A 69,635-nucleotide genomic window follows, 5' to 3' on the forward strand; every position below is an offset into this window, starting at 1 on the left:
TAGAATTAAATCCACAGGGTTCTATACTAGTTTTCTTGAGCTGAAATTTTTACAACAGCTTTACCTTTGTTTCTAGATGCTATATAAAAATTTTGGGAATTTTTAGTAATGTATAACTAGTCCTTTTGATTTATTCATGAATAAACTTTGTAAATCAAAAACCCTAGTTTCCTTCATTAGAAAAATCTCATATTCTCTTTACTAGAGCTTTTCCTTGAGTACATAATCATGATAGTAAAGTTTGAGCCCCTGAAACTCAGTATAATTGCTTGTATAATTTAAACTTGATTAATGTAGCTATCACTTGTTTTATCTTTTTCCATGCCTTGTGTACTGATCTTTTAAATCTGAAAAAAAATTATAGTAATCTCATCTTAGGATAGTCAATGTTCAGTTAAATTTTCACTACCATTACTTGCACTATTTGACCTATACAATTTAACTTTTAGTTAGGAGGAACTTTATTGTTGGATTACACACTGGTGGACTAGTCTTTGTTAAGGTGCTAGTGTTACATGAGTTAGTAAGATTTTGAAACCCACCCCGTTCTTTTATGAACTAAATTGTGTTAAATAACTACTCTATAAATGACTGCCTAGGAAATATTAATTGACAAGTTCCCCCTACCAACTCACTTTATGTTGGACTACAACTTTATCGTGAAGGAAAAAATAATAACACCTAAATCGCTAAACAACTCGGAACTTTGCATTCATACATATGTATTGTTGCATTTCATTTAGGTACGATAGATGAACCACGTGAAGGATGTGACGTTGGAACCGAGCCAGAAGACGGCGAATGGTGGACACGTCTAGAAGATGGACGGATGGATCCCGATGTGCACGACCAAAGAAAGATGCTCGCCGAGCAACTATCCTTTAACTAACACGGACCTAGTGTTAATTCCAGGCAAGCCCCGGTGCATCAATCCCAGTATTTTAAATGCTATTCAAATTATGTTCCTATTATGTATATGTGTATTTACATTTACAGGAGTTGACTGAAACCTTAGATGCAAGATCCTAGGTACCCAGGTACTGGTTACTAGAAGTTAAGTGCGAGTAGATGCCCTGCTAATTAGGACTGGTAAAAGTCGAGTGGTTTTCCTGCCGCTCGCGCGATGATAGGTTCTCTACTACATACTGCAGAATATAAGGTCTACGGGCGGGGTCAGGGTACTATGTTTCTGGATGAGACCCCGTCTGTTTAGTGCAGAAAATGCTAAGGCCGCAGTGTGTGGCAGTGGTGGTTAAGCATTTGAACGTACTAGACACATTCCGAGAATATGGTAATCGGTAAGCTTAAGTACTGGATTGAACCGAGGCCGGAACATACCTCCCCACTGTCTTGACTTTGGTCTCATCTGGGATGACGGGTGCAGAGCCGGGCTCTATAGTCAAGGGCGGTGGGCCTGTTCCGTGAAGCGGGAATTGAAGGGAAAAGTTGCACGTGTGACTCTGGGAGTAACCACGTGACGTGTGTTTAGGTCTGCCTGGCCAGGTTAACAAAATCGATTCGAATCGTTCCGCCGCTCACGGACAATAAGACTGCTTAACCCTTTTGCCACATAGAGTAAGAAGTGGAAGATGATGATGATGATGAATTTGGCTGGTTGGATGATAAAAGATAATTGTTTTCACCATGTATGCTATTGGATAGATGCTCAGCTAGAATGGTTAATTGAACTAGAACCTAAAAGCTAAACCTGCAATTAAGGATCTACTTTTTACTGCTTTTCGGCAAAACAAACCCCTCAAGCCAAAAGCCTTGCATGTCTAGATTAAGGGTTAAATATACCCTTAGTCGGGTAAGCCTTGCTGAGTATTAGTATACTCAGTCTTGCTTGTGGCTTTGTTTTTCAGGTGGTACATCGGAGGTTACGGTTGACGTCATGTACGGGCTTCATCATGACGTCTGGTTTCGACGCTAGACTATCGTTCATTTTTCGTCAAACTTGAACTCTGTTGTACTTTTATAAATTCAAACTCTGTTTATAATAATAACAATCAGTTTCATACTCTGTACTGTAAAATTTGTGGAATGTTGCATTCTCTGGAATGCTTTGTCGATCCTGTTTCAAGTGGTTTAATCGGGATTTTACCCGACAGCACTGCCGGATTACTTCGTTTTAAGTGTGTGGTAATCCTGGTTGCTGTTTCGATGATGGTTAGCGCACTTAAGCTGGATTAATTTAGGCGTGGCTGCCACACTTAGGCCCTATTTGGGAGGGCTCCCACCGGCTCCGGTGCTGTAGCGCCACTGTAGCACAGAGCCGGAGAGCCACCAAAACCCAGCTCCGGGCTTCGGTGAACAACGTCACTGTGTCCGTGAGAGAGGAGAAGAGGAGAGAGAAAATGGCTTATATGAACAGTGATGCTAATGGGTTTGTGCAGTAGAGCCGGAGCCGCTCAAAGTCCTCCCAAAGAGGACCATACTCCCGATGGAAGAGGCCCCCTTTGCCAAAGGGACCCGGGAAGCCACAAATTTTGTATTCAATGTTCCATCACAGACAATTACATCAGTATTTATAGAGCCAGTTCACCTACCCTTAGATAATTACATTATATGACCCTTACAACTTAAGGTAATATTCTCTTAATAATATTCTAGGGGCATATGGTAAATTCCCCCTCCCCGCTTAGTGTGGTACAGCTCAGCAGCCTTCCTCATTCCCAGATCATACGCCTCTTCCCTCGGGTATGGCCCCCTCGCTTGTCTTCGTGCCCGCCTGCACCCATCTTCAGCGTTCCGCCGAAGCTCGTTGCGTCTTCGCGCCCCGGTGGCCTTCGCTGGCCTCACGACTTGATCTGGGCCTGGCGCTTCGCCGGTTCACCCTTGGGCGATCTGGCCGAAGGTGGCGTCCCCAACAACACTCTATCTTTTGCCAGTCTCCTTTTCGTTTTCAGATCTTGCTGGACAAAATCTCTTTTGTTGCTTATGTTATGAGGGTGTTCTTGATATATTAAGATTAAGATTCTTTTTTATAGTTAGATTTTATTTAATACTTCTATATAGCAATATTTTTCTTGATGTGAGAACTAAATTTTAGCCATGTGAAAACAAACATCGTTTAAGTAAAAAGTAGCGCCCAATCATCCTCATGATAGCGAGCAATTAACTCGTGGCCGTAGGCCGCAGCGAAGTCCACTGCATGCTGCAACGGAAGAAGAAGAAAAGCTTAATAGGCCTTCACGGAAAGAAAACAAGAGAAAGGGGGGCGGCGACGCGGCGTTCGTTAGCTTCGGGCCTACTGCGACACGATGGCGTGCAGCAGCTCGCGCGACAAATAGAAATCCTTGAACTTTAACCTTTCTGCCCAAATAGGCGGCAACATAGTCGGAAAGCTACTAATTTCTCGAGATCCCACTATCTTACTGCCCACAAGTAACTACAAAAACAGATGCAATGATTCAGCGTAGACATCATTTATTTGATCACTGCTGTTATACAAGCTGCAGCGACAATACCAGCACTGAAGAAACAACCTCAAGTCCACAACGACTTGCAGCAGTGCATACCAAGTTTATTACCCGATCAGACCACAAACGACACGGCACGGAACAGGGCAGCGAAAGTGCGACACGCGAGGGCCGATCACTCCTGCCCCAGTAGCGCGAGGAGCATGCTCTCGAAGTAGCCAGAGGTGTCCCCTGCGACGGTGCGCTCCAGCGGCACGATGTTCCTCTTCTGGTACGCCTCCTTAATCAGCTTCAGGTCCACCTCCACGTGGGTGGTTATGACCCGGGTCAGGGAGCACTCGTCCATGCCTAGCCCCGCGATCCCCTGTCTGGCGACCTTCTCGAAGTACCTGTCGGGGCAGGTGAAGCACCAGATGAATGCCCGCAGCGTCTTGAGGTACTCATCCTTGGGATCAGCCTTCAGATCCTGTGGATCACAGAGCTTATTAGGAAGCAGGTCTCAATGAGAAATTTGCTAGAAAGTCGGTAGTGAACCATGCGAATATTTTTGCTGAGAACACTAGCGGATCTGCGTAGTGATATTTGTAGTATGCTAGATCATGCAAATGATACATGCAGCTAGTGTACAGAACTGAAACTCTAAAACCAGCAAAACATCCAACTGAACATAGCACTTTTACCAGATGTTCTGAATAGATTGAAAGCTGAGTAAAATTTCAGTCTATAATCACTGAATTTGTTTGATAAATAAAAGTAGTACTTCTGACTTCAAAGTGGCAAGGTGATTCTGCAGTGGTAGTTATTTGGGAAAAGAGAACATTTTCACGGACATGTTCCAGCATCCAGCACCAAAACACCTGAGCTATCATGCAAATGTTTTCTAGCAGAAATTAGGAAGCGGTACTGTAAATCAATATAGTCAAGATATGGCATGCATATCACATGAATATGTAACTCAGTCTCTTAAAAAGACTAAGGAAATCTTAAAACGTTAAATGATCTAGAAAGAAATTTGACCTATAGCCCTACATAGTTCTGAACATGGATAGAATTGCCAGAGTGTCATGAAATTTCTGTCCCAAGAACGAAACAGAACAAGCTGCAAATGGAAATAGATCAACAAAGTGTCTGTCTTAACGAATGCAACCAATCCACACATAAGCAACATGGGCTGAACACTAACTATTGGACAAGGCTGATCTTGAAGGGTGTAGGAACAAAAATGAGTAAACAGCTTTCCAAATGTTACACATGCTCCTTTCTAATTGGGTGAATGAATAAACAGTATAAGAACAGAGTCGTATCGGCAAAAGAAGGCACGAGCAACAGCTTATTATTTTCAGAGTACGAATGGGTGACTTGTATTAATGTGGGTTGTGATACAAGTAAATGAGGGACAAAACGCAACCGTAGATGCACCTTACTCATTCCACAACTGCATAATCTGATTCAACTGTAGTGCAATGCAGAAGCACACATAGGTATTGCAAATTGTAAATAACAAGTTGGTCACTTCCTGTATCATTTTATACAGCAGAAAAAAAACATAAGTTTATTAGATATGTATGCACCTTGTTGATTGGGTGGCCAAATGAATCATTGTAATAATTGAATGTAGCAAGCAGCTGAGCTTTGCTCCTAGTGGTGCGGATTCTGATGATCGCAACATCACTGTAAGACTTGTGTTGGATCTTCTCATGAAGTATTTTGGCTTCTGAGTGTGCCAACCTTGTGTTGACCTCTGGTCCATCATAGCGGTATGCACTTACAAGTGGCACCAACAGCTGAAATGAAGAATAAAGCAAAGGTCAGATCACAGAATTTGGCAATGTTTCCTCTTTTGCACTGTGTTCCCTATCGTCGAAAGCTCAGGGAGCTAGTGAAACTAGAATAAGGTTGCCAAAAACTAAAATGACAATAAGTGAGCCATCCTTTAAACTAGCAAACCTGAACAAATTAAGTCTTGCATATGTAACCTTATTTTAAGAGTGACACAAACAAAATGAGGAAATGACAGGGCAAGGGGAGCATCAGATCTTGGATGAATGAAAACTGAATTTAATTTGACCTCTGCTTTAAGGAGGACCAGAACTGCATGTTGGACTGCTAAATTTTACACCAGGATGCGCCAGAGGGAACAGATGGTATATGAATTTTACATAAAGACCAATCTATAAGGGACACAACAACTACCAATCTCATTAACGAACATTTTAGATCCACCAATCTATTTAATATTTCATTACATTGCGGGCCAAAAGTCAATATCATAAGCATGCATGTGATTTAACAATCTCTATCAACTTCAGAACAGAACTGATCAATATCACACATTGACACTTATGATAACTACATGATTCAAATCAACATTTGAGAAATAAAAATTAACAAATCAAAGGTACAGTCCACATTCAGATATCCTTCGAAGATTAGCAGGTATCAATAATACTGTTCCAATCACTAGCACACATGTATCAAATCGAAATATCGAGGTTAATTCTGGAGGCACTACAAGAAATGAGAGAAACAAATCACCTTGCGGAAGTACCCTTTGACGTGCGCAGCGATGTCCTCCTCCAGCGAGCGCTTGAAGCGCTCGTGGTACGCCTGCCTGACGGTGAAGAGCTGCGCAGAGCCGCGTGTGCACACGATCTCGACAAGCACGCGGTTCCCGGGCTGCCACTTCCTGGCCGCCTCGTTGGGAAGCCACCGCGTCCCGCTCCTCTAGCTCCAGCATCCACAGGATCACGGCCCTCTGATCCCATCAATCACAGCGCGTGTGGTGATGACTAGTGATGGTGTGGTGCATATTGCAAGGGGGCATCAGATTTTGGATGAATGAAAACTTAATTTGATTTGACCTCTGCTTCAAGGAGGACCAGAACTGCATTTTGAACTGTTAAATTTTACAGGTCACCAGGATGCGACAGAGGAAAAAGATCACATATGAATTTTTCATAAAGACCAATCTATAATGAATATTTTACACAATGGGATACGACAACTACCAATCCAAAAGCTAGTACTATACAACTGGTACTCCTATCTTTTGAATAAATGCCCGTCAAAAAAATCTTTCCAATAAATGATGATGATGACAAGATGCAAACATGTTTTACGGCCTTAACTTATAAGGACATACACTATTCTATTTAGATAAGGATATCTATTCTCGTTACACACATGCCGTGCAAGATTCACGCATGCGCTTGGCCTGTCTGGTCGGCTGCTTCTGCACATGAGTTGTTGAAAATAGATCAAAACTTTGGACAGCATCACAGCAACCACACTTTACTAATCATACAGTAAAGGAGGAGCCCTCTAGGGGCCTGGTATTTCAGATGCAACTCAAACCCAGAGAGCACCAGTGGTTACAGCGGCCTTTTGTGTTCCTGCTTAGGAAACACCTCAATAATTTCTTGCACACATCGCGTGACCTGCCATAAAACTAGAAGGCATAGTATGACATGTTGTAACTGGTAAGAAAATCCGTACAAATAGTACTATGCATTTTGTCATCATGCATACAGGCTGTAGAAGTGAAAATATTTTGACAGAAACCCCCACTTCTCAAAATCACAGGGCAGAGGTTCATGGAACCAAACAGTTCTTAGAAATCAAGAATGCATTGGTGGCAACAACACTTGGTTTAAACAATTGTTTCTTCTCAGTACCAATTCTAGCCACTTAAGTAATAGTATAGCCTCAGTAAGTGCAATGTAAACATAAAAACACTTGATCGGTGGTGAAGAACCGCCCCCACGACATTGCAATAAGAAGGGACCGTATGATTCCGGTCAAGAAACCTCTGAACCTGGACCCATGCCCATATGGGCCAACCCGAACTTGGGCTGGCGTGTACCGTCACCCAGGCCGGTGAACACGGAAATGCACCAAAGCCACAAGCTAGCAAGCACGGAGAGTTTTTTTTGGGGGGGGGGGGTGCAATATCAAAGGTTTGAACCTGGTCGGTGGGCACGACTACAACAAGCCCACCACTGAGCTATTGCTCAGTTTGGAAGTGCAATGTAAACATCAATAGAGCAAACATAACACATTCCTCTCAAAACGAACTAGGCAACAAATAAGTATCAGTGAGCGCTATAAAATGTCAGTAGAAATGAAACATATTGAGCAAACATGGTTAGAGAAAAAACGAAAGACAGTTCTAACAAATTCCAACTAGATCAGGTGCTAGGACAAGGGCCTATCCACAGATGAACACCTCAGTTAAGGATAATCTTCAGCCATGGGCTAGAAAGAAGAAGCGACTAACAAACACGTGCAGTAAGGCTCCAAAATAAGCCAATCAGCTCTTTGACAGAATAATAGACAACCATAACTTAAACATGGACGATGAGCAGTCAGAGATCACCAGTTGTTCTACCGCAGAAAGAAGAATTGAGAATGCCTGCACCATCGCCAGCTGCTAATGAGTGTGAGTTGCACTTGCACCATCGAACAAAAAGGATTGGAATATTTTAAGATGTTCAAATTTGATTCCAGAGGGCACAACACCAGCACTAGCTGCAGCATACGCATCTGCAAGCCCAGGAACAGAGTCCTTGTGACAGTCGATGTACTTCAATTTGAAAGTCTTCTCTCCAATTTGAGCAAATGAGTAAAAACTCATTTTACTACTCAGCAATCCCTTTGCCTGCAGGACCTTCATGACACAATGCCGGGGCACTAGCCGCTTCTCCAGACCCAGTGCTAACAGGATAGGCCTTTCAACAATACACTGAGGTTCCATTCCAACCTCTTTGATCAAGAACTGAATCTTGCGGAGAAGGAGCTCCTCAGACAATGCCAGAATAGTTGGTATCTTGGGCACTGCAATTGCAATTTCACTCTCGGAGCAACCAAGAGTACTCTTCAAAAACTTAAGCTTGGAAGCAGCCTTTTCTTTGGTGACATTTGAGACGACTGACACCGCATTCTTGAACATTCGCGAGCTGTGAGGCACCCCAAGCTCTTCCGCGCGCAACAATAACTCCTTGACGTGGTCCAGCCTATAGGTAAGCAACCACGAGTTTTGTGAGCACACATGGGCAATATCTCGAACACTTAAGCCCCACTGACGAAGCAGCGCGATATTAGGATTGATAACCCTTTCAACATCCACCTGTAGAATGCGGTCACTCTTCTTTATGATCGCGAGGAGCTGTTCAAATGAACCGAAGAAGGAGATGAAGAACTCGAGCTTTGGACCGACGTCGCAGCTGCGGAGGGCGCGTGAGCCGACCACTAGGAAGCGAGCGATCTGGGGAGTGGGCAGACCGAGGCGGTCACGGAGAGCATGAAGGCGAGGGCCGACGTTCTTGGGCGATGCGCGGAGGAGCAGCGGGTCCGCGACGACGACTTCGGCGATGTCGGCGCTGGAGAGGCCGACGCCGGAGAGCAGGGCGAGGATGGCGTCGGGGTTGGAGGCGGATTTGAGGCGGGACCAGCATAGGTCCTCGAATGCCTTCTTGTTACATTGTTTGGATGCTTCATCCAACGCCTTCTTAGCCGTCTTGAGGGCTTGAGCTGGGTGGAGGCCGCAGGCGGCGACGAGGTAGTCCTCGAGGGAGAACGGTGCGGTGGAGGCCGAGGTGGAGGTGGAGAGGAACCAGGCGCCATGGTAGATGGGGGAAGGGAGCGCGGAGGCCGCGCGGTGGAGAGGGAGGAGGTGCCTGCGGAGGAGCAGCATGGCGGCGCCGGAGGTGGAGGCGACTGCGCGTCGATTCCCCCCGATTCGGCGGCTTCCCCAGTTGAGATGGAGAGGTGCCAGTCGGTCCGCGTCAGGGGCAACTGGGCAAGGGAAGCCCGCTCCCAACCATTTTCTTTGGGTTTCTTTTCCCGTGGAAAAAGACGCTCTTTTTTTCCAGCTGCTATTCACTTTTTTTTGTTCTTTTCTTTTCCAGCTTATTTGATCAGCTAGCTTTAAAAAAAGCTTATTTGATCAGCAAACTTTCACGTCATCTTAATTTGAACTTCGAATCGAATGATTTCAGTGAAATTAGGCCCTGTTTAGTTGGTGAAAAGTTGCTGGATTTGGTACTGCAGCACATTTCATTATTACTTGATAAATAATATCCAATTATGGACTAATTAGACTTACAAAATTCATCTCGTTCTAATTAATTAGACTGTGTAATTAGTTTTTTTAACTACATTTAATACTCTATGCATGTGTCAGAATATTCGATGTGACGGATACCGTAGAAATTTTTTTGGAAACTAAACCGGGCCTTATTTGGATTAATGCCAGAAATTAGCTGATGACACCGATAGGAATATGGTATGGGTACTTTGTTGGATAAATGCCAAAAAAAAAATAGTTGATGACATCGATAGGAACATGGAATGGGTACTTCGCCCATTTGGTATAGCTCGATGGACACATGAAGCTATACGAAAATGGTTTTTTTGAACTAGCCGGGTCAAGCCAAAAAATATGGCTTCATCCAGTTTTATCATGAAGAAGCTTTTCATCAAATGGTTTTCAAAACAGATTCAGCTTTACCAGAAAAATTGCTTCACCAAATATTTCAAGAGAAGTTGAACCTATGCAAAACAGGGTCTTGGTTGGCCGCTTGTCCAGAGTTCTTCAGCTGGTGATAAGTATTTGTCATCTTCCAATCTGTGCCTAACATTTCTGAAGTTTATGGGAGGTCTATTTATAACTTCTGAAGTTTAGTGGAGGTCTATTTATAACTTCATGCGATTAGTTTTGTTTCCATCGCAGAAACCGACACGCGGGCACCGTGCGGATTAGAGGCCCATTAAACTGAAGCCCAAAAGGCTAATTAGTTTCTTCCTTTCTTTCTTCACCCATTCACCCATTAAGCACGTTTGCTTGTCACCCTGTTATGAGTATCACAAGCAAGCAAAGCAAACTGATGATGGAATCGCCTTCTTTCTCTTCACCCATTATTCATCCATGAATTAAATTCTTCTGCTAAAGAATCAACTTTTGATCTTTCGTTGAGTAAACATTTCGAAATGTTAATAAATATTTCAGAATAGTTCGAGTTTTTGAGTCATTTTAGGTTTATTTTAAAAATATTTCACAATGTTCCGGAAAAATGTTTAGCAAAAACTTCCCACCAAATATTTACCAAATACTTTAGAATGTTTCAAGTATTGTAGATTTTTCCCGGGAAAAATCAAAGTATTGAAAAAATTTCATTTGTCCTAAAAAGTTTTGGAAACATTTTAGAATGTTCTAGGATATTAAAAAAAAATTAAACAATGTTTGAAAACAATTTAAATTGGTCCGAAAAATTATTGGCCAAAATGTTTTCAGAAAAATTTCTGATTTTTTTGAGTCATTTCAAGTTTGTTTAAAAAAATATTTCACAATGTTTCAAAAAAAATCTTTTTCTTGACACAAATCTGGTCAACACGCGAAAGCGCTAGAACGCGCGAATCGCAATCGGTCGTTTCCAGCAGCCCGTCTGTGCCGACTGGTCAAACCAGTTGAACGGACTGGTCAGACCGGTTCCTTCAAGAAGGCTGTAGACATAGAACCACGAGCCCTGGAGGGGCCCATCGGAACTAATGGAGCTAGAGTTGCTCTGAGATCGGCAGGCCACTTAGAATGCCCTCAAATGTCATAGAGACATAGGAATAACAGAATTAGGGTTAGAAAAACTAGGGTTGGAGAGATGAAAAATAAAGGGGCAAATTGTATTGATCGATCGTGGTTAACCCTCAATCAGCCTTAGTGTGTTGGGGTTGGGGGGGGGTGGTTAAAAAACATTCCGAATACAATTGGACCGGCCAACAGGCATCAATATTTGCCAATTTTGACTGTCAACAAAGTATCCACCAAATGTTTACCGAACACTTTAGAATGTTTAAAGCATTACAGATTTTTTGAAAACAAATAAAATTTTCTAGAAATTTTTCATTTGTCTTAAAAAGTTTTGGAGACACTTTAGAATGTCCCAGGATATTAAAATTTTTCAGAAAATATTTGGGAACGAAAAAATTGTTGGCCAAAAATTTCCCAGAAAATGTTTTGCACATTTCGAGATGTTAGTAAACATTTCGCAATGTTCCAAGCTTTTGAGTTATTTTAGGTTTGTATGAAAAACAGTTCACATTGTAATGAAAAAATATTTTGCAAAAAATTCCCACCAAATATTTACCAAAGACTTTAGAATGTTTCAAGCGTAACAATTTAAAGTGTTTTGAAAAAATTTCAGTTGTCCTAAAAAGTTTTGGAAGCACTTTAGAATGTTCCAGGATATTAATTTTTTTTTTGGGAAAATGTTAGGGAATAATTTAAATTGATCCAAAAAATTATGGGGCAAAAGCGTTTCTACCCCTGTTTTGTACCGAAATGGTGATTTTGTCCTCATTTTTTTTAACTTTGTGATTTTACCCCTACGATTTCAAAACGAAGGCAGATTTTACCCCTAGTCCGTTAAGTACCTCTAACGGTGTTAGCATTTAGACAAATGGACAATTTTGCCCATGTGTTTTTACCCCTGTTTCTTATGTTGCATAAAATTTTGAATGCAGGCCGCGGCGCTTGGGCCACCGCCTCCGGTCACCGGCTCGACGCGCCCACCGGTGCACGCGCAGCCGCCGTCCCGAACGGCGCAGCCGGCGCCGCCGGCCCTGTGGCGGCGGTGCGCTGGATGGCGCGGCTTGGCCCCCGGCCACCGGCGCAGGCAGCCCAGCCTGGCTCCCATCCGCCATCCCGACCGCCGCCCCGGCCGCGGGCCACCGGGTGCAGCTGCCGCGCGCGTGGCGTGGCCCCCGGCCGAGCCCGGCCTGGCTATCACCGGCCGCCGGCACATGGCCATAGGCCCGGCGGCGCGCGGGTGAGGCCCTCGGCCCCTGGCCCGGCCGCCGGCGCAGGGCCACAAGCCGTCGGAGGGGCGCAGGATGCCCGCCGCGACCACACCGTCTTGTGCCTCGAGCACGGGGATAGCCACGCGTAGGGCCGCCGGAGGGGGCCGCGACTTGCGCCTCGAGGTCGCCAGGTGAGGGCGACTGGGAGGGGGCGGCCCTCAAACCCAGGTGGAAGGAGATAAGATTAAGGGTAGTACTGTCTTTTCCTGTATATGTTTTTTCTTTCTCATTTTTTTCTTCCATTAAATCCCAGCAAGCCTAATGGTGTCAGAAACCAGGGGCAAACGGCTGCTTCGTTTCAAATTGACAAGGGTAAAATCACAAAGTTCAAAAAGAAGGGGTAAAATCACCATTGAGCTTTGGAGTAGGGGTAGAAACGCTTTTTTCCCAAAAATTATTGGCCAAAAAGTTCCCAGAAAATATTTTCCCCAGCAATGAAAGATAGGTTATTAGAATTTCAGCAATTTGACAAAACCTAACACAACTCCTAGCGCAAACACCACATAATGCAAGTCTAGAACTAAAGATTAAGATAAAAAAACAAACACACTCAGGGGCTGTTTGGTTTAGGCCTCGGCAAAGCTGCCTGGGCCAGGCAGCGCTCCCAGGCGTTTGATTTTCATCGCCTGGGGCTGAGATCGCTGCCTGGCCAGTGAGCTGTCTCGATCCAAACAAACCCTCAAAGCTGCAGCGACAGTACCAACACTGGAGAAACAGCCTCACGTCCACAATGACTTACAGCAGCGCATACTGGGTTTATTACCCGATCAGATCACATACAACACAGCACGGAACCGAGCAGCGACAGTGCGACATGCGAGGGCAGATCACTCCAGCCCCAGGAGCGTGAGGAGCATGTTCTCATAGTTGCCGGAGGTGTCCCCCACGATGGTGCGCTCCAGTGGCACGCTGTTCCTCTTCTGGTATGCCTCCTTGATAAACCTCAGGTCCACCTCCGCGCGGGTGGTGATGACCCGGGTCAGGGAGCTCTCGTCTGTGCCTAGACCCGCAATGGCCTGCCTGGCAACCTTCTTGAAGTACCTGTCGGGGCAGGTGAAGCACCGGATGATCGCTCGCAGCATCTTGAGGTACTCATCCTTGGGATCAGCCTTCAGATCCTGTGGATCACAGAGCTTATTAGGAAGCAGGTCTCAATGAGGAATTTGCAAGAAAGTCGGTAGTGAATCATGTGAATATTTTTGCTGAGAACACTAGCAGATCTGCGTAGTGATATTTGTAGTATGCTAGGTCATGCAAATGATACATGCCGCTAGTGTCCAGAACTGAAACTCTAAAACCAGCAAAACATCAAACTAAACATATCACTTTTACCAGATGTTCTGAATAGATTGAAAGCTGAGTAAAATTTCAGTCTATAATCACTGAATTTGTTTGATAAATAAAAGTAGTACTTCTGACTTCAAAGTGGCAAGGTGATTCTGCAGTGGTAGTTATTTGGGAAAAAAGAACAATTTCATAGACATGTTCCAGCACCTAAACACCTGAGCTATCATGCAAATGTTTTTTAGCAGAAATTAGGAAGCGGTACTGTGAATCAATATAGTCAAGATATGGCATGCATATCACATGAATATGTAACTAATTCTCTTAAAAAGGGTCAAGGAAATCATAAAACGTTAAATGATCTAGAAAGAAATTTGACCTATAGTCCTACATAGTTCTGAACATGGATAGAATTGCCAGAGCGTCATGAAATTTCTGCCCCAAGAACGAAACAGAACAAGCTGCAAATGGAAATAGATCAACAAAGTGTATCTGTCATAAAGGATGCAACCAATCCACACATAAGCAACATGGGCTGAACACTCACTATTGGACAAGGCTGATCTTGAAGGGTGTAGGAACAAAAATGAGTAAATAGCTTTCCAAATGTTACACATGCTCCTTTCTAATTGGGTGAATGAATAAACAGTATAAGAACAGAGTTGTATCGGCAAAAGAAGGCACGAGCAAGGAGCAACAGCTTATTATTTTCCAACAGAGTATGAATGGGTGATTTGAACTAATGCGGGTTGTGATACAAGTAAATGAGGGACAAAATGCAACCGTAGATGCACCTTACTCATTCCACAACTGCATAATCTGATTCAACTGCAGTGCAATGCAGAAGCACACATAGGTATTGCAAATTGTAAATAATAAGTTGGTCATTATTGTATCATTTTATACAGCAAAAAACTACATAAGTTTATTAGATATGCATGCACCTTGTTGATTAGGTGGCCAAATGCATCATTGTAATAATCGAATGTAGCAAGCAGCTGAGCTTGCTCCTGGTGGTGAGAATTCTGGTGATCTCATCATCACTGTAAGACTTGTGATGGATCTTCTCATGAAGTATTTTGGCTTCTGAGTGTGCCAACCTTGTGTTGACCTCTGGTCCATCATAGCGGTATGCAGTTACAAGTGGCACCATCAGCTGAAATGAAGAATAAAGCAAAGGTCTCACAGAATTTGGCAATGTTTCCCTTTTTGCACTGTTTTCCCTATTGTCGAAAGCTCCAGGAGCTAGTGAAACTAGAATAAGGTTGCCAAAAACTAAAATGACAATAAGTGAGCCATCCTTTAAACTAACAAACCTGAACAAAATAAATCTTGCATATTTAACCTTATTTTAGAGTGACACAAACTAAGCCTGTCGGGCCTGCTGCTTCTGCACATGAGTTGTCGAAAATAGATCAAAACTTTGGACGGCATCACGCCAACCATACTTTATTAATCATGCAGTAAAGGAGGAGCTCTCCAGGGGCCTGGTATTTCAGATGCAACTCAAACACAGAGAGCACTGGTGGTTACAGCGGCCTTTTGTGATCCTACTTAGAAAACACCTCAATAATTTCGTGCACACATCGCGTGACCTGCCATAAAACTAGAATGCATAGTATGACATGTTGTAGCTGGTAAGAAAATCCGCATAAATAGCACTATGCATCTTATCATCACGCACGCAGGCTGTAGAAGTGCAAATATTTTGACAGAAACCCCCACTTCTCAAAATCACAGGGCAGAGGTCCATGGAACCAAACAGTTCTTAGAAATCAAGAATGTATTGGTGGCCACAACATATGGTTTAAACAATTGTTTCTTCTCAGTACCAATTCTAGCCACTGTAAGTAATAGTTCAGAGTCAGTAAGTGCAATGTAAACATAGAAACACTCCACCAGTGGGTGAAGAACCACCCCCAAAGCATTGCAACAAGAAGGGACTGTATGATCCCGGCCGAGAAATCCCCCTAACCCGGAACCATGCCAATTGGGCCAAACCGAACTTTCGCCGGCGTATACCGCTACCCAGGCCGGCGAGCACGGAAACACACCATAGCCACAAGCCAACAAGCATGGAGAAATTTTTTTTTTGGGTGCGGCAATACCAGGGTTCGAACCTGGTCGGTGGGAACGACCACAAACAGCCCACCACTGAGCTATTGCTCAGTTTGCAAATGCAATGTAAACATCAGTAGAACAAACATAACCCTTTCCTCTAAAATCGAATTAGGCAACAAATAAGTATCAGTGAGCGCCGTAAAATGTCAGTGGAAATGAAACATATTGAGCAAACATGGTTAGAGAAAAAACGAAAGCCAGTGCTGTCAAATTCCAACTAGATCAGGTGCTAGGACAAGGGCTTATCCACAGATGAACATCTCAGTTAAGGATAATCTTCAGCCATGCGCTACACTGAAGAAGCAACTAACAAACACGTGCAGTAAGGCTCCAAAATGAGCCAACCAGCTCTTTGACAGAATAATAGACAACCATAACTTAAACATGGACGATGAGCAGTCAGAGATCACCAGTTGTTCTACCGCAGAAAGAAGAATTGAGAATGCCTGCACCATCGCCAGCTGCTAATGAGCGTCAGTTGCGCTTACACCATCGAACAAAAAGGATTGGAATATTTCAAGATGTTCAAATTTGAATCCAGGGGGCACAACACCAGCACTAGCTGCGGCATAAGCATCTGCAAGCCCAGGAACAGAGTCCTTGTGACAGTCGATGTACTTCAATTTGAAAGTCTTCTCTCCAAATTGAGCGAATGTATAAAAGCCCATTTTACTACTCAGCAATCCCTTTGCCTGCAGGACCTTCATGACACAATGCCGGGGCACTAGCCGCTTCTCCAGGCTCAGTGCTAAAAGGACAGGCCTTTCAACAATGCACTGAGGCTCCATTCCAACCTCTTTGATCAAGAACTGAATCTTGCGGAGAAGCAGCTCCTCAGACAATGGCAGAATACTTGGCATCTTGGACACTGCAATTGTAACTTCACTTTCGGAGCAACCAAGAGTACTCTTCAAAAATTTAAGCTTGGAAGCAGCCTTTTCTTTGGTGATATTTGAGACGACTAACACCGCATACTTGAACATTCGCGAGCTGCGAGGCACCCCAAGCTCTTCCGCGCGCAGCAAGAATTCCTTGACGCGCTCCAGGCTATAGGTAAGCAACCACGAGTTGTGTGAACACAGCTGGGCAATATCTCGAACACTTAAGCCCCAATGACAAAGCAGCGCGATATTAGGACTGATAACCCTTTCAAGATCCACAAGTAGAATGCGTTCACTCTTCCTCAAGATCGCGAGGAGCTGTTCAAATGAACCGAAGAAGGAGATGAAGAACTCGAGCCTTGGAACAACGTCGCAGCCGCGGAGGGCGCGTGAGCCGACCACGAGGAAGCGAGCGATCTGGGGGTTGGACAGGCCGAGGCGGTCACGGAGAGCATGAAGGCGGGGCCCGATGTTCTTGGGCCAGGCGCGCAGGAGCAACGGGTCCGCGACGACGACTTCGGCGATGTCGGCGCTGGAGAGGCCGACGCCGGAGAGCAGGGCGAGGATGGCGTCGGGGTTGGAGGCGGATTTGAGGCGGGACCAGCATAGCTCCTCGAATGCCTTCTTGTTACAATGTCTGGATGCTTCATCGAACGCCTTCTTAGCCGTCTTGCGGGCTTGAGCTGGGTGGAGTCCGCAGGCGGCGACGAGGTAGTCCTCGAGGGAGAACGGGGCGGTGGAGGACGAGGTGGAGGTTGAGAGGAGCCAGGCGCGGTGGTAGATGGGGGAAGGGAGCGAGGAGGCCGCGCGGTGGAGAGGGAGGAGGTGCCTGCGGAGGAGCAGCATGGCGGTGGGCCGCGGGCGGCGGTGGGGGCGGCGGCGGGCCGGCGGCGGAGGTGGGGGCGGCGGCGGGTCGATTCGGCGGTCTTCCCCAGTTGAGATGGAGATGAACCGGTCGGTCAGCGTCAGGGTGAAGGGAAGCCCGTTCCCACCTCTTTTCTTTTCTTTTCCCGTGGTAAAACCGTAAAAGGGCGCTCCTCTTTTTTTCCCAGCTGCAATTCGTTTTTTTGTTCTGATCTTTTCCAGCGTATTTGATCACCGGACTTTCCCGTCATCATAATTTGAACACGTCATCATAATTTGAAATTTGAATCGCATGATTTCAACGAAATTATTTGGATTAATGCCAGAAAATTAGTTAATGACACTGACACGAGCACACCACATGCACACTTGTAGTTGTTCTTCGTTGGCCGCCTGGCCGGAGTTCTTCAGCTGGTGGCAGGGGTTTGTCATCTTCTAATCTATGTATAATAATATCTCTGAATTTTAACCTTTCTGCCCAAATAGGCAGCAGCTTAGTCACAAACTTACTAATTTCTCGAGATCCCGCTATCTTACTGCCCACAAATAACTACAAAAACAAATGCCATGATTCATTGCAGACATCATTTATTTGATCACCACTGTTATGCAAGCTGCAGCGACAGAACCAGCACTGAAGAAACAACCTCACGTCCACAGCGACTTACAGCAGCGCATACCAGATTTATTACCCGATCAGACCACAAACAGCACGGCACGGAATCGGGCAGCGACAGTGCGGCACGCAAGGGCTGATCAGTGATCACTCCTGCCCCAGGAGCGCGAGGAGCATATTCTCGTAGTCACCGGAGGTGTCCCCCGCGACAGCGCGATCCAGCGGCACGCTGTTCCTCTTCTGGTACGCCTCCTTGATCAGCTTCAGGTCCACCTCTGCGCGCGTGGTGATGACCCGGGTCAGGGAGCTCTCGTCCGTGCCTAGCCCCGCGATCGCCTGCCTGACGACCTTCTCGAAGTACCTGTCGGGGCAGGTGAAGCAGCGGATGATTGCCCGCAGCGTCTTGAGGTACTCATCCTTGGGATCAGCCTTCAGATCCTGTGGACCACAGAGCTTAATATTAAGCAGGTCAATGAGGAATTTGCTAGAAAGTCGGTAGTGAATCATGCAAATCTTTTTGCTGATCTGCGTAGTTGATATCATATTAGTAGAATGCTAGGTCATGCAAATGATACATGCAGCTAGTGTACAGAACTTAAACTCTAAAACCAGCAAAACATCAAACTGAACATAGTACTTTTACCAGTTGTTCTGAATGGATTTGAAAGCTGAGTCTATAATCACTGAATTTTTTTGATAAAAATAGTACTTCTGACTTCAAAGTGGCAACGTGACTCTGCAGTGGTAGTTAGTATACTATTATCTGGGAAAAGAGAACATTTTTACAGACATGTTCCAGCACCAAAACACCAGAGCTATCATGCAAATGTTTTTTAGCAGAAATTAGGAAGCGCTACTGTGAATCAATATAGTCAAGATATGGCATGCATATCACATGAATATGTAACTCATTCTCTTCAAAAAGACTAAGGAAATCTTAAAACGTTAAATAATCTAGAAAGAAATTTCAACTATAGTCCTACATAGTTCTGAACATGGATAGAATTGCCAGAGCATCATGAAATTTCTGTACCAAATACGAAACAGAACAAGCTGCAAATTGAAATAGATCAACAAAGTCTATCTGTCATAACGGATGCAACCAATCCAGACATAAGCAACATGGGCTGAACACTAACTATTGGATAAGGCTGATCTTGAAAGGTGTAGGAACTAAAACGAGTAAATAGCTTTCCAAATGTTACACATGCTCCTTTCAAATTGGGTGAATGAATAAACAGTATATGAACAGAGTTGTATCAGCAGAAGCAGGCATGAGCAACAGCTTATTATTTTCCATCAGAATATGAATGGGTAATTTGTATTAATGTGGGTTGCGATACAAGTAAATGAGGGACAAAATGCAACCGTAGATGCACCTTACTCATTCCATAACTGCATAATCTGATTCAACTGTAGTGCAATGCAGAAGCACACATAGGTATTGCAAATTGTAAATAACAAGTTGGTCACTTCCTGTATCATTTTATACAGCAAAAAATAACATAAGTTTATTAGATATGTATGCACCTTGTTGATTGGGTGGCCAAATGCATCATTGTAGTAATTGAATGTAGCAAGCAGCTGAGCTTTGCTCCTAGTGGTGAGGATTCTGATGATCTCATCATCACTGTAAGACTTGTGTTGGATCTTCTCATGAAGTATTTTGGCTTCTGAGTGTGCCAACCTTGTGTTGACCTCTGGTCCATCATAACGGTATGCAGTTACAAGTGGCACCAACAGCTGAAATGAAGAATAAAGGAAAGGTCAGATCACAGAATTTGGCAATGTTTCCTTTTTTGCACTGTTTTCCCTATTGTCGAATGCTCAGGTGGCTAGTGAAACTAGAATAAGGTTGCCAAAAACTAAAATGACAATAAGTGAGCCATCCTTTAAACTAGCAAACCTCATATGCAACCTTATTTTAAGAGTGACACAAACAAAATGAGAAAATGACAGGGCAAGGGGGCATCAGATTTTGGATGAACGAAAACTGAATTTGATTTGACCTCTGCTTTTAAGGAGGACCAGAAGTGCATTTTGGACTGTTAAATTTTACAGGTCACCAGGATGCGACAATGGAAACAAATCATATATGAATGATTCATAAAGACCAATCTATAATGAATCTTTTACACAATGGGATATGACAACTACCAATCTCATTAACGAACATTTTAGATCCACCAACCTATTTAATATTTCATAACATTGTGGGACAAAAGTCAACATCATAAGCATGGTATTTGACGATCTTGAACTTGTCTATCAGCTTCAGAACAGAACTGATCAATATCACACATTGGTACTTACGATAAAAACATGATTTAAATCAACATTTGATAAATAAAAATTAACAAATCAAGATCCTGTCCAATATCCTTCGAAGATTAGCAGGTATCATAATACTGTTCCAATCACTAGGACACATGTATCAAATCGAAGTAGCGGTGCTAATTCTGGAGGCACTGCACAAGAAATGAGAGAAACACATCACCTTGCGGAAGTCCCCTTTGACGTGCGCAGCGATGTCCTCCTCCAGCGAGCGCTTGAAGCGCTCGTGGTACGCCTGCCTGACGGCGAAGAGCTGCGCGGAGCCGCGCGTGCACGCGATCTCGACGAGCACGCGGTTCCCGGGCTGCCACTTCCTGGCCGCCTCGTTGGCGAGCACCGCGTCCCGCTCCGCCGGGTCCAGCGTCCACAGGATCACGGCCCTCTGGCCCCATCAATCACAGCCCGATCAGGGAAAGATCTGGGAACGACCTCGTCGCGCTCGCGCGGAGGGGTGGATTCCAGCCAGCGCGTGCGGCGACGACTGGTGATGGTGCGGGGGTTTACCTCGAAGTCGCCCGAGATCTCGTCGGTGATGGAGCGGAGGAGCTCCTCGCCGTACGTCTCCGCGTAGGCGCGGCGGATGGCGCGGCGCTGCGCGGCGTCGCGGTGGCCCAGGATGGAGATGATGAGCGCCTCGTTCGTGCCCCACCCTGCACGGCCCCCAGCGGGGGAGACAAACGCAATGTCAGATCGCGCGATCGCGTCACCCTCACCCTCGCAGGCGTTGCGCGGACAAGGGAAATGCGGGCCGAGACACGGGGCCTAGATGCGCGCGCGCGCGCGCGCGCGCGCGAGAGAGAGAGAGAGAGAGAGAGAGAGAGAGAGAGAGAGGGAGGGACCGACCTTGGAACGCCTTGCGGAGCTGCTCGCAGTCGTCGGCGGCGGTCGGGACGGTGGCGGGGACCTTGAGCGTCGCCATCGGCGGTGGAGGCTGGGATGCGGGATCTCGAGACGGGGCGCCGGTGGTGGAGTGCGCGTCCGTTCGAGCAGGAGGGGTTTTTTTTACATTTTTACCATTATAAAAAAGGTAATTTGCTGGTTTAATACTTTTAAACGGGCTCACTATTGTAACTGGAAATATTATGTTTTTACCATTTTTGTCTACGTGGTAGGACACGGCGGCAGACCACGTTGGCGCCCGGTCAGCAAGGCAAGGCGAAATGTCGTTTCTGCCCCCGCCCCTTTGTTCATGTGCCCGTGACCCCCGGTCCGGCCGTTGACCGCTCCCACTCTCCTCCCTCTCGTTATCCCGCCGCCGCCGACGCCTTTCTTCCCCACTGCGCCGCCGCCGCCTCTCCCGTCCCGCCTTCCCCAGCACAACGGCGAATAGGGCTATGGCGCAGAGGGCCGACTCCTCCAGCTCCAGCGCGAGTAGGGCGACGAGGAGGCAGGGGAGAGGAGTGAGCTCCTTGTGTGAGCAGCATCTGGTCGGTAAAGAGACTGGGCTGCCTTTGATCGTGTGCCCCGATTGCGATCTTGCCCGAGTGATTGAGCTTCGCGTGGTCAAGCTGGAAAGTCAGAACAAGGGGCGCATCTTCTTCAAATACCCGAGAAATGGGGTAAGTTATGAGTTTTTTCCATTTTCAATCAAACCTAGGGTTTCAATGTTGATCGTTTTTTTGCAGAATCCGAAGCTGTGTGGCTTTTATAGGTTTCAGAGGGAGTATTTGGATGAGCTGGTGGAGAAGAAGATCGTCAGGATATGCAATCAGATTGATGAACATGGAGGAAAAGAAGATGAAGCACCTGGTGAAAATGAGGGGATGAAGCAAAACGATGGGATGAAGCAACTGGAGAACAAGATGGAGAGACTGATGTGAAAAATGAATATTTTCATTGGTTGTATTGCAATAGTTGTATTGACGTTTGTGGTAAAATCTATTGCAATGAACTGATGTAGACAGTAGTGTGTTTCAGTAGGGAATGAACTTGACTGAGCAAATGAAAATATAGAGTTTGTTCATGTCTAATTTGTAAAGTGCTCAGCTTCTTTTGAATGCAAATTGAATGAGCAAATGAAATGAGCTAATTTGAATGAGCAAATGGATGCAAATTGAACAGAAAAGATGTCCATGACATAGCATATAGGGCATGGTAAATGTTTCCAACAGAGAATACATGGAGTTCCCAACTACAATTGTTCATACAGCACAGAAGTTGCTAAAGACCATGCAAAATATAGTATTTTGGCCAATCATACAACACAAAAGACAATGCTATCACTGCTCACTGCTCACTTGCTCTTGTGTGCTTTCTTCTTAGGTGGTGTTTTCTTCACTTTACTTGCCAAGGTCTTTCTCTTTGGTGTAAGTTTCTTGCCATGTTCATCATCTGAGAATAGTGCCATGCCATGGAAACAAGTACACACATTGAACAAATGACTTAAATAATTTGGAAAAAGATGTTGAAGACAATGACAATAATTTTTTAACTGGGGGTAGTCTCAATGGGTTCTAGGGCATTAACCACTGCCAAAGCCATAGGTTCAAGGGGTGATTCTTCACTTGGCTCAGGGACAGATGATGCAAATTCATTTCTGGTAGCTTCAACCTCTTCCCTTGCTGCTGCTTCTACTGCTTTCCTTGCTGCTGCTTCTGCTGCTTTCCTTGCTGTTGTTGTCTTCAGTTCTACTTCTTCTGCATCTCTCTTTGCTTTTGCAACAGCTTTCCTTGCCAGTGCTCCTCTAATCATTGGAGTTGGCTATTCAGTAGCATCAGCAGCAGTTGGCTTGGACTTCTTTTTTCTCCCAGACTTAGCAAGATTCTTTTTCTTAGATTTTTTTCCTGTAAAAAAAGTGTAATGAATTATGGTTACAAAATAAGAAATTATGTAAAGACACTATGAAAAATAAAGTAGTTATGCACATTTTTTTGTTCCAGTCAGATGACACTTCCAGCTAGTAGCTCGGTGACCATACTCATGGCAGTTAGGGCACCTGACTTGCCTAGTTGCTTTGCCTGATCTCTCCCTAGCTGATTTGATCCTATTTTTCCTCAACCTTTCTGGCTCTTTCTTTTTCTGGATAGGAGGGTGCAGTGTAAACCCCTTGTCAACTTCAGGCCATTGATTTCTGTCAGTGATGCTAGAAATAATACCTGCATAAGCTGCTTGAAACTTGGCCACTGAATAATAGTTGTCCACAAAAGAATCCATATCAGGCTGCCTCATGCTAGTTATCACAGTCAATGCATGTGGACATGGTTTACCAGCCACTTGACACTGTCTGTATGTGCAAATTTTTTGAGACAAATACACGACATGTCTTCTAACTTCTTCATCTTTGTACACCTCTGTGACTTCAGCTTTATTTGGGTGACCTTTGGAAATCTTCAGGTGTCCTAGTCCCCTAGATGCAGCATTGAGCTGATGTATCACAACATGCAATATATCATGAGATAATGATGTAGAAATCTTCCTTCTTTTGGCAAACAAGATCATTACCTTCTCTCTAATAGCATCTGCCATGCAATGCAGAGGTAGGTCTTTCATCTCTTTGATCCATGCATTCCAACATTCAGCTAAATTGTTGTTTATATAGTCACACTTGATGTCTGGAGAGAACTTGCATCTTGCCCAAAGAAAAGGATGATGCTCATCTAATCATTTTTTGATGTCTGGACTAGCTGCCAGCACCTTGTCAAATAAATATTTGAATTTATGGGGAGAATATGCTCTAGATGCAGGCCACATATTTTTGGCATATACATCACTAGTGTAGTAGTTCTTTAGGTTATCCATTAAATACCTGAAACATTCTCTCCACTCTGCATCTGGAAACACATCTTTGACAGATGACTCTAGTCCCTTGCTTGCATCTGTACAGATAGCTAAATGCTGCATGGGGCCTATTGATTTCTTAAGTTGTTGCATGAACCAAATCCAATTTTCCTTACTCTCTCCCTCAAAAAAAACAAAGGCCACTGAAAACATCCAATTGTGCCCATCCAAAGCTAATGCTGCAGGCATGTGGCCACACCACATGCCATTTAGATGAGTGGCATCTATACTAAGGTAAAGCCTACAGCCATTCAAGAAATCATCTATACTAGCTTTGAAGGCACAGAAAAATTTACTAAACCTAACTTTGCCATCATTATCAGTCACAGTGTCTATCTCTACCACACTGCCTGGAGATCTCAATTCTATCTCTGCCTTAAACCTATACAACCAATCAAAGGAATCAGTCCACTTACCAAAAATCCTCTCAGATGCTCTGTTTGTCCCATTGTACACTGTCTGGTAGGGGATTTCAATGTTGTATTTGAATCTCAACTGCTTTTGCATTTCTGAAGCCCCCATTGTTGGGTTCATCTTGAGCAATGTAATAGCTCTATCTGCCATTCAGTTTATTGATGCTATCTTGCTCAGAACTTTTTGTGTAGATGCACACTGATGTTGTCCCTCATTTATTTGTATCTGCATTTACAAAACAAAAATCAAACTAGGTATAATTATAATTAAAAATGTAAATATCAGAGCATGAAAACAACCACAAATAAGTAAGTAACAATCACACTAGGAAAAATTTTAGAAGTTATACCCTGATACTGCCATCATGCTGTGTTCTAGTTTTAAATTTTCATGGACATCCTAGAGCTGCACAGCAAACCATGTACCTTTCTTCGTCAGAGTGCTCAGTTTGAAGCTCAAACTCATTAACAATAGCATGCTGCTTAGCTGCAAGCCTCAACTCTGGCATGCTGGGGTAGCAGATGCCTACACTCAGATCAGGATGGTACTGTCCCATTCATACAGTGGCTCCTCATCAGTTGTGTCATCAACATTTACAGGTGCTTCATTGATGTCTTCCTGCATCTCTGCTGACATAGCTGGAAATGGCACGTCTTGTCCATGACCAGCTTCTTCTGGTTCCACAACATCCTTGAATCCCATTGCCTGAAATATAAGGTCCTTATCAATAAGCTGTGCAGCTAAACCATCATCATCTGGGTTCTCTAAAATGGTGAGAGTGCTCCAATCAACTGCTGGTGGCTGTTGAGCAGGTGCTGCTTGCGGGGAACTGTGGGTATCACCACATCCTTCAACATCAGTAGCCTCTGCATTGGTTTCATTAGTCACACCAGAGACACATCTATCTTTTGAAGCATCTGATGAAGATTTTCCCTTAATTGAGTCTTTGCTCACAACATCTACTACAAAAATAGCATGCCTCTCATTCCATATGTCCTCAATCATCTACTGCATATGTTCATCCCTCCTTAGCTTCCACTCAGACCCAGTATCTTGGTCAAGAACCCAAACTGCCAGTGTTTGACTAGGCCCCCATATAATCTTTGAGGCTAAATCCTCACTGAATTGAGCCAGAGAGTACTGACTGTTCCTATCAAACCATATGTTATGCTGCTGCTCTGCCATTTCCACTAGCCCAAATTCACCATCAGCAACATATGGAGAAACCTTAACAACTAGCCTAAACGCACTACCAGGATCGATCCTGGCATCATCATAAATAATGAAAACAAATGAGGATCCACACACGCTCTTACTATGCATAGTAGGCACATTTATCGGGTGGAGCTTAAGAACTCACCAGAGAGGGCAATCACCAGGATCCATTGCGGCAACGGGAGATGGCGACCTATTACATCACACGCCTGAACCGAGAAAGAACAAATCAAACGTCGCAAAACCTGAGATCCCGCAAAACCTAAACCTAATCGCTGCGGGTGGCCATGAGGAAACAAACCCACAAACCTTTCCCTTAGTTGCGGCGGAATGGAATTGCGGTCACCATGGCAAGAGCCCCAGCCGCCGTTGCGCTGGGGGAGGCGGGACGGGAGAGGCGGCGGCGCAGTGGGGAAGAAAGGCGTCGGCGGCGGCGGGATAGTGAGAGGGAGGAGAGTGGGAGTGGTCAACGGCCGGACCGGGGGTCACGGGCACATGAACAAAGGGGCGGGAGCAGAAACGACATTTCGCCTCGCCTTGCTGATCGGGCGCCAATGTGGCCTGCCGCCGTGTCCTGCCACGTAGGCAAAAATAGTAAAAACGTAAGATTTCCAGCTACAGTAGTGCTAAATCTGTAGGAGTCCGTTTAAGAGTACTAAATCAGCGAGTGACCTTTCTTGTAATGGTAAAAATGTAAAAAACCTGTAGGGGAGGAGGGGCCCGAAGGAAATGGTGGGCGACCGGACGATGGGTTTAAGGAAGGTGGTAGACGCGGCCGTGTAAAGCGTAATAATTATTCGAAATTTAAATTTTTGAAAGGGGAATTCAATTATTAGCATTAGTGATCGGATCTTATCTGGATCAATGTTGTTGAATGTATGGAAAACAGAGGACCTGCGTCCTGGAAGGATCTGTCAAGGCTGGAGCCATCTTTACCGATGGAAATGAGTAATTACTGAGTTGAGGTAGTTTGCTGGATTGGTAGATTGCATACAGCTCAATTCCTGATCGATGTCAGAGCGTGCATTGTTTGGTGGATTGCAGAAGCTATCACTCGGTACACCTCGTCTCGCCGGAAGAGCGAACCCGGCCGGACCGGAGGCCCCCAGTTGCGCACGGCAGGATCCGTGCGGCACGAGGGCACGACACGTCCCGCCTCCCATCCCATCCGCAGCCGCGCGCCGCCACGGCAAAAGGTCAGAGCACTGTTCGTATCGTGCCGTCCCTTGCCACGGGATCCCCCCCTCCCCCCCACCCACGGGCACAGGCGCACAGCGCGCGCGGCGAGCTCTGCGCTTCCACTAGCCCCCTCTCTCCACCGATCTCTCACCCAAGCACCCAACCGCCCCGCACTCGAACTCGAACTCGAACGCCCTCGAGGCTCGGCTTGGTTCCGGCAACGTCGGAGGAGCACGGGGATGGCGATCGGGCTCCCCTCGCCCGCCTTCCTCACCTGAACCCTTGATCCCACCAGCGCGGCGCGAGGGGCGCGGGCATGGGGTACCTGCCGGCCCTGGGCGGGAAGGCGGCGCACCTGGTGTCCGACCTCGCCACCGTCATCCTCAACCCCGTCTCCGAGCGGGAGCGCCAGCGGCACCACGCATCCCACCTCCCGGTGAGCTCCTCCTGCGCCGCCTCCTCATTTTCCCCCTTCCTTCCCCACCTTCGCCCCGAAGGCCGATCGCTCTGCTCCGCAAATCCCGTTTCATTTCTGCGCCCTGCTGTTCCCGATCCGAGCAATTGGCTATTAGGGTGATGCGACTAGAGATTTTAGTGTAGCGTCGGCTTTTATATTCCGTCGACCGTGCTGTTTTTTGCTGGGTTTTGTTTGGCCTCTTGGGGGGGGGGGGGGTTAGGGTATCCTCGCGGCGGTCCTGCTAATTGGGAGCCGAGAGATGTGATATGAGTAGTGTTAATTCATCGGGATCTTATCCTAGTGGATTTATGGAGCGCCCGAGTGTGATAAAAGCCTCTATGGATATTACTTTGCTGGTAGAGCCAAATTATGGACCCAATTGCACTGGGGTAGCACCAAACCAGGAAGATGGTACACACTTAGCCAATACTCAGATTTCGATTAGGCTCTAATTCTCCCCTTCTATGCTTGAGAAAATGGGTATTGAAGAAATATATCCAAAATGTTCGCCTAATTAAGTTTCTGCACAGGATAGCAGTTTAGGCTTCTTTGTTTTTAATTTATTTCTCTGTTTTTTTAGTCCTGAGGACGAATCCCACTCCATATGCATTGCAAAATAGGAAAAAAAAGACAAAGTATCTACTATCGCTCTCATGACATTAGTACATTACAGAACCAGGTGAACACCTTCTCAGATTTGCCATCAGGTCTTATAAACCAGCAAACTTTGACATTCGTTTCATAGAAGTCACTTTTACCCAACTTGCTTGGGGCCAAAAGGCTTTGTTCTTGCTGTTGCTGTAAGCTGCTTTTACTTTTGTGCATGCAATTTTGGAGATAAGTAACATCCAGGGTAATGACAGACTGAAAAGTGGTAAATCCAAGTGTCTACAAGTGTCTTGTGATACATTATTACTGTTATATGGTGTAATTGTTTGCAATTTTGCATAGAGAAAAAGTTTGAATGTTACCTCCATGAAAGGAAAGAGCCTGTAGCTGGAAATACTGATGGGTTGTGTAGCTTCTGAATAATTGGCAAAATGGCAATTACTGTCAACCATTCCATTGACCAATCCATGGTTTTGAAAGCTTAATGTTTCTTTCTCTCTTAGGAAGCTGCTGAAGGAAAAGACACACTATTTGGTGATGAAGATTCTGACAAAAATTCCGAGACTCCTGATGGTCCTGACACATCTTCCTTCAGAGCATTTCTGATGTCATTTGTATCATCCACAACCTCCAGCAAGGATTCAATGGAGACCATACCTGAGCATAATCTAGACGTGGAATATCCAACTTTAACACCTGTTGGAAAGGCAAGCAGTGTGAGAAAGGGCTTGCTCAGTAGAGGGAAGCATTCCATTGGAAGGATTATTAGCAAGGCAGGACTCAGTAATTTCAGACAGAAACCCACCTACAGCATTGATGGTGAATTCACAGGTCAAACAGAATCAGTTGCACCTAGGTTTGAGATGAAGGGATCAAAGGAATTGGCTTTGCATGAGAAGTTGCCAGCTATGTCCGAGCCATCTGTTCTGTTGTCAGAAATGATGCGATCTGTTCTTTATTCATCTCTTCCTGTTCTTGTTCAAGGAAGGAACTGGATGTTGGTTTACAGGTTCAAAACATTTATGCAACATAAATTTGGTGCTGTTCATTGCCATCTTTACAATATACTCAATTTTCTTATGTCTATGTTCACACTTCTGCAGTACCTGGAGACATGGAATATCTTTGTCCACTCTGTATAGAAGGAGCAGGCTTTGTGCTGGCTACTCACTTCTGGTATGCTACATACTCTCATTTTTATATGGTGCTTGTCTGTTATCCTTACATTTCAGGAAATATAATTGCTCAATTTATCACTTTCTACCATTGCATGATGAAATATTACCACTCTACTCTGGTATGGTGTATACAAGTATTGCTGCTAATTTTTGTGCAATAGGATGCAGTGTCATGTCAATGCAGTATTCTACAAAAATAGAAGCACTGTCACTCTGATCATATGAGGTCATACCCTATGATATCATTTCACATCACCAGAGGTTTTCCATATATTTGCAACACTTTTCTATAAAGTGGACATGCTAGGTTTCAATTGAAGACCTTAATATCACAAGTTTCTTGGTATAACATTTCATCTGCCAACAGATAGTTAAAATTTTGTACTTATATATTCAGATATGTTTAGTGTTGAATCTGGAATTATCATCTAGTTCTGCAATTATGTATTGTTCTTTCTTCTATGCATCCATATAAACTGTTGATTGTCCAATTCTTTTCTTCAGTTGTTGTGCTGATTGGATTTTTCCTTGTAAAGTTTGCCAAAATAAACATATATCCCCCATCAGCACCTTGATTTTCCGTACTTATATCATCCGAACTAATTTCTATGGGATCCCTTATTCTATTCACAACTGTGCCACTGGATTTGATCGTAGATACAGAGATAAGTTTTTAAGGAAAAAAAACTTATGATTACAAGGTGGGGCACCATTTAGGCACGATGTTTTAGTTGTACAGTTTAGTTACTCATGCCCACATGATAATATGTTCTGTACTGCTATCACAGATAGTTGGGGATCGAAGGGGAGCAGTTTTTGGTGGTTTGGTTGAGGCCCCACTGCAGCCTATCATAAAGAGGAAATATCAGGTTTGATACACATGCTGCTGCTGATTTATGGATGCCTATTTTAGTATTTTACATTACACTGATTGTACTTGCATCTATTCTTTCAGGGGACTAATGAATGCTTTGTGTTCACCAATGTAGAAGGCCGTCCTGTTATATGCCGTCCAACAGGTAATTTGTGTTTTCTAAGTTTGCAGGATCTTTTTGCTGTGCATTGATTTCCTACACTTCTGAGTTCTGGACTACTAGCTGTGCTATCAGAAATAAGATATCCCTGTTCCTTGTCCTAAATGCCTAGTTCTGTGATGCTGACATCTTTAACCAAAGTGTTCGTGTATCCATGATAATCTGTGTTGCCTAGTTCTGGAATGCTAACATCTTTAACCAAAATGTTCACGTATCCAGATAATCAGTTTTGCTTTAAAGATAGTGGTGATACTGTTATTTGCCTGGTGTTAGGAAACATCATATTAGTGAATATCAAAGATTTTTCCTAATTTCTTTCTTTGTACCTCTTTCAAACTTTGAACTGCAGGTGCTAATAACTATTTTACATTTTGCTCAAATGATTATTTGGCAATGGGAGGTGGTGGTCACTTCGCCCTTTATCTCGATGGAGACCTGTAATCTCTGTCCTTCCCTAGCATCATGTGACATACATTCCTAGTTTCCATGTCTTTTAGGCACAAGCACAGTTTTCATGCTTTTCATCTTATTTTCTCCAACGCCTCTCTTATTTTTTGCTGTGTGCTCTGTGGATCTCTGCAGACTGAATGGTTCTAGTTCCACCTCAGAGACTTTTAACAACCCATGCTTATCCCATACCCAGGAATTCAAAATCAAAGATGTCGAGGTACACAATCAAGACTACAAAAATATTCTGCATATGTTTCAGTTTTCATCATTTGCCACGACAAAACATGACAGCGAATTAACAATAATCTATCCAATATAGCTATGGGGCTTCGTCAATGCTTCAAAATATGAAGAGATGCTCACGATCTGCCGCACTGAAAAGCAAGGAGTTTGGAATCTGTGACCGTGCGGACTGCGGAGCTCACTGAGTTGTTGATGGTTGGTGCCAACCTATCTCCTGGTGTGGCCTGTACAGTTTTGTAGTACATAAAACGTATGTAGAACATGAAGAGGAGAGTTTCATATGGAATAGAAATGTGTAGAGCTTTGCCGTTCATGTTTGTAAATATTAACAGTAGAAGATGGTAGTGTGTAGTACTACTATATGGTAAAAACAATTTACTTTCATCTGCATTCGAAATCGTATAAGATTGTCGTTTATAGTAACTGTTCTACAAACTGCGTTTGAAGAAACTATCTTGGTGATCCTTTTTATCGATCAGGAGCGGCTGTGTGGCTGCACATCGGGAGGGAGCAGTGGCTGCACATGCAACTGTAGATGGCTTCCGGGACACACATGGCCATGCAAGCCATCGCAGCGCTACCTGAAGGCCCAGATCTCGACCACAATCGCCGCCCTCCTTGTCTCCTTGAAGCGGCACCACCGGACGAAGTCGAGATACCCCTTCCCAGATGGCCCCGAAGGCCTTTTTTTTCAATTTATATTTAAAAAAATTAAAATTTCAAAAATATATAACCGTTCCAAGAAATTTCAAAAATACCCCTTGTCGCCCATGGGGAGGGCGATAGGCCCTCTATCGCTCAAGCAGGGGGCGACTGGCCTGTTTTGTAAAAAAAAATTACAAACAGGTCCCCAAACGGCCGCGGCGCGGGGGGGGGGGGGGGGGTCGCTCCCCCAATGGGCGACAGGGTTGGGTAATGGATCCAACACCATCTCTATCGTACCATCCGCTAATGGATCCAACTTCTTACTGATTAAAAGATGTGTCATGATATCAAGTATTATACTAAATTTTTCTTCGGTCCATGAAAATCCTACAGAATTGGAGGCAGCCATTGCCTTATGCTGTAATATCAATAAGATATTGTCATTATAAATTTACAATTCTATATTTTACTATCCAAAAATTAATTATATCCTCGAACTCGTACTTAAATTGTTCTACTATAGCACTAATTATATTAAATTGCTACACAATATCAATGGATTCAAATATATTTACCTGCTGATCATAAGTGCGTAATCCCGCAGGACTTCGCCGCTTCCTTTTTCCTCACCCCTCTCTTTTTTTCAGAATTTTTGGTGGAAGTTCCTCTCTTTTTTTCCTGGATTTTTGGTTGAATTTTTAGGCTCAAATGAGGAGGAAATGGGGGTGGGGGGCTTATATAGAGGGGCGACATGCCCCCCTGTCGTCCGGGGGGGCGACCGGGCCCCTGTCGCCCGTTGGGGGGCCCGTCGCCGAGCCCCGCGCCTCGACCGTTGGGGGACCTATTTGTAAATTTATTTTTACAAAAAAGCCTGTCGCCCCTGTCTGGGCGACAGGGGCCCTCCCCATGGGTGACAGGACTCATGAGCGATAGGAGGGTATTTTTGAAATTTTTTGGAACGGCCATATATACAACTCCCGAAGGCACGGCGGCTCTTCCCGGCTGCCGGCCAGTCTGCCAGCGCTCCCTGGGGCTGGGCCGGCCCGGCGACGGCGTCTGCTACGGGCTCGGCGTTGGCCGGTGCCACGCACGGAGACGCCATGGCGCTGGAGCCGGCCAACGGGCTTTCCGGCTGGCTGGTATTCACTGGGCCATTTTGGGCATTAGGCCGAAAGTACAAAGCCCATCGTGCCCGCGGCATCGTGGACCATTCCGGACCCATATTAGCAGGCCCAGCTGTTACAACAACCGAACCGAAGCGCCGGACCCGGCTCGCCGCCCACCTCGCGCCGCGTCGAGCGGAGGCGTTCCGGCGGCGTGGCTCCCGGAGTTGGTCCCGTAAAGGGCTTCACGGAGCAGCTCGCGTGGGGGTGTGCGGAGAAGAAGCAGCAGGAGACGAAGGGGAACAGGGGATGCAGCCACGAGCAAGCGCAGGACGCGCCGGGGGACCTTGATGGCGCCCTCTCCTTCGCCGCCGCGACCGCTGCGCGCGCCAGGCTTTCCACCACTGCGATCTCTTCCTGGTACGCGAGAGGTTACGTGCATTCGTGGTCTTCGTAATTAATTCGATTGTTTTTTTCGGGTTTGTGAATTGTGATGTAAATTAGGATTGCTTGCGAGACTAGGGCTATTATGCTGACATCACTGAATGTCATGGTCATCAGTACACTATGGAATTGGATTAAAAAAAAGGAAACTGGGCAATTTCTGCCCACAAGTGATGTGATCAGTCAAATCCTTTGGGTAATTTACACCAAAATCATGATGTTTTGAGATTTTTATCAAGCACAAAAGACCAGAGAGAGAAGGAAAGCTACTACATAGGTTTCATATGAACTACGAGTCTGTAACCATCCATCTTCTCACATGAGCAGTCTTCTACTGTGAATTTTAGGTGTTGCGAATCGCAATAGTATCTGTAACTATTGTTGAACCTATATTCATTCTCTTTATCAGTGGCATAGGAAACTTCATGCCCTAACCAACGTACGTTGAATATGTTTTCATCCTATCACGACCCAAACTTGTTAAACATGATTATCATAGTAACAAAATCATCATGAGCATCGTTAAGGCATAATGGAGCATCATGTGCATGTGTGATTTGATTTAAATTCAATTGTCTGTATGTTTGAATATGTGCGTATGAAGGAAGTTCAAAGTATTCTATGCAACTTGGCCTCCAAAAATTTTATTTAAATACTAGATTTCAAATGTTGAATTTAAAATATTTTTGTAGGATTTTATGACCTTTGAATCGAGCCACAAAATTCTTGGAAAATTCAAAAACTGCTGATTTGTTCTTTTTGCTGTGACCAATCTGCAAAAGTTTTTCGAGTGATTCTTGTTGGAAAATGTTTTTGGTGATTTTATCTTCCCAGTAAAATTTTCATAAATTTTTTAGCTCGGGAACATCCTGGTTTTGAATGTGGAACTTCAACCGATTCTTTTCCTCACCCGGGCCCACAAGTCAGCCACCCGTTCCCCCTTCTCCCGCGCTCCCTGCTCGACGGTTGGGCAGCCGGGGCGGCGGCGCCATGACAGCGCCTTCCTGTTGGCACACGGAAGCTGAGACACTGCAGAGCCCATCCGCCAGCTCGCCCTCCCCTCCTCTTTAAATCCCGGCGGCCCCTAGTGCCTAAACCCTAGCTCCAGTTTTCCCCTTCCACCAGTGTAGCCACGCCTCCATTGTTGCCTCCTGGAGCTCCGTTGCCGGCCTCGATTCATCATCTCCGGTGAGCCCCTCCTCGATTCCTTATGTGGGGAGCATCCCCTCGTCGACCTCGCTCGATTCCGCCCTTAACCCGGCCAAATCCCCCTCCCTGCAGGGTCGCCGGCGTCGCCCTCCTTCTGCCGCTGCCATTCGTCGTCGCGTTGCCCCGTCGCTGCCACTCCCCTCCGTCCAAGCCTTGGGTGAGCTTCGCCTCGCTTGGGACCGCGCCATGCGCGCGCTCCCTCCGCCTCGCCAGCCCTGCCTCGCCTCGCCGCCGCTCGCTGTCGCTGCCATCGCCACGCGCGACGTGTGCGCGCGTGGGCTGTGCCCCGCCTGGCGCCATGGCCACGCCCACGCGTGGGTCAAGGCACGTGCCTTGCCTTGACCCGGCCTGGGTGAGCTGCCTGCCCGTGGGCCCCTCCTGTCGGCCTCTGGGCTGGCCGGTGTGGGTGGATCTAGCATTTTGAGCTTGTTTTGTGATGTTTTATTTGTCTTCAAATTTGTAAAATGTGTGTAAATTCGTGTATAGCTCCGAAAAATATGAAACTTGTTTTTGTTGGTTTTGTAATGCTCAGATCTACCCAGGAAAATGTTGCTTTGCATGTTATCTTGTTGTAGATTTATTTATGATTTAATGTTGCAAAAGTAAGTTGAATGCTTAGTTAATTGTGTATTGCTCTAAAAATGCCAAACTAAATTTTGTTAGATTCCTTGTGAAATGCTCTTTCCATTAGTACGACTTTAATGTTTCCCTGCTGGTTGTTAAGGTTTTAGTGTGATTTCTTATGCTCTGTCTGAAAATAGTTTAATGTAGAACTTTTTGCTGGAAAGTGATAAAATGGTGAAACCAATTTTGTTAGCTTTGTATTCATGGCTAGTATCTGTGGTAATTTTCATAGATTTGTTCAGTTAAGTTTGCATGCCTTTTCTGAATTAACTTGTTTAGGGTAGCTGAAAGTGGCCATACTCATAAGTAATTGCAGAAAAATGATTTTGCTGCAAATCCAAGTGTTATGGGTTCCTAGTAATGTTCTCTGCATGCTCAATTTAATTTATGATGTATGCTTGCTGTGTAGGCCAAGTTTCTTAATTCTTGCTCTAGTTTCTCGCTCGCATGTTCAATAGTAATCGGTTGCCATCGCATGCATTATGTTTGTGCATCATCACATGTGTGCCATCCATTCTTTATGTCATATCACTCTTGCATAATCCATGGCATCACACTAATGCATACATCTCATTCATGCATTATAGTGACCGAAACGCCAGAGAACGAGACCGTTAAGCCCGAGCCCGGTGTTGAGTTCCTTGTTGAGCCGGAAGAAAACCATGGCAAGCAGCTAAGCATGATCCCTTCCAACTATTTAAATTGATGCAATTTAGTTATCTCATCGGGTATTTATGGTTATATATAGTATGTTTATTATTGCATTCTTTTACCTACTTGTATGTATTTACCTTCCCTTGCTTATTTATCCTTGTCCTTGTCACTTGTTAGTTAACGAATTACTTAACTTGATTAGATGCTTAGCCATGCTTAGAGTACTTTACCACTTGATAGGAAAGGTTGGTCAAGAGTCATCACACTTATCCGGTTATCCTTGATCGCACTTGTTCGACTTGAGTCATGTTGGTTTGGTAGAGTAGTTTCGTGGTCCTGGCGGAATGGTAGGGCCTAGAGAATGAAGTCACGGGCATAGTCCGCTCGGATTGATTAAGGACTGTACGTGGATGATGTTGGTTTTGAGCAACTTATCGTGCTACCACATATCTGAAATAATGAAAAGGATAAGCCAATTACCTTCATTGTCGTGGCCCTTGATGTGCGGTCCTAGATACGTGGCCAAGGGTGCTATGTAGAGAGGCTTAGGGGTGTCCCCGGTGGACCTAGGTGACTCTCCACGTAAGCTAGGCGTGAAGTTCAATGGTTGGGGCTTGTCGGGAATGGTTGTCGCGAGTACCCCCTCATCCAATGTGATCGGTTGGGTGAGACGCATGGTTCTTGCATCGTGTGGGTAAAGTAGTACACCCTTGCAAGGTTTAAATCAATTCGAGTTGCCGCGCTCTCGATTATGAGCAAGCTCTTTGTCCCATGAATTCTTCGTAGCAAGTATTGTCGTGGTGCTGCAAACCACAGCCGGGTGGCGGAAGGCACCCGCCCTAGCCCAGAGGGTGTGAACTCGGGGGTTAGCTAGTCTTAGTTCGATCTCACTCAAGAACGCGATGAACACAACTGGTTTAGAGTGGTTCGGGCCGCCGGAGCGTAATACCCTACGTCCACTGTGTGTTGTATTGCTTGCGCTCTCTAGCTGAGTCTTGAGAGAGTCTGAGGATCTGTGTTCTAGCGGGTGTGCTATCCCTTTTATATGTCCAAGGGGAGCACGTACACTGAGCGGGGCCCCGACATGTGGACCCGGCGATGTATTATAAACTACACTTTGGCCTTCAATGCCTCAGATCCGGAGATCTTGTCGTCGGCTTCCGTGCGTAGCTTCTGACCAGGGATGGTCTTGAGCTGTCCTGTCAGAGTAGAGTCTAGCCTCTGCAGCCGCGCGTCGAGGTCATGATGAAGCGCCGAACTACTGACTCAGTCCACTGTAGCAGTGTGCACTGTTGCTCCAGTCAGTAGCTGGTCATCATGACTCGTCGCGCATGCGCACGGCGTTGAGTCTTTAATGCTTGTCTTGGTAAATGACGAGCCGCGTCGGTAATTGGCGATCCATAGTGTGGACTGACAAAAGCTGCCCCGTGCCCAGAGGCAGCAGAGCCCACCTCAACCACTCGCACTTAATGCGGGTGGGTGAGGGAGCTTCCAGCGGAAGGCTTGCGGCCGCGCCCGCGTGACACGTGGTGGCTCCGGACCCCTCCCGAGCAGCTAGCTGAGCCGAGAGCTCACGGGGGTCCGGATAGGCACGTGAAGGTCCAGGACCCATCTACGGGAGTCCGGATGGCACGTGGAGGTCCCGGACCCACCTGCGGGGTCCGGATGGCACGTGGTGGTCCCGGACCCACCTGCGGGGGTCCGGGTCCGCGGCCACAGGTACTGAGTATTTCCACCTCTAGGACACGTGGTGACACCGGACCCGTCCCCGAGCGGGAAGCGGGTCCGGGACCGTTGGTCCGGTGAGATGGAGTCGGACCCCAGGGGTCCGGCTGCTCAGCTCCTTAGGGCGTAGTTATGGATAACTACGCGAGTCTTGGCACAGTAGGAGTGGGTACCCCAGTTGCAGGGTACCGACAGAGGCCCCCGGGCCCGCCTCGGGAGAGGCAACGAACCCGCAGGTGGGGCCACTACTGTGAGCAACTTGGCTGCTTCTGGCGCCCAGCGGTGCGCGCCGCAAGGGTCTTGCCCCGCGTCGTCCATCCTTTGGGTCACCTGCTGCATCATCACGTTTGGACCTGCACATGACTCAAGGTAGATGCTTAGTAGCGTGCCCACGGGTCCCGAATCCTGTTGGCTGTAATCCTTTGAGATAGACAGCTAGGTTCAGTGAACGGAGCTCAAGGGGCCGGCCTTTAGGTTAAGAGAAAGTCCGGACCTCCAGGTTCCCAGTCCTAGGTACTACGGCACTCATTCACAGGAGGTGGTGCGTGCAGGCTTAGGGTACGGAACCAGGCTAAGCGGCTACACGGCTCCGGACCTCCCCGGAGAATGAGTGCGCTTCCCTGAACCTGCAGGTTCCCAGGGGTCCGAACCCCTCTCTTCCATGAGGGGTCTCGAGCTAAGTCACTAACTAGCCAACTCAATTCGGACCACAATCACCGCACAAGAGTAAGAAGCCACGTGGGGGTTAGCGCAAACAGAATGCGTAGATCGAAATTGGAATGTAACATCCTTAGAGGCGAACTGAGAATAAACTTTTCCTTTATAACTAGATGTACATGAGATGTGCGATGTAAGCCAGAACACGGGTTTATGAGGCCGGAGCTGTCCGGACCTACGGGCCCCCAGTCTTAGGTACTACGGTACTCACCCTAGGGAGGTAGAGCATGCAGGCTTAGGGTACGGAACCAGGCTAAGCGGCTACACGGCTCCGGACCTCCCCGGAGGGTGAATACGCTTCCCTGAACCTGGTTCGCAGAGGTCCGGACCCCTCCACGGGGGAGGCTCACCGAACTGGACCACACGGAAGTACTACATAGTTACAAAGGAAAAGGTTTTATTCCCTGCTGGGCCTCTAAGAGTAGGACTTACAGAGATGTAGAGTCGGGGGTACGACCGGAGTCGGCTTTCCGCCGGAGAGAGCCACTAGAGCCGGCTTTCCGCCGGAGCGGGCTTGGTGCGACCGGAGTCGGCTTTCCGCCGGAGCGGCTTGGTGCGACCGGAGTCGGCTTTCCGCCGGAGCGAGCTTGGTGCGACCGGAGTCGGCTTTCCGCCGGAGCGGGCTTGGTGCGACCGGAGTCGGCTTTCCGCCGGAGCGGGCTTCCTCACATGAGTGAGGTATGCTGCGAGCTGGGATTTGTCGCTCCGCCGCTCGCAGCTTGTGAGGGGGCCCTTGACGGGCGCCCTGACTCTTGCCGACGTGCAGCGCGCGCCGCTGCCGACGGTGGCTGCTCCACGGGCACGGTTGCACCTGGCGCAGGAAGGCGAGAGGCGTGTGGTGCGGATGACGCCACACCCTCCGTCATCTCCAAATGTCGTCGTGGTGGGAGTGCTCAACCATCCGAGCCATGGAGATGAGCAAGAGATGAACTAAAACTAGCTAAAGCACCCCTACCTGGCGCGCCAAATGTCGTGGTGGGAGTGCTCAACCATCCGAGCCATGGAGATGAGCAAGAGATGAACTAAAACTAGCTAAAGCACCCCTACCTGGCGCGCCAAATGTCGTGGTGCTGCAAACCACAGCCGGGTGGCGGAAGGCACCCGCCCTAGCCCAGAGGATGTGAACTCGGGGGTTAGCTAGTCTTAGTTCGATCTCACTCAAGAACGCGATGAACACAACTGGTTTAGAGTGGTTCGGGCCGCCGGAGCGTAATACCCTACGTCCACTGTGTGTTGTATTGCTTGCGCTCTCTAGCTGAGTCTTGAGAGAGTCTGAGGATCTGTGTTCTAGCGGGTGTGCTCTCCCTTTTATATGTCCAAGGGGAGCACGTACACTGAGCGGGGCCCCGACATGTGGACCCGGCGATGTATTATAAACTACACTTTGGCCTTCAATGCCTCAGATCCGGAGATCTTGTCGTCGGCTTCCGTGCGTAGCTTCTGACCAGGGATGGTCTTGAGCTGTCTTGTCAGAGTAGAGTCTAGCCTCTGCAGCCGCGCGTCGAGGTCATGATGAAGCGCCGAACTACTGACTCAGTCCACTGTAGCAGTGTGCACTGTTGCTCCAGTCAGTAGCTGGTCATCATGACTCGTCGCGCATGCGCACGGCGCTGAGTCTTTAATGCTTGTCTTGGTAAATGACGAGCCGCGTCGGTAATTGGCGATCCATAGTGTGGACTGACAAAAGCTGCCCCGTGCCCAGAGGCAGCAGAGCCCACCTCAACCACTCGCACTTAATGCGGGTGGGTGAGGGAGCTTCCAGCGGAAGGCTTGCGGCCGCGCCCGCGTGACACGTGGTGGCTCCGGACCCCTCCCGAGCAGCTAGCTGAGCCGAGAGCTCACGGGGGTCCGGATAGGCACGTGAAGGTCCAGGACCCATCTACGGGAGTCCGGATGGCACGTGGAGGTCCCGGACCCACCTGCGGGGGTCCGGATGGCACGTGGAGGTCCCGGACCCACCTGCGGGGGTCCGGGTCCGCGGCCACAGGTACTGAGTATTTCCACCTCTAGGACACGTGGTGACACCGGACCCGTCCCCGAGCGGGAAGCGGGTCCGGGACCGTTGGTCCGGTGAGATGGAGTCGGACCCCAGGGGTCCGGCTGCTCAGCTCCTTAGGGCGTAGTTACGGATAACTACGCGAGTCTTGGCACAGTAGGAGTGGGTACCCCAGTTGCAGGGTACCGACAAGTATCATTTATGGTGGCATATGTTTCATGGCACTTCTATGGTCAATTACTTGGTTTAACTTTATTCAAATAAAACTTGAGTTGCGGGTTGGGCAAGAATAAATAATTTTGCTAGAAAGTTAGATGTTGGCTAGAGAGCTCATGCTTGCACAATAATCACTTAATCCTAAAGCCTCATCTTGAGCCTTTTGCATGATCCTTGTTTATTTAATTTGTGTAAGACTTGCGAGTGCCCTTTTGTACTCATGTTGCTTTCCAAACTAAGTTGGCCACTACTACCCCGCCGATCCTAGTGTGGGGGAGGAGTAGGTCCTTGTGATGGTGATGGCGCCCTTGGGCAAGACGCTGTTACTTTTGTTGCGTTTATTGTTTCCGCTGCGAGATGAGTTCTCGAGAGATCATGACAAACACTAAACTTTATTATTCATGTCTCTTTCATTTGAACCAAGCTTGAATTAGATTGTTGAATATTTTATTTTTAGATTTGGACCCTCCTATGTCGAACTTGTAATAATTTAATTGTTGTACTCCTTTATGTTTAAAATTGCTCTTTATGATCTTTTGGTGATATACCTTGTAAACGGCACGAGCGCTCAATTCTAGGCATGTGGCAAGCACGTACCGGGACTACCGGATTTGATGTCATTTTAGGCGAATGTCATGTTGGTCGATGGAGTTGTGTTAGCTCTAATTTAATGGTTGATGACCAGCGGTTTGCCTAATGCGGTGTCAAATTGGGCGGTTCTTACAACGGGTATCAGAGCCGAGGTTCTATGGAGTGAAGTTAAAACTTGCTTGGTGGGATGAGAGTAAATTAAAATTTGATTACTTGCGTTAATATTTACTTTTGTTAAAAATTTGAACTTAAGGTTTAATTGCTATCCTTCTTTCTTTCACTTAGAGCTTACTTCCTCCCTATTGCTTCACTCGTTTAATTAATTGTGCTTAACTCCTCTTGCCTTTATTGATAGATGCCTCCCACTTTGATCATGGCTACCCGTACGGAGGAGACTATCGGGTTCCCGGCGATCCTCAACGAGATGATGAGGCGCGCTCGCTACGCTTTTCGTCCCGAGTACGCGGTCTATGCTCGGGGCTATGGTGTGGGTTTGGTCGATTACGTGGCCACCCTTCACCTTGGACCAAGGATGGTGATAAGACCGCCGCCGCCCGATTTTGAAGCTTGGGGCACATCAATGGAGATGGCAATACAAGGGTTGGCTCGGAGTGCCATCGTCGTGCTTCGCCATGAACATCCGGAGCTTTGGGAGGAACCCTTCACCTACATCCCGGTGCGGGGTCTTGGGGATCCGATTGCCCATGTGGTTACCCCTCCGAATGGACCCTTCACCATGGAGAGATGCATGGCGGAGGTCGTCACTGCATATGAGATTGAAAACCGGAGCTTGGTGTGGGAATTGGAGGAGACAAAGAGGCACCTCGTCAATCTCCAAGTTCAAGTGGAGCCTTATATGAGGACGATGACATTGCCAAGGATGGTGCCCAATGCTTGGCCTCATAACACGCCAAAAGAAGCCCCTCCCCACCGTTGTCCGCATGTGGTGGGTGTGTGAGCCCAAGCAAGGCATGGGTACAACCCTATCTCCATGGGGTTGCACGTGCGCCGGATCCGTGTTGAGCCCACGACTTGCGAGTCCCTTTTGGGAGACATGGAGCGTCTCTCCGCATGAGTCATTTATCTAGTGTGAGGGGAAAAGATGCACATTGTTCCAAAGTGCTAGTAGGAAGGACTTAGCGCTTGTATCGTGGTGAGAGCGAGTGTTAAACGCTTAATCATGCTCATGTGAACTTGTTGGATGCTTATGGTTGTGTTGCCTTGACTTGGTGGTATTCATCTATGCTTAATATTTCCTAGTTGTTACTTAATTTGTGCAAGTTATAGAATCTTTATCTTGTTACATGCTTGCTGGAATTTAGTGTTAAGCTTGTGATCTTGTGTGTAACGAAATGAGGAGACGTCATGTTGCAACCATATCATGCATGTATGCACTTATACATGTCTAGTACTTATTAAAATAAATTGTGACAATTTTTCCTACTCTTTTGGTCTCTAAATCTGCACCTTATCAACTCAATGTGTTGCTGTCCAGATTTTCAAATCCCTCCATCTTGATGATTCATAGTGAATACAATACACCTTTCTGTTAGATAAAAATGATAATGCGTAGATAAAAATCCATCACATAATCGACACAAGATTAATAATTGGGTAACAAACTCTAAGAGAAAGGTGTATTGTATTCACTATGAATCATCAAGATGGAGGGATTCGAAAATCTGGACAGCAACACATTTAGTTGATTAGGTGCAGATTTAGAGACCAAAAGAGTAGGAAAAATTGTCACAATTTATTTTAATAAGTACTAGACATGTATAAGTGCATGCATGCATGATATGGGTGCAACATGACGTCTCCTCACTTCGTTACACACAAGATCACAAGCTTAACACTAAATTCCAGCAAGCATGTAACAAGATAAAGATGCTATAACTTGCACAAATTAAGCAACAACTAGGAAATATTAAGCATAGATGAATACCACCAAGTCAAGGCAACACAACCATAAGCATCCAACAAGTTCACATGAGCACGATTAAGCGTTTAACACTCGCTCTCACCACGATACAACCACATTGTCCAAGCGCTACGTCCTTCCTACTAGCACTTTGGAACAATGGGCATCCTTTCCCCTCACACTAGATAAACGACTCATGGGAGAGACGCTCCGGGTCTCCCAAAAGGGACTCGCGAGTCGTGGGCTCAACACGGACACGACGCACGTGCAACCCCATGGAGATAGGGTTGTACACATGCCTTGCTTGGACCCACACACCCACCACATGCGGACAACGGTGGGAAGGAGGGGCTTCTTCTTGTGGCATGTTTTGAGGCCAAGCATTGGGCACCGTCCTTGGCAATGTCATCGTCCTTATAGAAGGCTCCACTTGAACTTGGAGATTGACGAGGTGCCTCCTCGCCTCCTCCAATTCCCACACCAAGCTCCGGTTTTCAATCTCATATGCAGTGACGACCTCCGCCATGCATCTCTCTATGGTGAAGGGTCCATTCGGAGGTGTAACCACATGGGCAATCGGATCCCCAAGACCCCGCACCGGGATGTAGGTGAAGGGTTTCTCCCAAAGCTCAGGATGTTCATGGCGAAGCACGATGATGGCACTCCAAGCCACCTCTTGTATTGCCATCTCCATTGACGTGCCCCAAGCTTCAAAATCGGGCGGCGGCGGTCCTATCACCATCCTTGGTCCAAGGTGAAGGGTGGCCACGTATTTGACCAAACCCACGCCATAGCCCCGAGCGTAGACCGCACACTTGGGACGAAAAGCGTAGCGGGCACGCCTCATCATCTCGTTGAGGATCGTCGGGAACCCGATAGTCTCGTCCGTGCAGGTAGCCATGATCAAAGCGGGAGGCATCTATCAATAAAGGCAAGGGGAGTTAAGCACTATTAATTAAACGAGTGAAGCAATAGGGAGGAAGTAAGCTCCAAGTCAAAGAAAGAAGGATAACAATTAAACCTTAAGTTCAAATTTTTAACAAAAGTAAACTTTAATGCAAGTAATCACATTTTAATTTACTCTCATCCCATCAAGCAAGTTTTAACTTCACTCCATAAAACCTCGGCTCTGATACCCGTTGTAAGAACCGCCCAATTTGACACCGCTTTAGGCAAACAGCCGGTCATCAACCATTAAATTAGAGCTATCACAACTCCATCGACCAACATGACATTCGCCTAAAATGACATCAAACCCGGTAGTCCCGGTACGTGCTTGCCACATGCTCAGGATTGAGCGCTCGTACCGTTTACAACCAAAAGATCATAGAGAGCAATTTTAAACATAAAGGAGTACAACAATTAAATTATTACAAGTTCGACATAGGAGGTCCAAATCTGAAAATAAAAGGTTCAACAATCTAATTCAAGCTTGGTTCAAATGAAAGAGATATGAATAATAAAGTTTAGTGTTTGTCATGATCTCTCAAGAACTCATCTCGCAGCGGAAACGATAAATGCAACAAAAGCAACGGCGTCTTGCTTAAGGGTGCCATCACCATCACAAGGACCTACTCCTCCCCCACACTAGGATCAGCGGGGTATGTAGAAGTGGCCAAAAACAACCTCCGGCTCACCTGCAACTTAGTTTGAAAAGCAACATGAGTACAAAAGGGTACTCGCAAGTCTTACACAAATTAAATAAACAAGGATCATGCAAAAGGCTCAAGACGAGGCTTTAGGGTTAAGTGATTATTGCGCAAGCATGCGCTCTCTAGCCAACCTGCAGGGAAACATTAAAAAAAGTTATAGTAATGGAAAGAGAATTTCACAAGGAATCTAACAAAATTTAGTTTGGAATTTTTAGAGCAGTACACAATTAACTAAGCATTTAACTTTCTTTTGCAATACTAAATAATAAATAAATCTACAACAAGGTAACATGCAAAGCAACATTTTCCTAGATAGATCTAAGCATTACGAACCCAACAAAAACAAGTTTCATATTTTTTAGAGCTATACATGAATTTACACACATTTGACAAATTTGCAGACATATAAAACATCACAAAACAAGCCCAAAACGCTAGATCTACCCGCACCGGCCAGCCCACAGGCCGACAGGTAGGGGCCACGGGCAGCCAGCCCACCCAGGCCAGGTCAAGGCAAGGCGCGTGCCTTGACCCGCGCATGGGCACGGCCATGGCGCACGCGTCGCGCGCGGCGCCGGCGCCGGCGGCCAGCCGAGGCGAGGTGAGGCAGGGCCAGCGAGGCGAAGTGAGCACGCGCATGGCGCGGTCCCGAGCAAGGCGAAGCTCACCCGAGGCTTGGACGGAGGGGAGTGGCGGCGACAGGGCGGCGCGACAACTAATGGCGGCGGCGGAAGGACGGCGACACCGGCGACCCTGGAGGGAGGGGGATTCGGCCGGGTTAAGGGCGGAATCGAGCGAGGACGACAAGGGGATGCTCCCCGCGTGAGGAATAGAGGAGGGGCTCACCGGAGACGATGAATCGAGGCCGGCAACGGAGCTCCAGGAGGCGGCAATGGAGGCGGTGGCTACACTGTTGGAAGGGGAAAACTGGAGCTAGGTTTGGGCATTGGGGGCCGGCCGGCATTTAAAGAGGAAGGGAGGGCGAGCGGGTGGATGGGCGCTGCAGCGTCTCGGCTTCCGCACGCCAACGGGCGGGTGCTGCCATGGCGGCGCCGCCCCGGCTGCCCAACCAGTGAGCAGGGAGCGCGGGAGAAGGGGGAAGGGGTGGCTGACGTGTGGGTCCGGGTGAGGAAAAGAAACGGTTGAAGTTCCACATTCAAACCCAGGATGTTTCCGGGCTAAAAAAATTATGAAAAGTTTACTGGATGAAGATAAAATCACCAAAAATATTTTCCAACAAGAATCACTCGAGGAGAATGGTCACAGCAAAAAGAACAAATGAGCAGTTTTTGAATTTTCCAAGAATTTTGTGGCTCGATTCAAAGGTCAGAAAATCCTACAACAATATTTTAAATTCAAAATTTGAAATATATTATTTAAATAAAATTTTTGGAGGCCAAGTTGCATAGCAGAATTTGAACTTCCTTCATACGCACATATTCAAACATACACACATTTGAATTTAAATCAAACCACACATGCACATGATGCTCCATTATGCCTTAATGATGGTCATGATGATTTTGTTACTATGATAATCATGTTTAACAAGTTTGGGTCGTGACACATCCTAAATTGTATGACCTTTTAATGCTCAAATTGTTTTTCTTACTTGTAGCTGTCATTTCTAGGAGGAAAAGGGAGGGACTCTTACCTACCCATATGAAAGCATGTCATTTGAGATTAGTTTTTATGTTCACAGTAGACTACTAGATGATGTTTATTGTGAAACAAGGAGCATGGTGACAATGAGTGAAGAACAAAACATTAGTAGTGTGTGACATAAGTTGATTGATTTATGATCAGTACAGTTAAATTAATATTAGAGGTGACAGCAGTGTGTGTTTTGCTGTTCAGGTCCTTCCTACATTTCCTACCAGTTTCCTGTTAGCTGACATAGCAGTTTGAGACTTTAAGTCAATCCTCTAGAACATCAACCTGCATAAAGTACAAGTTTTTATGTACGTGTTACTTGTTGCACGCAAATTGTTATTGTCTAGAGTCTGCTATCAAATATTTATGACATTATATCAAAGTGGTGAGTGGTCCACTGAGCAATCAGGAGATACAGGACTAAAGTATGGTAGTTTAACAGGAGGAATGAAAAAGGCAAGTTAAGCCAAAGCATGCCGGATTTTTTATCAGTAACTTTTACATGTACTTTATATTTACAAGTATATATGTGTTGATTCATGCATCGAATTCTTTATGAATCAACAAATGCACGCATCAATTTAAGGAAAAAAAGAACGAAGTGGTAATAAACCTAAAATCTAAAAGGTGCAAGCCAAAGGGTATTGTACAACTGAAACTCAGGAATTCATTCAAATTCTCTCATGAGCTCTTCATCAAGAAGGATCTCTGACCAACTAGGTGATAGTGTACTGCTGGCACCGCATTTTGAGGTGCTGATAACATTGCAAGGGTTGGAGGCCGACATGTCCGTGAGTGGTGGTAATGAGTTCTCAGATAGCAACATGCTTTTCCGGCTACTGCTCCCTCCCTCAATATGGCACTGCTCGCTGCTGCTCACGTTGTTATCTGAACTCAGGTTGATGTTGCTAACTGGTTGGTCAAAGAAAGCGCTTGGCATTTGGCTGTGTGGCACCTGCCTGGCTACGTCTTCTCCGCCAGTACTCCCAAGAAGAGTTGAAGAAAACATATGCTGAGGGTTAAGGTGGCTGATCTGCTCAAGGTCAGCTGTGAGGCTACTAATTGTGGTGGGGTTGGCTGTAATGGATGCTGCAGTCTGAAACATTGTCTGCATGTACTGGTGATTGGCAGCCAGTGCCTCAGTCTGTGGCATTGTAATGTGGCCGTCCCACTGTTGCTGCTCAATGAGCTGGTGGAGATTGGCAAGCGCGATTAGTTGTGGGAGCGCTGCAAAGAAGTCTGTTCTTGGGCGGTGGGTCATTGGGTCGATACCCATCTGAATGAGCTTCTTCCTGAGGTGGGTGTTCCAGAAGTTCTTGATCTCGTTGTCTGTCCGTCCAGGGAGGTTTTTTGCAATTGCTGACCACCTGGGTTTGATTACAGATTAGTCAAAACACTTGACATGAGAAGTATGCTTTAGGTGCAGTTGTTAGTACTTGTTGCCCAGGATGGAATGGAGCTGGAGGATGGTTTGCTCTTCGTCTTTGGAGAACTTTCCTCTCTTGATGTCTGGCCTGAGGTAGTTTGTCCATCTTAGCCTACAGCTCTTGCCACATCTGTTCAGACCTGCAAGAAAAATACGCAAAACTAAGTTTTTGGCAGAAGTTGAGTGCACGAGATACAGAAATGTATAACAGTGGACGTACCAGCTAGTTCAGGTAGTGCCCTCCAACTTCCATGCCCATGCTTTTGGATATAGTTCATGAGCTTATCATCTTCCTCAAGGGTCCAGGGGCCCTTCTTGAGGCCCTTCTCGTCGCAACAAGGAGGCCTCCCCATTGATGGATTGTAGCAGGATAGGACAAATGCTAGAAGGTGGCGAGACAGGATCTGCCTCCCTCTCGATGTTTGGGCTTGTTGTATTTCAGATGACCGGGGTACCAGAGCATAGCTCATCCATATATAAAGGCTCCTTCCCTGTGTCCAAGAGGAAAAGCGATAGGCTGAACCAAAGTTATTTGAGCAGAGAACTCTGATCTGCCCGGTGCACCGTGCAAAATTGCATGCACATGATTTGGGAAAGGGACAGGGGTCTTGGTCTGAGCTGTGCTCATACTAAAACATATGGCCCTTGATTCTGTTGACTCGATAAGAGAACTTAATTAGAGTTCTGATTATTTAGGTGAGTGAGGTATGACCACACTGTGATGTGATGTAAACCTCAACTGCTTCGTGTAGCGTACTTGTCTTATATTTCTAGTTGTTTTCTGGTTTGTAATGTTGTGCGTGAATCTCTAGAAAATTTTGCATTCTTGACTTCTAAGCTTCCTCTATGTATCCTAGTTTGGTGTTTGGGGAAATGATAAAAAGAGGTCAGAAGGAACTAAGTGCAGGATCCATGTTCAGTGCAAGGAATTGAACAGCTAAGAAACTAAATGCTTACTAAGCATGCATGTTATAGACTTCATTCATATTAGCCAGTAGAACTAAATGTGTATTCCTGCTCTGCTTATTAACAGTTGCGGACATCAAATTCTAGAAACAGCAGAACGAACTTGCTGAATCACATCAAGTTTTATAGCATGGTGAGGCCCTGATCATGCCAGATATTTGTTCCGATGACTTCCAAGACCTGCAGCGAGAGCAAACACAAAACTGTGTGACGTGGTCGAGTTTGAACAAGATTTGCGGATACATATTTGCGTTCCCCCTCCAAACACCAAAGTAACAGACGAAAGAGCAAATATCTGAACCACCGAACTGTGCATTCACTTGCCTCATCATCTTATAGCTAAGGCCAATCTCAATAGGAGTGTTATTGGAATATTATGAGCATTAAATATCATGTCACATCAGCAAATTTGTTGACATGGCAGAGTCATGGCAGAGTCGAGTCACTACTCCGGTACAATTACCAAGTTCCCAGTCTTGGTAATTGTATGATGAAACTATCCACTGAGGCTGGCCTAATGGCCATCATTCCACGTGCTTTTGGAAGTGCAGGTACGTACTCCCTCCGTCCCGCAAAGAGTAGTTTTAGAAAATTTTACACATTACTCATCCAAAGAAATGACTTTATTACTCCTAATTACTTCTACTGATTGTGATTGGAAACCGTGTTGTTTATTTGGTTTTCTGGATCCTCAATGAATGCATATACATTGGAACTACAAAAATAATATCTACTAAATATTTGATTGGCTATATGCATTTTTCTATGCAATGCTTTCTTGGTACATGGTATTACTTTAATTAGATGGATCTCATTACAAGCTAAAACTACACTTTTTGTGGGACAAAATTTGAATGCTAAAACTACACTTTTTTGTGGGACGCTCATTTCTGAAGGCCATCTATGCATGCAACATAAGAAGAAAGCAGATAAAGCCTTTTCTTCACTGTGTCTGCATTTCTCCTGACGCATCTTACTTGTTCTAGATCTACTTACCATATAGTCCAGTAGGTCCATGATTTGCAGCCTATAGTGTTCTAGATCTTTCTTGAATTTTTATGCAGCTGGAAGGAAGCGCTGATTCATGTATTTATCTTTTGTTGAGCTCTCCATACAATTATAATATCAAATGCAATACATGCCATCACGATATAAAGTTTAAAATAATATGCATGTTTGCACATAGATCAGTTTATTGGGCCTAATTACAGAAATACGTACAATGTACTCCTCTGCTCATCATCTTTGTTTAATACATCCGAAGGTCATCGTGTATAACTGACTAATCATGACTTAGCTTACAGCAGAAGATACGCATTTCGCCATCTGTCATGGGTTTTGGTCCCTGGCAGCTTCAAACTATCACCAACTACTTTTCTTACAAGTTCTTCTCATACTATGCTACAATCTGCCGAGATCTTTGCTTATGTATGCTACCTGACAAATACAAATCATTTGACACTTCATGGGGATAGAAAACTAGAGAAGGAAAATGACAAGATTGTGTTTGATATAGGTTTGTAGTACTGCCCCGACGACTGAATTATGTACTCCAGCCTTCAGGACACCTTACGGTTTCAGGTACAGTACAAGTTTGTATGGGACACTTGGAATCTTTTTTTCTCTCGAACACGCAGGAGAACTGCGTATCATTGTATTTATAGGAGAAGAAAAAAGTCAAATATAGACTTATACAAAGAGAAAACACACTCACTCAAAACTCACACCAACACTCCCAGGCCACTATGCCCAGACACACACCTACCCAAACCACACACCTTACTCCAGCTGGACAGAAATGTCCCACGGACCTGACCACCAATTCCTCGGCTCATAACAAGCCTACAAGCAAGAGGACCTGACCACACGGCCCCCCTGGTGTTCATCCCACGCCCCTGATAGTGAGCAAGGAGAGGCCTTTTGCACCAGCAGAGCACCACATCTGGACTTCTTCCTTTGCTAGGGTCAGCGCCGTAGCTACTCTCGGAGAAGCCCCATTGAAGACACAATCATTTCGGTGCTTCCAAATAGTCCAACTGCCCAAAATGATAAGAGAATTAAGACCAGACCTAGGAAGAACAGGTGACTTACTCATAAGTTATTTATATCAGTCTTCAGTGGTTCGGTGCTACGACCTTATCCATTGCTCAATGAGCCTGGCTCAGGTGGTTTGAGTGTCCAATATTGATTTTGATGTTTTTTTGCGGGTATTGATTTTGATGATTTAACATAGGAAATATTGGATGGGTGTGTAAGAAAAAAAGTTTTAAAGTGATTATGGGTACACTGTGGCATCCGATTAAATTGTTCGTCATACCATTCTGAAATGCACATCCAATGTTTCAAGCGATGGCTCAGAAAATTCATGCATATCCTACCCTATACGGCTGCACAGGTCTAGGAATGTCATATGGTCTGTAGCAACGGGGGAAAGGGAGTCGAAGTGTTGAACTGAAGCTGAGGGTGTGTTTAGTTGGTGAAAAAGTTTGGATTTGATACTATAGCACATTTTGTTGTTACTTGATAAATAATGTCTAATCATAGACTAATTAGGCTTAAAAGATTCATCTCATGCTAATCAGTTAGACTGTGTAATTAATTATTTTTTTCAACTGCATTTAATACTCTATGCATGTGTCCGAAAATTCGATGTGACGGGTACGGTAGAATTTTTTTTGAAAACTAAACACGGCCTCAAATTATTAACTATGAAAAGATCACATCTGTGACACCAGATTTGACAGGTGTGGTTGAAGGGTTTGGTGCAGGGAAGTAAGCAGCACCCAATTAGTTTGTTTGCTTCCTGTCAGAAACATCGTTCAGTTCATCGCTGACGAACTTCGCTTATTTCTACACTCTTTCAGGTTGCTACCATGGTACTAGCCAGATGCCAGCGGCCAGCCATGCTCATTTTGAGGGTAGGCATGCTAAACAAGTTGCTTCAGTAACATAGGTGTAGCCAAGTTTGACAGCATCCAGTTCCAAGTCTTTTTTTAAAAAAAAATGAGTGTCTATTTTCTCCATAAACCCATCCCGTATTCTCTCTATTTAGAAAAAAAAAACAAGGGCCTATTCAGGAATGGAATTCCAAAAGAGAAATTGAAACCAAGTTTTAGCTTCCCTGCGTAGTCACATTTCGCAGAAGTTTCTTGCCGCTGGTTCTTCCCAACCGTCACACCAAACCATGCAGAAACAAATGATCGTGCCTTACTAGCTTCAGTGATCTACTCATTATCCACGCAGTCCTGTGCCATCTACTTGCTAACAGAATTAATGCTCTCCTGCAACTACTACTTGCTACTCGACAGTGACAAGAGAAACTTGTAGACAGTTGACACTAATCCCTTTTGCACATTGGAAAGTGACCTAAAAGCCTTTTTAATAGGAACATTGACCTTTATGTTGGTGCTAAAAGAAAAGCTCATGTTCACCTCCTAATTTCCTTTTTTTTACATATTTTGTCTAGTGAATACGATTTTGACGAATAGTCGATCGGAAAGCGAAGGCTAAGCTAGCTTGTCGTGGAAGGCAAAATAAAGTTAGGAGCAATGCAAGTATATTTTCCCAGTAACGAAGTCAAAGATGGTTAATCTGACAGAGTATCTTTACTGATGTTGTTGCTTACGCTACAATCAATCATGGGTGTGTTACACATACACACTGAATGCAGAATGCGCACATAAATCAACAAGGGCTTGTTTGGAAATGGTGTTTTCGGTCAAAATCCCTAGGGTTTGTACGAACTTGAAATATTCGTTTCAATTGGTTTATCACTGCCATATATATTGTGTTTGCGATTGCATCATCATCAGAGGGGTTGGCGCAAGAGGATCTCCCAAATATTGCACTACTCACTAAGCACTGTACCAAGTTTGCTTCCCTCTTATTTATAGAGGCGAGGACAAGAAAGAGAGCAGGGTTCATGAAAAAAGTAATGTGTTTTCGTCTAGATGAAACTTGATTTACACGCTTACCTATATCTTGGAAACGAAATGAAACCATATTTTGACCGAATTGTTTCGTAACACAATGCAAAAAATTAAATGTCTAACAATGAAAGTTCAAAAATAAAACTGTGCATTGGAGGTCTTATTTCATTTATTAACCTTTGTCTTCTTAGATAACATGGTACTCTTGAAAAATGCAAAATGAAACTCTTCCCTGGGAATAGGCTGAATCAACTTCCACCCCTTTTAGGCTTTTAGGTTAAGAGCATCTCCAAGAGCTATTGTATCTATGAATAGTTAAAATCCTGATATAGCTATTAAGTAAAACAAAATAGCTAGCGAAAAAGGGATGAAATCCAACAGTTTCTCCAAAGTCTAAAAAAGAATGGCTAGCGCTCAGCGCTAGGCACCCTCTAGATAGAAAACGAGGATAGAAGACGAGGTAGATAGAGTTTCTGTTGGATAGGATTTTTTTTGTCTTTCTTTTCTTTCTTTAGCTAACTCACCCAAGATACAAGAACTGTTGTAGATGCTCTAAGTAGGGGTATCTCTAATTCTCTATTTCAGAATTAGTTTCAAGATTGTCATCTCTATTCAAGTAATAATTGAAGGTTGACAATAGCTCACCAACCTCAAAACAGTACTCCGACAAGAACTGCAAGCGCAAGGTTATAAATGTCGAGGAAACTTACAAGTGGGGGCATTTACTTACTGCCTTAGAAAAAAATACAGTATACAATATCCCTTCATTGCAAACTATAGGTTGTTTTGAATTTTCTAAATATATAGTACAATTTATGTACCTGGGCCTTGTTTAGTTTTCCTAGGTAAATTTTTTAAAATGAAACTTTTCACATTTGAAGTATTAAACATAGACTAATCACAAAACTATTTACAGAACTCGTCTATAAACTACGAGATGAATTTATCAAGACTAATTAATCTATCATTAGCACATGTTTACTGTAGCAATTTATTGTCTAATCATGAACTAATTAGGCTTAAAAGATTCGTCTCACAATTTACAGGCAATCTGTGAAAACCATTTTTTTCGCCTACATTTAATACGCCATGCATGTGTCCAAATATTGATGTGATTGATATGTATAGTTTTTGACGGTGAACTAAACAAGGCCCTAGGTGCGTAGCAAAATCTATAAATCTAAAAATTTAAAATAATCTATAATCTTAAATGTAGAGAGTATTAAATAAAAATAGATCAACCTTCCCCAAAGCATATAAGAGAGAATAGAAGCACCAGTCCAGCACACATATATAAGCCAGCCAAAAAGAGAAGCACGCCGCATGCCAGTCCGTCAGATTAAGGGAAGGCTCGTCGATCGATCTACATACAAGCTCGAGCACAACGCGCCGATCCATCAATTAGAAACTGCACGTAGGTACACTATACCTTGCGTCTCATGGATGGCGACGGCGACGAGAACGGCGTGTTCTTGCCGGCCGCCTCCATGGACGCCACGGCCTTGGCCCACACCATGAGCTCCCGCTTCATCCGCTCCTCGTCGCCCCAGATCACCGGGTCCACGGGCCTGTGCCTGTTCCCTCTCCGCGGCGAGGAACAGCGGCGCCGCAGCCCCCACCCGAGACGTCCCCGTCGTCCTCGCCGCCGGCGCCCGGGAACGCCCGCCGCAGCACCGTCTCCGCCTCCAGAACCATCAGCGATCCGCCGCCGTCCACCGCCGCGCACAACATACACGTACCACCACACACCCTCGAGCGTGGTCGAGCTGCCTCCGGCTTGTGCCGCTTGCTCAGTGTTTGCGTGCGTGAGGATAATTGGCACGAGGAACTCGCGGCGGCGGGCGTCGTTTAATTTCTATGATGCGCGGGCGCGCGCGCACCACATGATACGCTGCCGCTGTGTTGCGTAGAATCTGGCGGGCATTGATTCCTCGCGCCGGGGCGACGGCGGCGAGCTAGTGACCCGGAGCGCGCCGCGTCTGGCGCCCGGGCGTTTGGGTCTGCTGGTTGGGGCGTCGCGGTCCGGGCGGTCTCCGCAGCGGGACGGGGCATGGAGCCGGTACTGTTCGGACACCGCACGCTAGGGGCCCGGTAGCTTCTACACGCACGACGCCGAGGCGCGCGCGAAAGCGAGCGTGCGTGCCGGATATGCCTGCCGCTGTCGGCCAGTTTGTCTACACGTACTTGCTAAATTTTTTAGATAAACAATGTTCCGGTTTTGAACACTCTCAAAAGAATATCTACAATCAAATGAGTGATCCGACCCTCGAATTAGAAGAGTTGTTAGACTCTAATAAACCTCGTATGAGAAATTTTATAGAAACAAGAGAAACTAAAAAACAGAGAAAGAAAGCTAGAAAGCTAGTACGTAAGTTTCAATCTTCTTCTCCATTCCTGCTTCAACCTTGCAATGTCCTCATACAACACCAATCTATCACATCTATGTCTGCTTAGAAATTAACTTGATGTCCAGATCATCGGTCGAGGTGGGCATTCAGTCCTCCCAAGAAGAACCGAAACTGAACCAAATCCAGAATTTCGGTTCCTATGAATTTTGGGAACCAACCAAATTTGGTGTTGGTAAGTTCGGTTCGGTTCTGGTACTACCCGAACTAACCGAGCTGCCGTGGACATGGAGGAACGAAGCTGTTGTCGCCGTGGGGAAGTTGGCGTCGTCGCCACCCTGCCTTCGCGCGTTGCTGCCACCGCCCTACTGTGGCCGGGGAGGAGGGCGAGACCTGGACGGGCCGATGGGAGTTGGGAGCGCCAGGGCGGGGTGCTCGGCTGCTCCTGCTCGGGCCTCGCGGTCGGGGACTTGGGGCATGCGGTCGCGCGGGTCACGGGGTGCCGAAGGGCGGAGGCCGCTGGGGCTGGGGGATCGGTGCCTGGCGACGGCGGCCGGCGAGTGGCGAGTGGAGAGATGGGCGTTGGGGCAAGTCTGGGGAGGGGGCATGGTGGGCGGCAGCGACGGCTCTGGTGAGTGGTGTCAGGGTGGGGTGGGGTGGGGTGGGTGCGATTGGGGTTTCACTTGGGCCGGTATTGGGTGTAACAGTAAGTGGGCTGAATCTCAGTTCTTCGGGGAATAGAGCCCAAGAACCGGAATAACCGAGAAACTTCAGTTTCTCTGAATGTGGAACCGAAGTAGAACCGTGGACAGCAGGACAACACGAGCTTGTGACATAGACCCCGACCTCATCCGGACTCCAATTGAAGAGTTCAAGCACATCACGGAAAGCTTATGAAGCCTACTTTCAAGCGGATCTGGACACTCGACGATATCTATTCAGAGTTGGACGCAGTCCTTGTTTCTTTTCAGACTGCCGCACTGTCCATGGTGCTGCACCACCAATTAGGCATAATGGGCCGTGTATCCTGTAGAGCCCAGCAAGGGCGCGTCCTAGTGTATGGAGGGGAGCTTCTCTAGTCTCCTCAGTACTTATATCCCCCAGCCGCCACCTTGGTGAGGCAGGTTTTGTTTTCGTGAGTTAGCTACTGCTACTTCCCTAGATCGCGCGTGTGCTGCACCAGCCGCCCGTCTCCTTGTATTCGGAACCCCATATTCGAGCAATCCAGACTGAGCTCTTGATTTTCCCTCTTGCGATTTCCATGCTTGTTTAATTTTTCTTGCGAGTTCTTCGATTTGCTTACAGGACGGGTGCCCTCGTGGCCGGTGTCGCGCATCGTAAGGCGCGGCGACCAGGGAGGAAGTGTACCGGTTGCTAAGGCGCAGTTTTCTTTGGACGCTTAAGTCGGACCGCCAACATCCCCCCCCCCCAAATTGAGTTATCCAGTTCATCCTTCATCGAAAGATCGGGATTCTCCCTTGGGTCTTCATCAATTCTTTTATATTAAGTCTGAAATTGACCCCTACAAATCCATTTTTAGAGGCGGGTGACGCCATCACAGGCCCATAAATTTTTTTTCTTTTTTCTCAAAATATTATTCAAGTCTTTACATATAGCAAAACAAATCACAAAAAGTGAAACTTCTACACTATGTGAACTATAGAAAAAATATGCTAAGTATATTTCAGTATATATAAAGACTAAGATTGTGGAAACATCAAAGTATGACTTGAGTTATATGAGATACTATATAGTTATAACGGTTAGAGAACTGACTCTAAATGACCTTAAATGGAAAAGTTATCGACTACAAAGTTTTACATCTCATCATTCTCTATAATTTTGATATAAAGTTTGACTTCATCCAAAATCATATAAAAAAGTTATAATCTTTTTTTGCGTATGACCCACCCCTAAAAATACCACAATTTTTAGAGGCGGGTGACTTCATCATCCATCCTTAGAAATGCTCTTTTTAGGGGCGACCGACCCCATCAACCACCTCTACAAATGGAGGTCATTTGCAGAGATGGGTGACCGTTACCCGCCCCTAAAAATGCATTTTCTAAGGAGGGTCAAAAGCTACAGTAATCCCGCTCTATTTATAGCAACGGGTTATATTTTGACCCGCCTCTGAAAAAATTGTAGCGTTGCTACAAATCGTGTTTGTAGTAATGTAAGTACCTTCAAGATTCAGTACCAGGCCGGTATATTAGAGGAATAGGAACATTTGTTCAAACGAACTATACTGTATAATGTACGTGCCAGATTAGTACTGCTACGCTCTCTGTGTATTCCGAAAGAGGAGCAAATTAAAATATCTCTGTCGTGCTCAGGCTTACGCTCGCCTTCCATCCATGCATCATTGTGAGCAAATTGAGTGGCTATACTGGCCAGACGTCCATGAACATACAGGATGGCAGCCACTTTGCAATTGCTTCGTGACAGGACGCGCTGATGTCGACTGAGTTATGACGTTGGTGTGGAGGGATTTGTGTTCCAGCGCAGTTTAGGGATCGGAGGTTGGCAGCGATCACTCAACAGTGGCTAATTGTGGCTGTTCAGCACATTCTCATCGTTAATCCTGAGACGGTAGTGGGTGCAAAATCTTGATCAACGTGAATTAGGTGCGGACTGAGCTGAGATTACTGTAAGAATTGGCTGTGTGCGGTTGCAGAAGCCGGAAACTTTCTTTTTTTCTAAAAATGAAAAGGTGCGGACCGAGTGAGGCTGTTTGCCTGCTTTTCCTCATTTTTTCTGAAAGGGTTACCATGGTCAGTTCTTTTGGCTTGATGTAGCCAATACCGATGTGGTGGCTGGTAAATAGTTACTTGCCATGACAGATGTTTTGCTAATTAGATATTGTTCCCTTTTTTTCTTTGGAAAAATTAAACAAGATATTATTTCTCTCTCTATATTTTCACCATGAAGTATTACAATTATCCTCTATTCACTTCATAACATGGAAGAATTCTAGAGTTGCACTAGTCTCAACTCTCAATTCATTGTATCATGTCACTCTTTCTAAAATTGTCATATCCTAGAAATACTAGTATAATTCAGCCAAAGCATAATATCTTAATTGTTAATTTCTTAGAAATGCCAAGTCAATTAATAATGGTTGCTTGTTTCATATCTATGGCAAGATCTATCTAGTTCCAAAGAATAATTACGGTTCTTCTAGTCTTGGATGTCAACTCAAAGTTGTATATTCTTCTCTTTCTTCCTTAACTCTATACCATATAAAAAAAATTATATGTATCATCTACTTAATGTCATGGTATAATGCGCTGGAAGTAGCTTTGTTACACCATAATATCCCTAGGCCCTGAAAGTTTGTACAACAATTGTAACCATCCATAACAGTCGTCAGCAGTTCAGGGCTGTTCAGGGCTCCAGGCATACCAACCTTGATCATGTATATATGCACAGGGAAATTAAAATAATATGTTACAGTATACAAAATAGAAAGATGGGGCATCTATTTTAGCCTCCCCTCCCCACTACGAAAATTATACTACAATATAACAAGAAGAAATGGACCAGCTAGTGTTCCCCAAGCAAGCAAGTGGCGCAAGCATAATTGAGGTAGCTAAACAAACAAGCTGCATATATAGCACGTGCATATCTCACAATTCAGATTGCAGCGTAGTAGTATCAGTATGCAACCTGTGCGCTTGGGCTTGCATGGAAACCGTACGCTATACTATATACATGCCAGGGCCGGCGTGTCATGGACGGCGGCGGCGGCGAGAGGCGTTCTTGCCGGCCGCCGCCATGGACGCCACGGCCTTGGCCCACGCCACGAGCTCCCGCTTCATCCGCTTCTCGTCGCCCCAGACCACCGGGTCCACCGGCCGGCCCGTCTCCGCGGCGAGGAACGCCGCCGCCGCCGCCCTCGCCGAGACCTCCTCGTCGGCGCCGCCCGCGGCCGGGAACGCCCGACGCGCCATCTCCGCTCCCAGAGCCATGTCGAACGGCCCGCGCGCGCGCACCACTCCTCCCGACCGGTCGCTGCTCAGGCTGGCATGAGGAAGAAGAACTCGGCGGTCGGCGCGCCTGCCTCCCGGCTCGTCTTTATACGCGCGCGGGCGCGCGCCGCAAGCGCCGGCGGCCGGCTTGCGTAATATCTGGCGCGCGTAGCATATTCCTCCGCGCCGAGGCGGGGGATCGTGTGACGCGGAGCGGGCCGCGTGCGCCCGCGGATCGATCCGGCTGGGGGCGTCGCGGTCCGGGTTCTGGACCGGCACCACCATGGCATTGTGGTGCCGTCGTGTCACACTACATACACGTTCCGGATACGATCCTCGGCGAGGTACGATCGGGAAGCTAGCAAACGTGCCGGGGGACACGGCCGGATCACCATCCGTTCTTGTCGGAACATACACGGGGGTGGTGGCGCGACGTGCGCGCGCGAGCGTTCAGAAAGCTCGCCCCTGCTGCGCGCTACGTACGCTGATGACATCCCTCGCCGTCGCCGGCCGGCCGTCCTCGCGGAGTTGTCGCGGCGCACGGAACGTGCGTTGTTGCCTAGCGACCTCGCGCGCGCAGCGGAACGGGAACGGAATCCTGCTCGACGGCGACGGTGCCGCGGGATCGGACCACATGCGCCGGTGATCGGACCGGCAGGCCGAGGAGCTCCACAGGACACGGGAGCATGGTCCCGGCCGTGGACTTGTTGTGGACCTGCACGGGGTCTCCATTTTCAGCGTGGGTTCAGTATTCCCCCGCGCCCGCTGTCGTGAGGGTGATGGATCATGGATGGATTAAGCCGTGAAAAGGGGTAGCTAGGTTTGGTGCTGCTCCTGCACCGTTACTGTTAGGGGCCAATATAGCAAGATCGACTCAACTTCCTTACAAGATGAGAAGCATGCAGCTCCAGCTCCAGGTACACGGTCCTGCACACTCTTTTTTTTTCTTTTTTGCGAAAGTCTCAACAAATCAAATTAACTAGCTAGACAGACGTGAATGGTTACGGCTGTGATTTCGATCGATTCATTTCATGTCACGGTATCGTTTTCTTTCATTCATTCCTACACCACCAGTTACAACCCCCTGAGGATCTGCAAGATATCAATTTGTTCATCGCCTCTTCTGCTCGCCGTAGGCTCTTCTTCTGTCCAGCTATTCATGGGGCCCGGGCCTTTCGTTATCCTTCTCTCCTAAACCACGAGACGAATATCACCACCGCCAGGTTAGCGTCAAGTAATCTCGGCACTCAACTCGACCAATTGCAAGCAAGCAACAGATCCGCATATTCGATGGATTCAAGACCGACGACGAGCCGCGACGTGACACCTACAAATTAAGACCGACTTCCTTAGCAGTGACAGATCTAGTATGAACATCTAGGAGGGGCTCATTTTCCTTCCCTTCTCTCTTTTTTTTTCTTCCTCATTTTCTTCTTCCTCTTCTTCATTCATCATCATTGAAAATTGTTGGGAGGGCTTCGGGGGCTGATTGGCTGCATGGGGGCTCCAGCCCGCTCCTATTCCTTAGTTCTAGAAAGAAGCTATATGTTTAGATTTGTCATAGCCAAACAATTTAACTTTGAGTATAAATAGCCAAAACCAAAAGAAAAGATGTTAGTAGATTTACTGAAAAACCAGCTATCATAATATGTAATTCTTTATCGTAATAAATTCTTTTAGTGATATTGTTTGTTACAGATAAAAATATAATATTAATTTTTGCGAAACATAGTACAACACATACACACATGCACATTCACCCCTATACGCACCCCTAGCCTTATGAGCACCTCTAAGAGACCGAACCGTTAGATCATCTAGATTGACGAAATCACTATAGATGTCTTGATGTTGATTGGTGCATCGCCTACCACTGAAACAATAGCGCCGATTAAAATGCGAACACTCGTGTTGAGTCGAGAACTTGAATACGGATGGACATATTCCACCACAAAGAACATTAGCTTACCAGCTGAGCAATGCTTAGTTTGCTATGAAAAAACATATAATGTTTGAAATAAGTTTAACCTAAATGTAACTATATCATTAGCCATCCAGATTAGTACTCCCATTATGTATTTTGTAGTACGTATACATATGAGCTAATATTTAATATCTCTGTTGTGTTCGAACTGAAAGCTCGCCTTCAGGACAGCAATACTACATTGACGTCTTTGATGCGCATAAAACTGCTAAAGAACCGTCTGAATCGTGACGATGGAGCGGCGTCGATCGATGATATTTCAGTCGTCGGTGTTGCGACGCCATGACAGCGCCGGCAATGCCATCATGGTGCGGGTGGAGTAATAATAGATTTGAAGGCTGAAGAGTGTTGATGTTGCGGCGGCAATCGCTCGTTTGATGGCAAGCGAAACGGGCTGCTAACGGCGGCAAGGATTATGTAGTGTACTAGTGTTGCTTGCTTTCAATTACCAATTATTTTATATGGGTCAAGGTTGTGATCACATTTTCTATTTTTTTTATATTTTTGAGGTCTTTTACGGTGCACAATATTACCACTTGGTAGTATGTAGTATAGAGATGATCCCACCGTCCATTAGGCCAGTCTCAGTTGGGTATTGATAGTTTACGGTCAACTGTTGAAAATTTTTTGCAAAAAAAATGGAGGTGCGAGGCGGCGGCAGATCCGTGCTGCCCCGTCGTCCTCCCCGCCGACGGGGGAGCGCGTGGCCAAGGGAGGCTTGAGGCCGCCGCACCCCGGGGAGGCGGATCCGGCAGTGGCGACGTCGGTGGAGCGCGCGGCGGCAGCGGCGCGCGGATCCGGCGGCGGCGACGGGGTCGCGGAGGCGCACGGCGAGGTGGAGCGGGGTCTCCCTCCTTGGCACGTCGTGGCGGTCGATGATGGCGGAGACGGCGTCGGCGACGGCCTCCCCCGCGATGGACTCCTGCTCGGTGGCGACCTCGCCGGCGCGCGGCAGGCGCGGGAGCCCCGCAACGAGCCTCCTGAGCGCGGCGAGGTGCGCCGGGCTGTGCGCGTACCTGGTGAAAGCATCTAGGCCCCTAATTCGAGTTTTGGTAATTAATGACAACGGTTTGTGGATTAATGATTTCATTTGAGATAATGAGTATAGGTTGATCCACGGATGAAAGAGATTTGATTGGGAACGTATGGAGTTTTGGAGATGATGAGCAAAGCTCGGGTTCAAGGCAAAGGTATAAAATAGGGCTTTTGCATTTTACCAGTCACAAGGCGATTAGTGGATGAAAAGTGACCGGATTTGTTGGATAGATAGCCATACTATTAAGAGGGGTTGTGTACTCATGCTTGACGAGTCTTTAGTGCTATTTTGCTCAAAATGTCTAGTTGCATGCATGAGGGCTAACGGCGTTTTGAAAAGATTTGAAAAAGACTAAGTTTGAGAGCTGACTGAGTAACGGCGGACAGTCCGCACCAGAGGGGCGGACAGTCCGCGCCCGTTCCAGAGAGCTTGCAGAGGCTCTGGTGGGCTGGCGGACAGTCCGGCCCAGGTGGGCGGACGGTCAGCCACTGTATTTCAATTTAGTACCAGAAAGGGTGTCTCTCTGGTGTGGGCTTCAAAGTTGAACGGCGGACAGTCCGGCCATGGGGCGCGGACGGTCTGCCGGCTAATCTCAGTTTTGTACCAGAGAGGTTGTTTCTCTGGTTTGGGCTGAAAAGTGAACTGCGGACGGTCCGCTCCTGAGACGCGGACGGTCCGCAGGCTAATCTCAAAGTTGTTCCAGAGACGATGTTAGTCTCTGGTGGTGTGGAACTCTTAACTGCGGACGGTCCGCCCCTGGGGTGCGGACGGTCCGCCAGGGCTTAACGGCTAGTTCTGACACGCATTAAATGTACTCTGACTCACTAGTTTATAACGGCGGACAGTCCGGTTTTTGAAACGCGGACGGTCCGCGACTTCGCAGAAAAGAGTGTAACGGCTAGTTTTTGAAGGGGTGTCTATATATACCCAATGCCCGGCCATTGGGTGCTTCTCTTGGCCATTTGGACAGCATTCTTGACACATTAGAGCTAAGGCATCCCTCTCTCACACACACTTGCTTAGAGATTGCATTCTTGAGAGTGTGAGAGCTTCCTAGTGCATTGCATCAAGAGTTTGAGCTTTGTGGCATTAGGGAAACTTCAAGCAAGCGTCATCAACTTGTTACTCTTGGGAGTTGCCGCTCCCTAGACGGCTTGGAGAAGAGGATTTCGTGGAGCACCTCCAAGGAGATTGTTGAGGAGCCCCGATTTCGGTTGTGAGAGGTCTTGTGCTCACATCACCGGAGTGGTGAAGAGCAACTCTAGTGGAATCGAGGTGTGGAGCGGTTCCTTGATTCAAGTCGGCTCAAGATCAAGATGTTCTTGATAGAGGAGCGGTTGATTCTTGGAATCCACCTCAATGTGGATTAGGGGTGACCGGCAAGTCATCGACGCCACGGGATAAACTCTTGTGTCAAGCTTGGTTACTTCTCTTGCTCTCTTTAATTCTTGTTTTACTTTGAGCAATTTACTTTACTAGAGCTTGTTTTGCATCTTGTCACCCTAGGTTGCAAACCCATCTAGAGATAGTAATAGCTTGGCATAGGGCTTTTCTTTGTTACTAATTAAATTTCTCTAGTGTTGTTGGCTTTAGATTTTAAACCGCCTATTCACCCCATCTAGTCGGTGTTCTTGATCCTACAAGTGGTACCAGAGCTAAGTACTCCATTAATTGCGGATTTAACCATCTTGGAGTAGAACAATGACTAGTGATCATGGGATTCATGTTGGGAAGCCACCGTTCTTTGATGGAAACAATTATGATTATTGGAAGACTAGGATGTCGGCCCATCTCAAAGCCATGAATAGAAAGCTATGGAGAGTAGTAAATGATGGATATGTCATTTTGGACCCAAAGAGTTTGACACCCCTAGATGAGGAAAATGAGACTAAATGATCAAGGGGTTAATGTGCTCTTTAGTGCTCTTGATGTGAATGAATTTAATAGAGTCAAGAGCCTCACAAATGCAAATGACATAGGAGAAGCTCATGGAAATTCATGAGGGCACATCAACTGTGAAGGAGGCCAAGTTATATTTGCTTAAAGGGAATTTTAGTGAATTCACCATGAAGAATGATGAGAGTATAGCCGAGATGTTCAACCGGCTAAATGACATTGTGAATGACCTCAAGGGACTTGGATTTGAGGTACCGGATGGGGATTTCAACCACAAGTTTCTTAGATGTCTTCCGGAAAGATATGACACAATTGTGACCTTGCTTGTAAGGTCAAATATGAAGACCGCAACTCCTACACAAATATTGGGAGAAATCCTCACCCATGACATGTTCAAGAAATCTCAAGATGAAGCTCATGGGGGAGAAATTGATATGAAAAAGAAAAGTGTGGCATTCAAAGTTCAAGATAGCAAAAATGAAGAAGAAAGTGGATGCCAAGAAGAAAAATCGGATGAGGAGATGGCTCTCTTTGTCAAGAGATTCAATAGAATGATGAGCAAGAAGAACTTTGGCAAGAGAGGTCAATCATCAAGAAAAAATCCTTTTGTGGACAAGACTTGCTTCAATTGTGGTGAAGTAGGTCATATCATTGTCAATTGTCCAAACAAGAAAAAGGACAAGAAAAATGATGAAAAGAAGAAGAAGAAGTTCATTAAGAAGAAGAAGAATGGCCAAGCTTATTTTGTTGAATGAGATTCCGATGCAAGCTCCGATGATGATGATGATGATGATGACAAGCCATCCAAGGGAGTTACCGGGATCGCCATCAAGGAGGCTCCATCACTCTTCTCTACACCACATTGTCTTATGGCAAAGGGTGGTGCAAAGGTACAATAAGATGGTGAACTTGATGAACTTTCATATGATGATCTTGTTGAAATGCTTAATGATGCCGATGAATTCATGACAAAAGAAAAAGCTAAGTTGAAGGACTTGAAGTTGAAGTTTACTTCTTTTCAAGATTCCTATGAGGAGCTAAAGACTTCTCATGAGAATCTCAAAGAAACTCATGAGAAGCTTGAGGAAGCTCACAATACCTTGCTTAGTCATGAAAGAAAAGCAACTTTGAGCATTGGTGTTAGTTGTGATTTAATTGATGATAAATCTTGTGGCTCTAGCTCTACTAGTTCTCTTTGCACCAAAATTGATAACCCTTCTTGCAATGAATCTCTCATTATGGAAAATGATTTGTTAAAGAAAGAGGTTACTTGCTTGACTAATGATTTGAGAAAATGCTATGATAGTAGAGCAAAGTTTAATCATTGTTGGGCAAGCCAAAAGTTCACCTTGAACAAGCAAGGGTTTGGATATATTCCTAAGAAAGGGAAGAAGGCTTTTGTGCAAATCAAAATTACTTTTGTGAAGAGTAGTGGCAAGCCATATTGTGAAAAATGCAAGAAAGTTGGTCATGTTGAGAAGAATTGCACCAACAAGAAAGTCGTATCCTTTTATTCAAGTTACATTCTTATGAAAAATTCAAATGGCAATGTTAGTGCAAAATTTGTTGGGATACCTATAAATGGTGCTAAAAAGAATGCCATTTGGGTGCCAAAAGTCTTGGTCACTAATGTGGTCACTAACATTCAAGCACCCAAGAAAGTTTGGGTACCTAAAAGAGTTACTTTCTCTTTGTAGGTGAATTACAAGTCCGGAGGAAGACATTGGGTGCTTGATAGTGGATGCACTCAACACATGACCGGAGATCCAATGATGTTCTCCTCTCCAGATGAGAATGTGGGTGGCTATAGTGACATCATCTTTGGTGACAATAGCCGGGGCAAAGTCAAAAGAGTTGGTACAATTCCTATATCAAGTGATCATTCTCTTTCAAAAGTATTGTTGGTTGATTCTCTCAAGTTTAATCTCTTAGCAGTCACTCAACTTTGTGATTTTGGATATAAGTGTAGTTTCACTAAAGATGATATTGTAGTGACTAGCTTGGATGGAAAAGATCACATCTTTACGGGATTTAGACATGAGGATGTATATCTTGTGGATTTTGCTACTAAAGAGGCAAACTTGTCCACTTGCTTATTCACTCAATCATCTTTGGGTTGGTTATGGCATAGAAGGCTAGGTCATGTTGGCATGAAGCAACTCAACCGACTTTTGAAGCATGATTTAGTAGTTGGCTTGAAGAATGTGAAGTTTGATAAAGATAAGCTTTGTAGTGCATGTCAAGCCGGAAAGCAAGTTGCAAATACTTATCCCACTAAGAGTGTCATGTCAACCGAGAGACCATTGGAATTATTGTATATGGATTTATTTGGTCCTACAACATATAGAAGTATTGGTGGAAATTGCTATTGTCTTGTGGTAGTGGATGATTACTCAAGATATACATGGGTTTTCTATCTTCATGACAAGGCCGATACATATGACACATTCAAAAAATTCTTTACAAGGGCCGAAAATGAATTCGAGCTCAAGGTGAAGAAAGTGAGGAGTGACAATGGAAGTGAGTTTAGAAACACAAGAGTTGAGGAATGGTGTGATGAGAAAGGAATCAAGCATGAATTCTCAACCAAGTACACTCTGGAACAAAATGGTCTTGTTGAGAGGAAAAATAGAATCTTGATTGATATGGCAAGATCAATGCTCTCCGAGTATAATGTTTCGGATAGCTTTTGGGCCGAAGAAATCAACACGGCTTGTCATGCCTCTAATAGATTGTATTGCCATAGATTTCATAACAAGACCACATATGAGTTGCTCATTGGAAGGAAGCCAAATATACCATATTTTAGAGTGTTTGGTTGCAAATGCTATATTCTCAAGAAGGGAACTCGGTTATCAAAGTTTCAAAGCAAATGTGATGAGGGTTTTCTTCTTGGATATTCATCTAGTAGCAAGGCTTATCGGGTCTACAACAAAACACATGGCATTGTTGAAGAAGCATATGATGTTGAGTTTGATGAAACCAATGGGTCTCACAATGAACAAGAAAATCTTAATGATGTGAGAAGTGATGGTTTGAGAAATGCAATGAAAAACATGTCAATTGGTGATGTTAGACCAAGAGAAGAAGATGAAGATGAAGATGGTCCTTCTATCTCTATTAGAGTTAATCCTTCAACTTCTATCTCAAATGATCAAGCACAACAAATTGTAAAGATTCAAGTAATGATGATTCTCAAGAACAAGATCAAGTTGGTTCATCTAGTGCACCTTCTTCATCAACTCAAGAACCCATTGTTCCTCAAAGAATTCATCATATTCTTGCAAAGGATCATCCGGTGGATCAAATCATGGGTGATATTAGTAAGGGTGTCCAAACTCGATCTCGCATTGCTTCATTTTGTGAACATTATTCTTTTGTATCTTTTCTTGAACCTAACCGTGTAGATGAAGCATTGAGATATCCGGATTGGGTGAATGCTATGCATGAAGAATTAAATAATTTCACCCGGAATCAAGTTTGGGATCTAGTTGAGAGGCCCAAGAATTATAATGTTATTGGCACTAAATGGGTCTTTAGAAACAAGCAAAATAAAGATGGAATGGTTGTGAGAAACAAGGCAAGATTGGTAGCTCAAGGCTTCACTCAAGTCGAAGGTTTGGATTTCGGTGAAACTTTTGCTCCCGTTGCTAGATTAGAAGCTATTAGAATTTTATTAGCTTATGCTTGCTCTCACAACATAAAACTTTTTCAAATGGATGTGAAAAGTGCTTTCTTGAATGGCAAGATTAGTGAACTTATTTTTGTTGAGCTAACTCCCGGTTTTGAAGATCCCAAGAAGCCAAATTATGTATACAAGCTCTCTAAAGTTCTTTATGGTACTAAGCAAGCTCCACGAGCTTAGTATGAAAGATTGAGGGATTTTCTTATTTCTAAGGGCTTCAAAATTGGTAAGGTTGATACTACTTTGTTCACTAAAGATAATGGTAAAGATTTGTTTGTTTGTCAAATTTATGTTGATGATATTATCTTTGGTTCAACTAACCCAAGTTTTTATGAGGAATTTGGTGAAATGATGTCTAGGGAATTTGAAATGTCCATGATTGGTGAATTGAGTTTCTTTCTTGGACTTCAAATCAAGCAACTCAAGGAAGGCACCTTTGTGTGTCAATCAAAATATGTGAAGGATATCTTGAAGAAATTTGGTATGGAAGATGCAAAACCAATCAAGACTCCTATGGCCACCAATGGGCATCTCGACCTAGATGAGGGAGGTAACCCGGTTGACCAAAAGCTTTATCGTTCTATGATTGGTAGTTTGCTTTATTTGACCGCATCTAGGCCCGACATCATGTTTAGTGTTTGCATGTGTGCACGATTTCAAGCCGCACCTAGAGAATGTCAGATTATGCGGGGTGCAAGGTTGATAGGAAAAACACCTCCGGTGGTTGTCAATTTCTTGGAAGATCTCTTGTATCTTTGTCATCAAAGAAGCAAAATTCCGTGGCTCTTTCAACCACCGAAGCGGAATATATCTCGGCCGGAAGTTGTTGTGCACAATTGTTATGGATGAAGCAAACTCTTCTTGACTATGGTGTGAAATTTGATGAAATTCTCTTGTTGTGTGATAATGAAAGTGCCGTGAAGATTACCTCTAATCCGGTTCAACATTCAAGAACCAAGCATATTGATATCCGCCATCATTTTCTTAGAGATCATGTGAACAAGTGATATCAAGATTGATGGTATTGGCACGGATGATCAATTAGCCGATATATTTACCAAGCCTTTGGATGAATCTCGGTTTTGCAAGTTGAGAAATGAGTTAAACATCATTGACTTCTCAAATGTGGCTTGAAAACTAGCACATGTGGTATATGATTCTTTCATGCACTAGTTGTTTCATTTTTCTGAATTTTTGAGGTATTTTTGAGCCATTTATGAGTTTTCATGATTTTACTCGATTTATTTTTGAATTCTTGTTGAAACTTGCTCATATGAGTCTTTTGAAGGTTTTCATGCAATATTTGAGATTTTTGGATTTTTATATGAGCAATGATCCCAAATTGAAGTTGGAATTGAGAAAATTGGCAAATTTCTGGGCTGACTGAAATTTGGTACTGCGGACAGTCCGCAGGTATGGGGCGGACAGTCCGCCGTTCATGAGAATTGTCCACCAGAGGCTCTGCAGAGAAGTTGTCAACCGCAAAAATACACTACGTACAGTCCGCCAAAGGACCGAGGACGGTCCGCCAGAGGCTGTGCAGAATATGCCAGAGGCAGTGTCAGTCGGGTTGCAGTGTAAAATATTCAGAGGCGGACGGTCCGCCAAAGGACCGCGGACAGTCCGCGACTGGACAGAATGGTGGGGTCGGCCAGACTTGACTTATATTGGATGTCCCTCTCACAACCCCCACCAAACCGCACATATCACCCAAAAGGCTCTCTCTCTTTCTCTCTCAAGCACGTGGGGGAGACGACAAGGTCAAGGCTTTTTGGCGTGATTCTCGGACGGTCCGAGAACATCTCCGGACTCTTCTCAAGACTGTGCATCATGTCCTCTCGGTATTTTGACGAATCCCTAACTCTTGTTCTTGGATTTCTTTATTAGAAAGAGTTATGGTTAGATGCTCCGATCTATTTTTGGACCATGGATTCTTGAAAATACTTGGGGGATCTTATTCCTAGTGATGAGGAAATGCTATAGTTATAATTTGGCTGGTGGATTTGAATCGAAACTCAAAATATGGGTGAATCAAAGATGAGGGCGATTTTGTGTTCCTGCGCAGAACAGATGGATCGCGGACAGTCCGCCTGCTGGACGCGGACGGTCCGCCGTGGTAGTTCATGAACCGCGGACGGTCCGCGTTCAGAAGTGCAGACGGTCCGCTAGTATCAGATTTTTCAGATAAAAACTGAATTGAGTTATATCATTATGGATTGATCCTATTGCTTTAGTAATTGTTTTTATGGTTAAATCTTGAACTCAGGCCACCCCGGAAGATCATCAAGGCCACAGCTTCTAAAATCAAGAAGGCAATGA

General features: G+C 45.6%; 7 protein-coding genes across 8 annotated transcripts; 2 read left to right on the plus strand and 5 right to left on the minus strand.

Moving 5' to 3' along the window:
• Positions 1 to 12,694: 12,694 nt before the first annotated feature.
• LOC120703142 (transcription termination factor MTERF2, chloroplastic-like) lies at positions 12,695 to 17,458 on the minus strand. The gene is made up of 2 exons (XM_039987158.1): positions 14,501 to 17,458; positions 12,695 to 13,390 (listed from the first exon to the last, which is right to left on the minus strand). The coding sequence occupies exon 1, from the start codon at positions 17,402 to 17,404 to the stop codon at positions 16,142 to 16,144; it is 1,263 nt and encodes a 420-aa protein (XP_039843092.1). The 5' UTR covers positions 17,405 to 17,458; the 3' UTR covers positions 12,695 to 13,390; positions 14,501 to 16,141.
• LOC120701897 (annexin D6-like) lies at positions 13,100 to 14,709 on the minus strand. Its single transcript, XM_039985703.1, has 2 exons — positions 14,668 to 14,709; positions 13,100 to 13,390 (listed from the first exon to the last, which is right to left on the minus strand). The coding sequence occupies exons 1-2, from the start codon at positions 14,707 to 14,709 to the stop codon at positions 13,100 to 13,102; spliced, it is 333 nt and encodes a 110-aa protein (XP_039841637.1).
• Positions 17,459 to 17,932: 474 nt separating the features above from the next.
• On the minus strand, positions 17,933 to 21,373 carry LOC120703143 (annexin D2-like). Its single transcript, XM_039987159.1, has 5 exons — positions 21,216 to 21,373; positions 20,877 to 21,022; positions 20,536 to 20,754; positions 19,569 to 19,781; positions 17,933 to 18,476 (listed from the first exon to the last, which is right to left on the minus strand). The coding sequence occupies exons 1-5, from the start codon at positions 21,289 to 21,291 to the stop codon at positions 18,186 to 18,188; spliced, it is 945 nt and encodes a 314-aa protein (XP_039843093.1). The 5' UTR covers positions 21,292 to 21,373; the 3' UTR covers positions 17,933 to 18,185.
• Positions 21,374 to 21,491: 118 nt separating this feature from the next.
• On the plus strand, positions 21,492 to 22,360 carry LOC120705065. Its single transcript, XM_039989598.1, has 2 exons — positions 21,492 to 21,931; positions 21,998 to 22,360. Exons 1-2 carry the CDS (start codon positions 21,707 to 21,709, stop codon positions 22,190 to 22,192), a joined length of 420 nt encoding a protein of 139 aa, XP_039845532.1. The 5' UTR covers positions 21,492 to 21,706; the 3' UTR covers positions 22,193 to 22,360.
• A 4,661-nt stretch (positions 22,361 to 27,021) lies between these two features.
• Positions 27,022 to 31,351, plus strand: LOC120703144 (nuclear receptor coactivator 7-like). 2 transcript variants are annotated; one of them, XM_039987160.1, is made up of 8 exons: positions 27,023 to 27,393; positions 28,527 to 29,032; positions 29,127 to 29,199; positions 29,990 to 30,070; positions 30,157 to 30,220; positions 30,585 to 30,672; positions 30,818 to 30,902; positions 31,005 to 31,351. In XM_039987160.1, exons 1-8 carry the CDS (start codon positions 27,274 to 27,276, stop codon positions 31,086 to 31,088), a joined length of 1,101 nt encoding a protein of 366 aa, XP_039843094.1. In that variant the 5' UTR covers positions 27,023 to 27,273; the 3' UTR covers positions 31,089 to 31,351. The 2 variants fall into 2 exon arrangements, 1 of the variants encoding a protein (XP_039843094.1); XR_005686813.1 differs by lacking the exon at positions 30,585 to 30,672 and having other exon boundaries at positions 27,022 to 27,393.
• A 15,204-nt stretch (positions 31,352 to 46,555) lies between these two features.
• Positions 46,556 to 48,127, minus strand: LOC120703145 (transcription factor MYB93-like). The gene is made up of 3 exons (XM_039987161.1): positions 47,725 to 48,127; positions 47,515 to 47,644; positions 46,556 to 47,445 (listed from the first exon to the last, which is right to left on the minus strand). The coding sequence occupies exons 1-3, from the start codon at positions 47,972 to 47,974 to the stop codon at positions 46,746 to 46,748; spliced, it is 1,080 nt and encodes a 359-aa protein (XP_039843095.1). The 5' UTR covers positions 47,975 to 48,127; the 3' UTR covers positions 46,556 to 46,745.
• A 10,015-nt stretch (positions 48,128 to 58,142) lies between these two features.
• Positions 58,143 to 58,854, minus strand: LOC120703147. Its single transcript, XM_039987162.1, has one exon. It carries the CDS (start codon positions 58,713 to 58,715, stop codon positions 58,476 to 58,478), a length of 240 nt encoding a protein of 79 aa, XP_039843096.1. The 5' UTR covers positions 58,716 to 58,854; the 3' UTR covers positions 58,143 to 58,475.
• Positions 58,855 to 69,635: the final 10,781 nt, after the last annotated feature.

This window comes from Panicum virgatum, chromosome 4K, assembly GCF_016808335.1.
Source record: "Panicum virgatum strain AP13 chromosome 4K, P.virgatum_v5, whole genome shotgun sequence".
Lineage (NCBI taxonomy): Eukaryota > Viridiplantae > Streptophyta > Magnoliopsida > Poales > Poaceae > Panicum > Panicum virgatum.

Excerpts from the sequence above, each read along its gene's own strand:
- LOC120701897 (XM_039985703.1), bottom strand. The coding sequence starts at position 14,709 with ATGGTGCCACTTGTAACTGCATACCGCTATGATGGACCAGAG. Across the intron at positions 13,391-14,667 it reads ACCGCTATGATGGACCAGAG|GATCTGAAGGCTGATCCCAA; the intron begins GTCAACACAAGG and ends TGTGATCCACAG.
- LOC120703142 (XM_039987158.1), bottom strand. The coding sequence starts at position 17,404 with ATGCTGCTCCTCCGCAGGCACCTCCTCCCTCTCCACCGCGCGGCCTCC.
- LOC120703143 (XM_039987159.1), bottom strand. The coding sequence starts at position 21,291 with ATGGCGACGCTCAAGGTCCCCGCCACCGTCCCGACCGCCGCCGACGAC. Across the intron at positions 19,782-20,535 it reads TCAAAGGGGACTTCCGCAAG|CTGTTGGTGCCACTTGTAAC; the intron begins GTGATGTGTTTC and ends TCTTCATTTCAG. Across the intron at positions 18,477-19,568 it reads TTGGCCACCCAATCAACAAG|GATCTGAAGGCTGATCCCAA; the intron begins GTGCATACATAT and ends TGTGGTCCACAG.
- LOC120705065 (XM_039989598.1), top strand. The coding sequence starts at position 21,707 with ATGGCGCAGAGGGCCGACTCCTCCAGCTCCAGCGCGAGTAGGGCGACG. Across the intron at positions 21,932-21,997 it reads TCAAATACCCGAGAAATGGG|AATCCGAAGCTGTGTGGCTT; the intron begins GTAAGTTATGAG and ends GTTTTTTTGCAG.
- LOC120703144 (XM_039987160.1), top strand. The coding sequence starts at position 27,274 with ATGGGGTACCTGCCGGCCCTGGGCGGGAAGGCGGCGCACCTGGTGTCC. Across the intron at positions 30,071-30,156 it reads TCATAAAGAGGAAATATCAG|GGGACTAATGAATGCTTTGT; the intron begins GTTTGATACACA and ends CTATTCTTTCAG. Across the intron at positions 30,903-31,004 it reads TCAAAATCAAAGATGTCGAG|CTATGGGGCTTCGTCAATGC; the intron begins GTACACAATCAA and ends TATCCAATATAG.
- LOC120703145 (XM_039987161.1), bottom strand. The coding sequence starts at position 47,974 with ATGAGCTATGCTCTGGTACCCCGGTCATCTGAAATACAACAAGCCCAA. Across the intron at positions 47,645-47,724 it reads GGCACTACCTGAACTAGCTG|GTCTGAACAGATGTGGCAAG; the intron begins GTACGTCCACTG and ends TTTTTCTTGCAG. Across the intron at positions 47,446-47,514 it reads CATTCCATCCTGGGCAACAA|GTGGTCAGCAATTGCAAAAA; the intron begins GTACTAACAACT and ends AATCAAACCCAG.
- LOC120703147 (XM_039987162.1), bottom strand. The coding sequence starts at position 58,715 with ATGGCTCTGGGAGCGGAGATGGCGCGTCGGGCGTTCCCGGCCGCGGGC.